Genomic DNA, 72089 nt, shown 5'->3' with positions numbered 1-72089 from the left:
GATACATCATTTAACTATTTCAATAAAAATATATTCAATGATCTTAATTCTTTATTAACACAAAACCAAACATGTGAGGATGATTTTTCTGTCATGTTAGATAACAAAGGATGAAGATGCTATAAAGAAAGTTATCAAATAATATATCCTTTTTATATAATAGTATAGATATAAAGATATATTCTAAACTTAAAAAAGTATATTCTAAATCAGTTTTTGAATTAATCCGCATAAAAAATATTGTTTTGATGTCACTTGAATTTTTAAACATATAATATGTACCATCTCAACCAAATCAACATGTCAATCAAGAAATAAATACAGATAAATCAATACTCCGTTAGTACATGTATGCCCTCGTTATGTAAAAATTAATTTTTTATTTAATTACGGTGTAAGATAAATTTGTTGAGTTTTATATAATAATTATTTTTAAAGTATGTCCAAAGTTATCTTCTTAAAAGTCCAGTAGTTAGAAAAAGTTGTAAAAAGCTTCGATATTACAACTTTAGAAACTAGTTGATTAATACTATTTTGAGCCAAAACTAACAATCTAATCATAATAATAGTAGTAGCAACAACAACACAAAAACTGCACACACATTGTTCTAAGTTAGTTAATTAGGTGAATAGTTTATGTGCTTCTTTTCTTTTCCAACCTTATTCTGAGTACATCACACTTTTTATAAGGCCAAAAATTGTACATTAAAACAGGGTGCAGCAGAGATAGAACAAGCAAAAATAAAAAACAGAGTGCATCAGTGAAAAACTAGGACATGTTTTCTGCATAATTATGCAGAACTATACAGCGGCTGCACAAGTTCCTTTTACACAAGGTTCATCAACATCTATCTAGACCCCCTTCACTTCTACACACCAAAAACCTTTCCAAAAACACTTGACAGTAGCATCACGTGCAAGTCCAGAACCATTTGGTCCAGGAGTTTTGTCTAGCCAGAGTCTAGGAGTTTTGTCAATTTGCTAGGTAGTACAACTTGGTCCATTGGAACCGTAGGATATAAGTTGACTTGAAATCATAATGTACTATGCCTCAGACATTGCTCTCAAGCTCTTGACAAAGTGCTACCTCACTGTGGCTGCTCAACTTCTTTTTCCCAAAGCTATGGTTGAGAGTTTCTCTAGGTTACCTTAGACCATAGTTCTCATGCTAATTAGTATTCTGTGGTGTTCAATGAGAACACCACATTTGCTCACCAATAGCTTCGTTAACTAATGATAACTTCTAAGAAACTTAAATTGAAAAACCACTAATAATAAGATCTAAATACAATAAATAACAAAAAAAAATTCAAAATAAGTTAATATGAGAAAACAATTAGACCAGGAATGAGAAACAAGTATCATAGGGCCCAAGCAGAAGTTGTTCACAGTTTTCACTTTGTAAAGATAAAGAAGGGGATGAAGGTATTGATAGTGCAGGAGACAGAACCGTGTAGCAACTTACGAAAAACAATATCCCTATACTCCACTACACAAAACAGTCTCCCTCCATTTATATCCTTAAAAACAAAATGCATACATTTTAAAAAAAATATTCAAAACAATTCTAAGAAAAACAAAGCTCGGAGATGAAGAACATGTCATCGAACCAAAAAATAAAAATCATTACAATAAGAGAAGAGCGTACCTGAGACTAATCAGAGACAGTGTTCCAAGAGACCTTGAGCAGAAACACGAGGTAGTAACGTGCAAAACGCACCGCAACTCTGAAAATGAGAAATGGAGAAGATGAAAACCAAATTTGAAAAATCAAATAGGGGAAAACGGAAATGAATACCAAATATAACAAAAATCAAAGTGAGAAATTAACCTTCAATTCAAAGGGAAGAACGGAGAAGTTGAAGATGACTTTCTAGGGCAAAATCACAGTGAGAAATGAAGCTTCAATGGGAAGAACAGAGAGGTGGAAGATGATTTTCTAAGGCTGAAACGTGAGAGAGTTGAACTGAAATTTCTAGGACCGAAGGATCTGTAAAAACGTGAGAGGTGAGAGGGTTGAACGTTGGAAGATTGAAGAATGTGTAAAAATGAGAAGTGTGTCACCAATAAAATACGGAAAATAAAAAATAAAGAAAAACAAAACTATTATTTTGATAAAAGTATATGAACTTATCAAGGGTTTAAAAAACCCTCATTATGTATATGTATTAGTGGAGGTTCTTATAACCTCTTCTAAAAAACCTCTACTAATTTTTTTTTAATTTTTTTTAGTGAAATGAGTATTTTGAAAATGAATTTAAGTAAAATTATTTTAATAACAAGGTCTAAATTATTTAAATATTTTTCATAAACTTAATTATAATTATTTTCATGAATGATTGAAAACTTTCTTACTTTTATAATATAATTATACATTGTTAACAAATAACATATATCAAAATTAGAAAACAATTTACTGAAATTTCCATAAAAAACACACAAATATATTTAGTAACTTTTTAATTAATTTTTATTTTATTTCATAATATATTGAATGAATTTTATAATCATGTAAAAAAATGTGTGGTGAACAACCTTAACGCACATGCAAATCAAAATTGGGGCGTTTATTCCTGAATCCCAACATTTTTCTTCTTGCACCCCTACATTTCTCAAAGTACCAAAACTAATCTTGCTATTTTTATTTGGAAAGACACCATTATGGTGTTTATAGATTTCTAGAAATTGGGTTTTGGGATATTTATGGATTGGTGAATCAAGAATGCATTTTTTTGAATTATGGATTGGTGAATTCATAATGTATTTTTTTGAGTTATGGATTGATGGACCCGAAATGTATTTTTTTGACTTATGGATTGGTGGGTCCATAATGCATATTTTGACTTACGGATTGGAGGATCCAAGATGCATTTTTTACTTTTAATGTTTGGTTGTGGTTTTCAATAATTTTTAGGAATTTCATGGTAAGATGTTAATTTGTAGAAGTATGGACAATACCGAAGAATTTGTTGAGCTTCGCTATTAGTCAATTTTAAGAAACATAAACATAAACATTTTTATCCAATCACAAAAGTTTGGTCTGCATATGTAGTTATGAGGTTGTAATTGAATTCATAAGTAGTTGTATTTCTAATTTCTAATTTGATGAAGTTACACATTGTTTATATTATTATTTTAAAGGATAATGGAATTAGTTCTTACACAATCGTGAGTGAATTTGTTCTTTCGCATTTATAATAGCCACAATGTATGTTTACATATTAATTTATGAATTCGATTACAATCTCATAACTACAAATGAAAAACAAGCTTTGGAGATTGCATAAGAATGTTTATGTTTATGTTTATGTTTTTCAAATAATCCTAAAATTGATTAATAATGAAGTTCAACAAATCTTTCGGCATTGTCCATATTTCTACAAATTAACATCTTATCATGAAATTCCAACCAATTATTGAAAACCACAACCAAACATCAAATGTCAAAAAAATGTATTACGGATCCAACAATCCATAAGTCAAAAAATGCATTCTGGATGCACCAATCCATAAGTCAAAAAAAGGCATTACGGATTCACTGATCCATAAGTAAAAAAAAAATACATTATGGATCCACAAATCAATAAGTCAAAAAATGCATTCCGGATCCACTAATCCATAAGTCAAAAAAATACATTCCAGATCCACAAATCCTTAGATATCGTGGAACCCACATTCCAGAAACCTATAAATCCCATAACAACACCTTTTCAAATAAAAATAACAAGGCTAGTTTTGGCATTTAAAAAAATGTACAGGTGCAAGAAGAAAAATATAAGAGTGCAGGAAGAATCACCATCCAAATTTATAGCATTAAGCAATCCTAACCTTCTCTTTAAGCCCACTCAAAAACCTCTATCCTTACCACATAATTGGGCCAAAAGGGAGGGGGGAAGAGAGGAAAATCCAAAAGTTCATTTCAAGTGTTGGCGTAAAACCTTTGAGTGAGTTTCATTTTAGTGGGCTTTGGATGAGTCCAACAACAACATTCACACATATCAAATTGAAGCTTGTAATGAGTTGAGGAGGCTATCTTGCATGTGATTTCCCTCCAAGAAAAAGCCAACATGCAACCACACTTGGATTGTTTTGGTCTTTGTGTTAGCATTACATTTAATGAATTTAAGAAAACTAAACAAATTTTTTTTGTAATTCTGGTTGTTATTCACCTGCACTTCTTGTGCAACTTCTTGTTTTTGCCTTAAATTAATATTTATCATCACTACCTCCATTTATAATCATACATCTGAGCAATATAAACCTCTTCAAATGAGTATTTTGAAAATGAATTTAAGTAAAATTATTTTAATAACAAGGTCTAAATTTTTTAAATATTTTCATAAACTTAATTATAATTATTTTCAGGAATGATTGACAACTTTCTTACTTTGATAATATAATTTTACATTGTTAGCTGATAACATATATCAAAATTAGAAAACAATTTACTGAAATTTCTTTAAAAAGCACACACATCTATTTAGTAATTTTTTAATTAATTTTAATTTTATTTCATACTATATTGAATGAAGTTTTTAATCACTGGTAAGAAAAATATGTTGTGAACTATCCTAACACACATGATTATCAAAATTGGGTGTTTCTTCCTGAATCTCTACATTTTTTTCCTACACCCCTACAATTTTGAAAGTACCAAAACTAATCTTGTCGTTTTATTTGAAAAGACACCGTTATGGTGTTTATAAATTTTCGAAAATTGGGTTATGGGATATTTATGAATTGTTGGGTCTAGAATGTACTTTTTTGAATTATGGATTGGTGACTCCATAATGTATTTTTTGACTTATGCATTGGTGGATCCAAAATGTATTTTTTTGACTTATGGATTGGTGGGTTCATAATGCATTTTTTACTTTTGATGTTTGATTGTGGTTTTTAATAAGTTTTTGGAATTTCATGTAAGATGTTAATTTGTAGAAGTATGGATAATACCAAAGAATTTATTGAACTTCACTATTAATAAATTTTAAGACTGATTGGAAAACATAAACATAAACATTTTTATCCAATCACCAATGTTTGGTTTTCATATGCAGTTATGACATTGTAATTGAATTCATATGTAGTTGTATTTCTATTTTGTAATTTGATGAAGTTACACATTGTTTAAATTATTAGTTTAAAGGATAATGGAATTAGTTCTTACACAATCGTGAGTGAATTTGTTCTTCCGCATTTATAATAACACATTGTATGTTTACATATTAATTTATGAATTCGATTACAATCCAATAACTACATATGAAGACCAAGCTTTGGCGATTGCATGAGAATGTTTATGTTTGTGTTTTCCAATGAGTCCTTAAATGATTAATAATAAAGTTCAACAAATCTTTTGGCATTGTCCATACTTTTACAAATTAACATCTTACCATGAAATTCTAACAAATTATTGAAAACTACATATGAAGACCAAGTTTTGGCGATTGCATAAGAATGTTTATGATTATGTTTTCCAATGAGTCTAAAATTGATTAATAATGAAGTTCAACAAATCTTTTGGCATTATCCATACTTCTACAAATTAACATCTTATCATGAAATTCCAACAATCCATAAGTCAAAAAATGCATTCCGGACCCACCAAACCTTAAGTAAAAAAAATGCATTCCGAATTCACCGATCCATAAGTCAAAAAATGCAATCCAGATCCAGCAATCCATAAGTCAAAAATTAAATTCCGGATCCACCAATCCTTAGATATTGTAGAACCCACATTCCAAAAACCTATAAATCACATAACGTTTCCTTTTCAAATTAAAATAGAAAGGCTAGTTTTGGTATTTTAAAAAATGTAGGGGTGCAGGAAGAAACACCCATCAACATTTACAAGATTAAGCAATCCTAACCCTCTCTTTAAGCCCAATGAAATTCCTCACTACCCTTACCAAATAATTGGGCCAGAAGGGAGGAAGGGAAGAGAGGAAAATCCAAAAGTCCACTTCAAGTGTTGGCGTAAAACCTTTGACTAAGTTTCATTTTCAGTGGGCTTTGGATGAGCCGAACAACAACATTCACACATCAAATTTAAACTTGTAATGAGTTGAGGAGGCTATCTTGCATGCGATTTTCCTCGAAGAAAAAGCCAACATGCAACCACACTTGGTTTGTTTTGGTCTTTCTGTTAGCATTACATCTAATGGATATAAGAAACTTAAGCAATTGTATTGTAATTGTGGTTGTTATTCACCTGCACTTTTTGTGCAATATCTTGTTTTGGCCTTAAATTAATATTTATCACCACTACCTCCACTTATAATCATACACGTGAGCAATATAAACCTCTGCAAATGAGTATTTTGAAAATGAATTTTAGTAAAATTATTTTAATAAGAAGGTTTAAATTATTTAAATACTTTTCATAAACTTAATTATAATTATTTTTATGAATGATTGACAATTTTCTTACTTTTATAATAAATTTTTACCTTGTTAGCTAATAACATATATCAAAATAGAAAACAATTTATTGAAATTTTCATAAAAAGCACATATATCTATTTAGTAACTTTTTAATTAATTTTAATTTTATTTCATAATATATTGAATAAAGTTTTTAACCACGGGTAAGAAAAATATGTAGTGAACTACCCTAACACACATGCACATCAAAGTTGGGTGTTTCTTCCTGAATCCTTACATTTTTCTTCCTGCACCCCTACAATTTTGTTAGTACCAAAATTAATATTGCCATTTTTATTTGGAAGGAACTGTTATGATATTTATAGATTTTCAAAAATTAGGTTATGTGATATTTATGGATTCGTGGATCCAGAATGCATTTTTTTACTTATAGATTGTTGAATCTGGAATGTATTTTTTTACTTATGAATTGGTGGAATTTGAATGTATTTTTCTAACTTATGGATTGGTGGATCCATAATGCATATTTTGACTTATGGATTGGCGGATCCGGAATGCATTTTTACTTTTGATGTTTGGTTGTGATTTTCAATAGCTTTTGGAATTTCATGGTAAGACGTTAATTTGTAGAAGTATGGACAATGTCGAAGAATATGTTGAACTTCACTATTAATCAATTTTAAGACTCATTGGAAAACATAAACATAAACATTTTTATCCAATCACCAAAGTTTGTCTTGATATGTAGTTATGAGGGTAATGGAATTAGTTCTTACACAATCGTGAGTGAATTTGTTCTTTCGCACTTATAATAGCCACATTGTATGTATACATATTAATTTGTGAATTCGATTATAATCCCATAACTGCATATGAAGACCAAACTTTGGCGATTGCATAAAAAAATTTATGTTTATGTTTTCCAATGAGTCCTAAAATTGGTTAATAATGAAGTTCAACAAATCTTTCGGCATTGTCCATATTTCTACAAATTAACATCTTACCAAATTCCAACCAATTATTGAAAACCACAACCAAACATCAAAAGTAAAAAAAAAATGCATTACGAATCCACCAATCCATAAGTCAAAAAATGCATCCCGGATCTACCAATCCATAAGGCAAAATATGCATTCTAAATTCACTGATTCATAAGTCAAAAAATACATTTTGGATCCACCAATCCATAAGTAAAAAAATGCATTCTGGATCCACCAACCCATAAGTCAAGAAAATACATTATGGATCCACCAATCCTTAGATATCGCGAAACCCACATTCTAGAAACCTATAAATCCCATAACGGTGCCTTTTCAAATAAAAATAGCAATGCTAGTTTTGGAGTTTTAAAAAATATATGGGTGTAGGAAGAAAAATATAGGGGTGCAGGAAGAAATACCCATCAAAATTTGTAGGATTAAGCAATCGTAACCCTCTCTTTAAGCCCACTAAAAAACCTCACTACCCTTACACATAATTGGGCCAAGAGGGAAGGAGGAAAGAGGAAAATCCAAAAGTCCACTGCAAGTGTTGCCATTAAACCTTTGACTGGGTTTCATTTTAAATGGACTTTGGATTAGCCCAACAACAACATTCACACATATCAAATTGAAACTTGTAATGATTCGAGAATGCTATCTTGCATGTGATTTCCCTATAAGAAAAAGTCAACATGCAACCACACTTGGATAGCATTACATCTAATGGATATAAGAAACCTAAGAAATTGTTTTTGTAATTGTGGTTGCCACCTACACTTCTTATGCAATATCTTGTTTTTGCCTTAAATTAATATAATTTTGCTTATATGAAAAAGTGAGTGTCGTGCTTCTTTCCTTTATAATTTTGCTTATATAATTTTTTTTTTGGAATAAGTTTCAACCATACACTACAAGAAAATTATTAAATAAAAACAATTTTTAGAGACAAAAAATAATTAGTTGCTATATTGACTAAATTAGATACTATTTTAGAGATTAAAAAATTTATTGGTATCTAAATTAGTTTCTATTATTGATAAATACTTTCTAATTTGACATATAATTAGCTACCAAGGTTTTAGATACCAACTTTAGAATCTAAATAATTGGTAGTTAAAACCTAGGTAGCTAATTAGATACCAATTTAAAAAATATTTTTCAATAATATAAACTAATTTAGATACCATTAATTTTTTTAGTCCCTAAAATAGTATCTAATTTAGTCAATGTAGCAACTAATTATTTTTTGTTTCTAAAATTGATTTTTATTTAATAATTTTCTAAGAGTGATATTTCATAATATATAAGTGTGAAACCTCATCTTATAATCATATCAAGTTTAAAGTCCACTTTTTAATAAATAAATACTATATATGCTGATTATTTTAGGCCTACCAGGGAGTCATTGAGATGTGATGTTTAAGTTGACCACGAGAATGGAATGTATGACTAAGAAGCTAAGTCCATAGATGACCCATTGTTGAAGTGTATTAGAAGAGGATTGGCTTGGCTTGTGAGGAAGTCTCTTTGGAACTTGTCCCCTCTCTTACTAGAGCACAATCATGATCAAAGCCTAAAGAAAGTAGAATGTAGCAGTGGTGAGAAAGGGGTGCACACAACAATAGAATTGCTTTTAGTGGAGCAGATTTCATGACTTATGCAGAACATTATGCCAAGGGGCAAGAAGGAGTGTATGACTGCCTGCAAAGAAAATCTGGGCCAGTTGATGCTTCACTTAAAATCAGTGCCTCTGCATTCTTTTAGCAAATGTATGTTTCTGGTTTTCTAGTTTTGTTGGGCTTTGAAACAACTTAGTTTTTAATGTATTGGCTAAAAAGTATGTATCCTAGTAGGGGATCTGTTTTGGGTATTGTAGGAACTATGTCTGAATTCTGTATAAGGGTTGGAGCATTTCTGAAATATTCCATTTTATTTATTCAATTCTTTGTTGATAAAAAAAAAGTTGATCAAGAGAAATGTTATTATGCATACGATTAGGCTTGGTTTAAGATCCCTGTATCAACACAGTGGTAGAAATAGCAATGTTGGATACTAATAGAGAAGGAGTAAAGTGTTAAGCTTAGGCCAGATAAATTATGCCTTGTAGATGTTTATGTTTGTAATATTTTTCTAATGGATCAACTCAAGGACTGCTTACGGTCTACAAAGTTGAATGGGAATATTGGCATGGATTAAGTATTTTACTAATTGTGTTTGGTATTAATGATGAAAGATCTTGTTTTTTCTTCTGCAACTTTTCTTTTGCTACTGCAAAAACTCTTATTAGGATTTCTATTTTTGTTGTGAGATTTATGTGTAATAGTTTTTATGTGCTGATTAAAAAAATTATATAAGATGTTTTGAAATTCTTTAAAAGATAATATTTATTAAATAACTATGACTAATAATTATAAACGCAGCATCATTATTCAATATCATTTTTATATAGATACACGGTTGACACATCCTTCTTATAATATATCTTTTTGGCCAATAAAAAACACACCAAAGTTTTTGAACTATTAATTGTATTCAACGGTAGTCTCTATGTCACATTTGATTAACTAAAACATCATAACTATGACTTTGGTATTAGCATATTCCCTTGAAAATAATTACATAACAAAAAACCAACACGAAAGATTATTCTCACTACAAGAAAATCATGAATTAGAAACCAATTTTTAAAAACCAAAATAATTAGTTGCAATATTAACTAAATTAGAAACTAAAAAAAAATTGTTTCTAAATTAGTTTCTATTATTGTTAAATAGTTTCTAAATTGGTATCTGATTAGCAACTAAGATTTTTGCTACCAAATTTAAAAACTAAATAATTGGTAGTTAAAACATTGGTTGCTAATTAGATACCAATTTAGAAACTAATTTAGAAACTCAATTTTTTTTTAAGTTTCTAAAATGATCTCTAATTTAGTTACTATTAAAACTAATTATTTTGGTATCTAAAAAATGGGTTCTATTTCATGATTTTCTCGTAGTGTTTTCATAAAATATTGTTTTTCAATGAAGAGATATATATGCATTTGAATTAAAATCTAAAGCAAAGAAAGAGTGAAAGAAATTAGGAAAATTGAAATTGAGTTGTTGAAATCCATAACCATGAACAGAAAAGGACTATGTATATGTAATCTGTGAGATATCAGAACTTCCAAAGAATAAAACAAGAAGTGGGGTTGGGTTTATGAAGCTAGATTGCAAAAACCCTAATGATAGATACTGATAGCAACCCTTCCTTGATGCAAGTCGAAGTCCCCTGGATCGAATTTTAAGCCCTTCAGGAGGCATTCATCGATTGTGGACCATACTTGCCATGTTATATCAGATATATGTGCCCTTCTTTCAACACAACAATGCCTTCTCTTCCTTTCTTTCTTACTATACATATCTTTTCTTTCATTCTTAATTAACCCTCCTTTTAATCTCATCCTTTCTCTCATAACCATTTTCTTTTCACCTATACATTATTTTATTTATTTTATTAATTATTTAATTTCAATATATTTCACCACTCATTGCTTACTCTAGGGCAAGAACAAGATAGAGCCAAATATATAGTGGGTGTAGATTTATTATTATTATTATTATTATTATCATAAAGGCAACTTCCTTCAGTATTTCTCAGACCCTCTTCCATGTTAATGTTTTCATTCTTCTCCTTAGTCCCAACCAAACAAGAAGAAGTAGAAAGATAAAATCATTATAATAAAATTTAAAATTTAGTTCCTATTTAATAGTCATACCCTCATATTTCAAAATATTTTTACTGTCACACACACATAAATATATATATTTAAATTTATTAATTTTCATAATACTTATTTCAAAAATAATATCAATGATGGTTTTAAATTGCAGTTGTCATTGTGGTTGTTGCTACTGGGATGTAAATTGCTGTGGTTGAATCATAATAATCATGCATTGAGCTAATTTTAGAATTACTCTAATTGTTGATATATCTTTAATAATCATGCATTGAGCTACTCTTTAGCATCTCACACAAGAATTACTCATTCCATCTAATTTATACATTTAAAAGTTAAAATAGAATATTGAATTTAGAATCTTTATTTCTTCTTGCAATAAAAGTGAAATTGAACTATGCATACCATGAAGTGTCTCTTGTGCTCTCTCAACATCTCACACAACAACATTCAATCCACCATTGACATTTATCAGAAGTTTGAGATTATAATTAATAATCTTCGTTAATTTCTTGTGATAAAAGATAAAACATGTGATTCAAAATAAAACTGCAATTTGCGGTTGCGGGAGAAACTTCAACAGTAACATTGCAGCCGCAAGTAATTTAGAACTATGATAAAAACACAAAGTTATTTCACAGTCTGAATACATAGAATTTTTTTTTATTTTTTTTACTTTTTACTTTTGTTGTTTCCATAGTCACGAGACCTGTTGGTTGTCCCTTTTTTAGTTTAATTTTATGTTTAAGGGAGGGAAGAGAGTTGGCAGAGGAACTGATATAGAACTTTCAAACCTCTTTTTATCTTGCACCATCACTCAGCTGATAGCATCTATATATGGCAGTCTCAAACTGAAGTGTTCCACAAAATGCTTTAGTCTTATCTTCCCATCTGAAACAAAGTGTTTGCCCCACTGCACTCCAACGTCTTCCTTTTATTTTTTTTCCTGTCTCTCTCTGTCGGTATCATGTTGGTCTTCCCTCACAACACCTTCACATTTCTCATTCATAATCTTCTCTAACTACTCAATACATATCATACTCTCTCTCTTTACTTTGTTGTTGCTTAACAGGAGACCACAAAATAACCCATTAGATCTCAACAACTTTCCCGATGAGTACTCCCGAGATGGCTTACAACTCTTCCAAGATAGTTCCTCATCTGGTAAACCTTTTCTAATCAATCATCCTTCCACCACATGCATGTTGCTATAAAAGTTCAAAGCAACATAAAAGTTCTACTGTCTTTTAGTTTTCCTTTTGGGACATCCATTCCCTTCAAATTAATGGAAGCTTTTCAGTTTTTGGCCATGTATTAGGACACAAAATGGCTGGAACAAACCCCCATATTTTAACACTCATCACATTTTTTATTGTTTTTTTTTTCTTTTTCCCTCACCCATCTCTTTCTTGTCCTTTTTTTCCCTTTCTTCAAACAAACTTGAAAGTTATAAACATCAATCACAAGGAAAAGTCCATGAGAAGGAAGGGTTACAAAAGGAAGTTAGTTAGGTTTACATGTTTGTTTATTTGTTTGTGGTATATTCTGGTGTTTGGGGTTTTAGGAACATTAGCTGCATCTGGAAGGAAGGTGTTGTATTGTTAGTTTGTTTTTGTTCTTTATATGGATCACTTCTAAAAAAAATTAACAATAGCTGCATATGGTTCTGGTCTACTATCTTTGTATATGGAACATCTGTCAAATGTTGTTTTATAAGGAAGATGTTGTTTTATAAGGAAGGAGGGATCTGATGGATATTGTTAAATTGGCTTGTTTTTTGCAGAAGGATACAGGAAAAAGAAAAACATCTTGAAGGAAGATGAGAGTGAGAAGGTCTACGAGTGTAGATTTTGTTCCCTTAAGTTCTGCAAGTCACAGGCTCTTGGAGGACACATGAACCGCCACCGCCAAGGCTAGATAGCTATCTATCTTCATAACTTTTGTTGTTTTATCTTTTACCACTGTTTCCCCCAAAAGAATCACTTTTACAAAGCCCTGGAATAGTAGTGATTCAATTTTTCTTGATTAAAAGAATGGAAACACTGCATGGTTGTTAATGATTTGACCACGAAGCGTGGTCATTTCAATCATAAAATTGAAAGCCGGATTGCTGAAATTCTTGACACGAAAATGGTACTTTTTTTTTGGTAAAAGAAAATTGCTTTTGTTTCCTTATTTGATCTGATGCGTGTGTGAGTCTGTGGTGCAGAGAGGGAAACAGAGACACTGAACCATGCTCGTCAGCTGGTCTACCGTAACGATCATAACCTAAGCACTCAACCCGCCCCCAACCTAGTGTATGTACCCACCATTACCCTAACTCACTATTACACTTTTGTTATTCCTTTTTTATTTGTTTTCTCCCATGTGGTCCATCATTTTAATTGCAGTTCTGCTCTTCTCAAACATCATTAATTAAGGAAACTATTTCATGAATAATTCTAAGGTTTTTTTTAACATCTTCATAGCAGAAAGTAATGGAAGAATAGTTGAAAATAGGGCAAGATAATTTTGATGTTTTCACATACTGAATGCAGAAAAATATTAATAAAATATATAAAGTTAGAGGTCATTAATTGATTCACATCTCGGATTTAAGAACCGATAAAACTGAGCTGCTTTTCATGTTTTTTTTTTTTTTGTTTGTTGTATTTGCAAAAGTAAATTATAACCATGCTCAACTGGTGCAGATGCTGTCAACCAATAGCATCAGGGGGCTATCATGCTGCAAGTAGCATAGGAGACCCAACAATGCATGCAAGGTTCCCAAGATACATGTCGGGTTCGGGTTCGGGTTCGGGTTCATCTTCATTCCACTTACCAACTCCACCACCACAGCTCCACCTACAACAACCATCTCATCATCTCCTACTAGGCTCACCTCCACCACCACCGCCACCACCCCTTCCTTTTCCCTTGCCGTATTCTCACCACCCTCATGACTACTATGTGGGGCATGTTCTGAACAGCGGCAGCAAAAATGGCATCCTCAATGACTACACTTGCATTGGGGCACCCGTAGGACAAGCATTGGTGGGTGGTGGCAAAGACAGGTCAGTGCAGAATCCTGAGGAGGAGACGTTGAATTGGGGAAGGGGCTATTCAGGAACACAGCAGCTATTGGATACTCATGCAGCGATCAATCGGTGTCACGAAGGGTTTTAATGAGTGGTGACGATTTTATTATGTATCACAAAAGACATGCTATTCAGAAAGAGAGAGACTTAACGAACTGACACATGGGGTCATGAGTGAGAGGGAAAGGAAAAAGAGAGAGGTGGTCTTTGCTTTCATACTTAATTAATGGACACAGCTTTTGAGCTCATGGATAGGCTCAGCTACTTTGGCTTAAAGCTCCCACTCAATTTTCAACTCTTTATTATTACTTTTATGTTTATGTTTATGTTCTTTTCTGTACCCTAATTGCTGTGTATGAAGTGAAAAACAATAACATGTCAAATGCAAGTTTTCAACACTACACTTCCAACTTCACCAAACATTTCTATGAAAACTTGAAAGGATATGGTTTTCCTTTTCTACTTCTTACTATTGTTCAGATATTCTTTATCTACTTTCTTCCTTTTTTTCTCTTATTTAACAACTACATTTGATTATTAATATGAATGTTAAGAGATGGGTAAAATATTTTTATATTTATAATAATTATTATTACTTATTAATGAGATACAAGTTGATTTTCATTATTGGTATTTTAAAAAATAACATATTGAAATGTATTTTAAAATAAATAAGAAAAAGATAAGAGGTTAAAGAATCTAAAAAAAATTGTTAAAAGAAAACTCGCTAAAATACTCTTTTAGAGAAATTATTTCTAGAAGTATTTTTTATTAATTATAAGTACTTTTACTTTTATTTATATAAGCAACATCTTATTTCTTAGAAAAGAAATTTTATAAAGGTTTTTACTCAATTGGATATTTAGACAAGGAGATTATTTAAATATGTGAAACTGTTTCTAATTATTTTTAAGTAGAGAAGAACCTAGTTCTTGTAAAACAAAAAAATACAGTGAGAAAATTATGGTAAAATATATTCTTTTTTATTTTCTTTATACATAATACTCACCCACTGTACATCTTTATTTAAATATAAAAATAATTTAAACATTAGATAACATATTTTTTTTATAAAGATTAAATAAAAAATGTTTAATTTTTCTCAATAACCATTGAAGGTATGGATCTAATTTATAGTATGTAATCATAATAATATTGTGAACGATTTTACACTGATATTATCAATATGAGGCAAGAAATAAAAACTATGATATATATTTTCTTTTCCATCCATGGATGTTTTATTATAAAAATTAAAATATAATTAGTAAATAAATAATAATTGAAGAATTGCAGAATTACAAATATTGACCTAGTTAAAAATTAAAGTTACACTAATTGGATTATATAACATAGTTAAATTCAATTAAATTGATATGAATTAGAAGAAACAACATTAAACTGTTTATTTTTTAACAATATGTTTTATGTTAAAGTTATAAGTTATTATAAGTAGTGAAAAATGTATTATAATAAATTTCTCATAAACATAACATTTAGTTCCAATAAATGATATTACATAAAGAATTAATGCACTGTATTTGTTTTTCAATTTCACTTTGACAACTCTTTATCATTTGTTTTTATTTATAAATGTAACATATGTGTGGTGACCATTTTAAAATTTGTGGGAGCTTTTTTTTTTAATCAATAATGAGATGGATAGGGCAAGTGTGAGGCGGTTAGGAGTTGTTCCTCCCTTTCTCTTCGTATTTGCAAGTAAGTACCCAATGTAGCCTTTATATTTGATATCTTTTGTGACCATTAGTATGGTGATTCTAAGAAATTTAAATAAGTTTTATTTTATTTGTATGATAGTAGTTTGATGATTTATTTTATATGAGAATTAGTATGATGTTTTAATTGTATGAAATTGTTTTTTTGTATGTATGTATTTATAATTATTGATTTATATTTATTTTACTAATTTTATTCAAAATAAATATTGTATTCATGTGCATATTGAGGGTTAACTTTAGTTTTTGTTTGAGATTTAGTACAAATGGTTAAACATTAATCCTTTGTATTAAATCTTGAATTGTCCAAATAAACATATTCTGAAAATTATTTTTTATTTTTTTTATCAATAAAAAATTCATAATTTGTTAATACGAACACATTATAGTCTAACCTTAAATTAGGTGTAATTTTGGTTCAAATCATGTAGTGTTGTTTTCTGGATGCATATTTGACTATGATATGTTTTTTATGATCACTTTTGCATTGTGTACTTTGGAGGCCAACGCAAAATGCTGTGAATATTTTATCAAATTTAAGATAATAGACATAATTTACATTTTTTTATCAATAAAAAGAAGTGGATTATGGAAAATATTTTCTTAAATGGGTAGGTCACACCTTCAATTATAAAAGTAAAAATCACATTGCATGGTTGATGATGATGGAGTTTGTAACATATCTAGTTATGGAACAAAGTTGAATGTATGCATGTCACATTTGTGAAGAGTATGAAACGGGAGTTGATGAGTTCTTACAATTTGCTCACCAAAATGAAAATACTATCAAGGGGATGTTGAGTTAATAGACAAAACAATACTCATCAGATGATCTCGTGATTGAGCACCAATATGTTTTTATGTTAACAAACACTATAAGGTGTATTGTGATACGAAAAAGCTCATTCATCTATAGAATAAGATCAGACAAAAACAAAAGAGAAAGTGAGCAAGGCTCACTAGACGGTATGAAAGAGAAAGATTGTTAAGACGAAATAGTAGAAAACCCTGATCAGACAATCCAATCTTAATGTTCACTTGCAGCCAAGTGTACAGAGAAAAAGAAAGACTAGTGTGCACAAAATACAATAAGATGAAATAGCATCATATTAAACGAAACTCGTAAGAAAGAACGTGTTAGACGAAGGATCATGCTATGAAGTTGAGAAAGATCTTAGAGCCACATATTGCATTTCATGGTTTTCATGTGTTTATTAGCCTCCTTATGTGTTTGGTGTATGCATGGTTGTGTGCGGTATATGTTGGGCCTTGTGTTCACTTCTTCTGGTCTCTTCAATTAGGATTTTGACTTCCCTAATATAGAGGATTGCATGCTAACTCAACAAATTAGGGTTTCAACTCCCAAAACCCTAATTAGGCCCAAAAGAAACTCATTTATGCTTCTAGTTTTTACAAGCTATACAAAATTGATACTCCTATTTTTATTAAGGAATACTCCTTTACATTTTTTTTATTTATATGAATAAGAAGAAAAAAGAAAATATTTTTATTTCTAATCTTCAATGGAGATCTTTTCGCCATGACGCTTTTATCTTTTCCTTTCCTTTTAGCCAAAGGTGTAGTGGTTGGATGATCCTCGATCACTTGAGAAGATTTTTTATCACTTATTATCATTGGTATTGTTAAGATTTATATGATATGATAATATGATAGAGAAATATTAGACATTCCAATTGTGTAACTTTTATTTAACTTATCTTTGTCTCTCATTTCCTCTTGTGGCTCTTCAGATCTAGGTTAGGAAGAGTAACCTTCCCTCTTAAGCTCTCTCCTAGGTTTTCTCCTCAATTATTGTTCAACCCTAACACAAAGTTGAACTGGTTCATTTATATAATTAAAATGTATGATTTCAACCCTATCCCGAATCTCATAATTTAGGCCACTTTTGAACCTTGCCACAGTTATCCTAAGTTCTTATCTTGTACCCTCAAAATGAGTAACTCCATTTTTTGTTTGTACACTTCTACAGTCATGTCTCCTTGTTGGAGTCTTTGGAGTTAATAGATAACTCTTTATCATAATATGAGGTTACATGGCGTTTCCTTAGAGCATATATAAGTTCATTCCAATATCTTATTTGAAAGTTATTATTTATTCTAAGGTCTTTAACTAATGAGGTCTACCAATACATGGTTGGTCCTTGAAAGCTGAGTGTAGCTAGGGATACTCATCTTTCTTGATCCACTTGATGACACTGAAATATTTGTTCTACCTTCATCACGCAGTTTAAATATTCTTCAACATTTTCTCTGCCATAAAAGGGAGGAATTTTAACCTTTGTTTCTTTTGGATAATTATGATGAGATCTATATCTATGTTGCCTAGGGTGTTTTTGATAGTGATCCATGCTATGGTGACTATAATATACATCTCTTCATTGTGAGAATAGGGTTCTAACATCTTATCTTTTCTTCTATTAGGCTTTTCCCATCTTGACTCTTAGGTTTTTCATTAATACTTAAATATTTAGATAACATATCTTTCAACTCAGAGATTTCTTTTTTTTTTCTCTCAAAGGTTCGCACCTTCGTCTATCTTAATACTATCTTGGACACTAAACTTATTGAAATTAGACTTATGTGAACGATCACTCATTTTATTTTATTTTTGAATTTTTTTTTTGCAAAAAGGCACTACAAAAAAAAGTGTATATTTTGGCGGTTTTTTTTGTATAAAGTGACGTTTATAACCGCCACAATATACGCTTGTGGCGGTTTCCCAAACCGCCATAGAATTGGCCGCCACAAAGTTTAATGTGGCGGTTTTATGTTACCCCCGCAACACCCGCCACTTTAAACATAGTGTAAGTAGTGGCGGTTTTTATATGTAACAAGTGTCAGTTATAACTGTCGCAATTTACATTCATTGAAGAAGATTCTGGCGCCATAATATACATAAGTAGTGTCAGTTACAACTGTCGCAATTTACATTCATTGAAAAAGATTCTGACGCCATTATATACGTAAGTAGTGGCATTTTTAACTGACGTAATTTTAATTCTGACCAAATAAAATATAACCACCACCTTTTTTATAAACTTTTTTATAAACTTTTTTATACAATTTTAAAATTTAACTACCACCTTTTCATAATAAAATAAAATAATGTATAAAGTTATAATCATCCATTCATTTCGTTGAAAATTAAAACATACATAATAATATTCAAAAGTTTATATATAATTGAAAATTAAAACACATAAAAAGTTCATACATCCCTAATCAAATTTAAAATTACAACACATAATTGTTCAAAAGTTCATACATCCCTAATCAAATTTAAAATTACAACACATAATTGTTCAAAAGTTCATACATCCCTAATCAAATTTAAAATTACAACACATAATTGTTCAAAAGTTCATACATCCCTAATCAGTTTGCTTCGAGCACTTGGTCCTATTACTTGATTCTATTATTTTATTAGGTGATGAAGAACCGGTCACTGTTCCTCTAACTGGATCTTGCCATTGCTTGAAAAGATCCTGAATGAGTTCCTGTCTATGAACTTGAGCTCAGACTAAACCAGCCTACTTTGTAATTTCAGGATAATCTTGAGAAGCCACAACCTGCAGTTTTAACACACCATTATTATTTAAATTGCTAAAGAAAATGTCAGTATTTCTCCCAGACACTTTTACATTAATTTTCAATGCAACATTTGCAAGGTACTGCTTGCTCATTTTAACACATGCTTAATCCAACAACATTGTGAAACTAGTCCAAGATTTGTCTCACATATACATTTGAGGTCACCTACACAAAAAATAATACAAAATTAAGATATTTTCACATATACGTGTGCATAAAAAAAAAACAAGTTACAATGATCACAGTCAATACACCAATCATAAAGAGATTCATTATTGTCAGGCAAAATAACAATGAGCAAATCAGGCTCCCTTCCATGAAGCTTATTCTTTGCATCATGATAACGGGTTTTCAGATCTTTCTCCACTTGATCAGGGCGAGCACTAACCAGTGGGACAATTGGTTCGGGATTAAATGTCTGAGCACATGAAACAAATGAGTCAAGCAATCAAGCAAGTTGCATGCAAAACAAATTGATTAAAGAGGATGTACACAAACCATGCCAGATATATAGCACATCTGAGCAAGTTCATAGCCAAAGCCACGGGAAACACTATCTTGAACACTCTTTGAAAAATTTACGCAGAACCAGTTATTAACAGTACCCCCATTCTCCATTTTCTGAAAGAAATAGAAAATTATTATTCATAAAAAAAGAGTTAAGAAATAATCTAATTGCAAAAAACAAGCCAGACATCCTAATAAAGTCATTCAAAAGACAAACACCTTGTAACCATGCATGTATTAGAATTTCACTCAAACTTAAAAACTAATTAACCTAATACGGCTCACATCTTTAAACCATTAAAGATAAAAAAAAAAAGCACACATTTTATATTATTATCATATAATGTACACAAGTACCTTGTTCATCATGTTCCATTGCCCAACTTGAGGAAGACAATCCTTCTCTCTACCCGTGTCATGATACTTGAGCTGAAAGAAACATAAAATCAATGGTATTATGAATAATTTATATTCATCTCTTTCTCAAAGGAGTTTACATGATAAAATAAGAGAGGATAAGGTGCAGAGGAGAATAATTTACTCTAAACTAAAACTATACTAAAATTAAAGTTGCTTCTAGATATTGTTGATGAAGAACTAACCAGTTTCCAACTACAATGCTCTCTACAGACTTACTAAGAAAGATGGATAATGAGATTTTGTCATGTTTCTCGAGGGCCATCAAATGATTGTGTCTTTCTCAAATTCCAATGGAGGCCTTCATGAATGCTGCGCAAGAAGTCATTAGTGGAATCATCCAAACAAATTATTTCTAGTATAAATCACCGGTAATGTAATTGCTGGAAATCTGAAGTTTAATAATAATAATAATAATAATTATATAAATACAATGTATTATTTCTAGTCTTTAATATTTATGGTAGTTTAAACTATTTTTTTACATCCTTTTCAGTAAAGTTTAATTTTAATTTTTAAATTAAAATAGAAAAACATTTTAAGAAACTAAAACAAAAAACTAAAAAGAAAATTTTATAAAGATCAAAAACATTTTTTTAATAAAACCTAAAACCAAAATTCTGCTAATCATATGATAAAAAATATATTTAATTAACGTACAGGTATTTCAACGCTTCTATTCGGCATCCAACTAATCTCTCTTAGTGGATTACCCATTTGGAGCAAATGAAGTTTATGCTGAAGCTAAAATCGAAGTCCAAACTTTGATTAAGGAATCCAATTGTGTTAACAGTGAAAGCTTGATCTGTTTGAAAATTGTTTACTGTTTTATATTTTCAGAGAAGGGAATTTGAAATGGGTGAAGTGCATTATAGAGAATCTGAAGGTAAAAGATACAATACCTCAAGCCATCTAGGAAAGCCAAAGCCACCTCTTGGACTATATTCAGGTGCATGTCCATCATTCTTGACTATTGAGATGCCTTGACAAGTAATTTTATATATAGCCTTATCTTCTGTACTTCTGTTAGTAATAAGCAAGAACGAAGTGTCCATGTTCTGGAGGACTAAACTGTTTGGGCTGAGAGTGGCTTCTGGAACATAACATAAATCTTCAAGAACAGATCTTATTTTCTCATTTGATTTCATAATCACCCCAAACTCCTTTCTCCTTATAGATCTATCAATATGAGAAATTTTTACATTGAATTTACACTGGACAGATTTGTGATCACTATCAGTCACATCCATGCAAGCATCATACCTGTCAAAGGGTTTCAATGATGACAAACTGTACCAACAAGAAAAACAGAAAATAGAAAAGCAATAGTGGTGATCAAGTAACATGCTGCAAAATTGATGATAGAACAGGGCAATCTAAACTGCACTCATAACAGAACTTACAGCAATGATAGCCAGTTTGCTATGTGATAATGACTTCAAGATTCAACTAGTTTTACAGACATTCAACTAAATGTCAAAATTCAAGATGGCATGTAATATTCTAAATAGACAAACAGGAAAACATGATTACTTTACTCACCTGATCAATGAAACGCTTAATAACATGTTTGAAACTCTCAATAGAAGTTTTCTCAAAGACCTTCTTTAGGTGTTTAAGTGGAGTTGTCGCTAGCTCAGGAAATGATATATGATAGCTCCATTGTGCAAAGTGCTCTGAAAGGGGTTCACAGGCAGATAAGATACACTCTTCTTGGAAGCCACGTGATTTTAACCAATGCTTTGGAAGCTGCAGTAATTTTAAACTGTCAACTATAATGATCAAGTAAATGGTCCATATATGTGCTAGAAAGAGGCCGAATGATATTAGATATGTATAATTGATTAAACCAAAGAAATTATTGTGTTGGGGGCGAGGGTGGTGTCAAATTCATCTAACCTTTACGGTCCACATTGGTTGCAAGACTTTGCCAGGTTCCCACTGTCCTTGGCAATTTTGTATTCTAAAACATCCAGCACCAATGATGTAACAGGGATGAAAACCCCACTAGAACTAGAAAGATTATTAAGCCATCGGATAATTAGGCCTAGGAAACAGGGGAGCAACTCCATTTATAATCTGTACAATCATAAACAACAATGGCTGAATATCATAGTCATGCACGCTAGCTAATATTAAAGTAACCCACATATCAATGCAATTTAAGAATACCTTAAGAAGATTGCGCAGTATTCTGCCGATTAATTGCTTCCAAATGTGCAACCATGTTACAATTCAAAAAGCACATTATCCTGTCATACATTCTGATTCTCAAACCCATTCCTCCCTAATTGATCAACATTTATCATGTAACAAGTATTTGACAAATTAAGAACAATAGATTTCACAAATTAGGAATCACAATAGATTTCACAAATTAGGAACAATTCGGTAGTAGATTTTGAACCTGAACAAAAGATGGCGGAGGAGGTGACGATGGCAGACAGTGGCGGATAGTGGCAGACGATGGCAGACAGTGGCGGACGATGGCGGACAATCGCGAACCGTGTAACGTGTGAACATGAGAGTGAAGAGAGCTAGGGTTCACAGACAGCAATGCGAGAGTGAACGCGAGTGAACAGAGCTTGCGTTTTGTGAGTGTGTATTAAAGAGAGCTAGGGTTTTGCAGAGAGAAAGAGAAAGGGGGAAAAATGGTAGAATTTCGTGAGAGAGAGGAAATGAAAAGTGTGAAGAATGGTGTATGGAGGGAAGGAAAACGCGGGATTTTGAAAAGTGTGAAAAGTGGTAGGATTTAGTTTTCAAGAGTCAAAACAAGTTTTAAAAAAATGGGAATAATGAAAAATGATGTATGGAGGGAAGAAAAACACGACATTTTATTTAGGATAATTGTGACAGTTATTAAAACGTCGTATTATACGGAAAATTGTGGCGGTTATTAATAACTGCCATATTAAAACTGTCATTTTATACCAAATTTTTTGTAGTGAGGTTCAAATATTAAAGGTTTTCAAGTTCACTACCATGAAAGAGAGGTCAGTCACTAAGATTACTTAAGTACCAAGTTTCCTAGTAAGAGTTCCTTCGATTAGCTTTCACCAATCTCCCTTAATGGAAACTCCGATTAGTTTTTCTTAAACAAAATTAAACTTGGAAAGAAATAAAATATTTTTAAACATACACTAGACTCTAATCAAGACATTAATCTATGTTATCGTTTTCTAAGTGAGGCATAGAAGCAGGTGTGGACTTCTTAAGACACATTCATTGACTAAGCGGATTAACTTGAAATGAAATTAGACTAGACGAATCCTAAGTAAGGCTCATTGACACCCTTAGATCTTTAAGACTATATGCGCATTTTTACTTCAATATTTATGAGTACAAGTTGAATTACATAAAAATGAATACAAAAAGTTCTATAATGAAAAATTCTCTTAGTGTTTGCACTCTTTCTTTCCCTCTCTAGTGTTTAACTTTTCCTCACTTGCAGTTGTACTTAGTGTGTCCCTCTAGATGATTACTTCTAGCTTGAACTTGGCCGTGAGAATCCTAATCAAAAGGTGGCTTTATTCCTTCCTCAAACCAAATTCTTCTTCTAGAAAGAATAATCACTTCCAACGGGCCTATAAGTATACAACATTAAAGCAAGAAGCTAAACTCGATAGGAGTAAAAAATAGTCACAAAATTGGAAGAGATTGAAGAAAATTGAGAATCAAACAATTAAAGCACAAAAAGGAAGTTATGATCACATTAAACGGAACCTATGAATGGCACTAGAATGGATTAAAAACATAAAACAAGACTAGACTGGCTTTGGTAGCGAGACTTCTAGAATTTATTTAAATTTTATCTTTTGGACTTTTGAGGCTGAAATTTTTATCACAACTAGCTAAGATATTATAAAGCACATTCGTAAAAATATTTCACCAAATCCAATAATGGAATACACGTAATAAAAAATTCTAAGACCAAGAGCAAAGTCTACTAAAAAAAATTCAGTACTTGACATTCTGGCTTTTATGATTTATAATTTTTTTCTCTCTTTTTATTAAGGATGCACCTTTTTAACACGATGTTATTCACAACTTTAAAGGCTCAAATATAAAATTTTACACAATTCTACCGCGAAAATTGTTCAAAACAATTTTTTCAGTTTAGTGCTAATATGAATAAGAAAATTCGACGAGAAAGGAAACCTAAAGAGTTCAGTAAATTTAAACAAAACAAGAAAGACAATTGTGAAACCTATTTCTATTATACAATTTCTAGTAATAATATAATTGAACTCAATAACAGAAATGAAAAAGTACACAAAGCACAACGCAAGTTTAGTGAAGCATTTTTATCAAACAGCTTGTATGTTTTAGCTACGCATTTCATCAAATACTTGGTGAACTAGTTGAAATAGACCCATTTAATTTTATTGTTATTTGCAGGAAAAAAACCTACACATTTCATCAAATACTTGGTGAACTAGCCTATACTGAAAGTTTATGAAAATTTGTGGATGCACGTTACACAGAAAATGACTGAAAAATATTATAAAATAAAAAATAAAAAATAAACAATTCTAAGATGATTCAACCGATTAAAAATGATCAAAGACTCAATAAAAATGAAACAACACACATCAAAACGAAAAAGAACACCTAAAAAGTATTTATGGACGATTTAAGAAAAATCATGTTGTTTGAACCAATTCAATTGCAAAAATAGTGAGTTTAAACACCAAATTTCATTGCAAACAAGTAAAACAATGAATGAACAACACGAAAATGAAAAATGCAACACAATTCATCGATTAAAACACAAAGAACAATTAGTTGGAATGTGTTGTTGGACCGTGAAATGACTCTAGATACCACATGATGTAATCCTCCTTGGCTCCAATGGTTGAAACTGTGTAGGATTGGCAATGGGGATGTGAAAGTGTGAATTGATGTTTGAAGATTGAAGGAAGTGTCATGGTGGTGGAATGAAGAGAGGTTTGGCCAACTCTTGGTTCAAGAGAGGTTGTGGCAAATTTTGAAGTGTTATAGATTAGTTTCTAGTAGAAGGAATAACAAAGAGGGAGCTAAGAACAAGTACAAAGTTGTGCACCAATTTTTGCAACAATGCATTCAAGGCTAGAAAATCACGATGAATGTCATATTTATAGAAGAAGGTTTTTTTTTTAATTGGTAATAAACAATTAAATTAAATTGACCCACTTAAGGGGTGGTCCAACCCTCATACAAGAGAATAAAAGATAAAAGTTCATTTCCACCTTCATATCTAAAACCCACAGATTAATGCTCTACTTCCTTTTCCAACACTAATAACTGAAGAATAGAACTATAATAAAACAATGCACCAGCATTAAATCGAATACATACATACCAAGGGTTCAAGACACCATTCAGAGAACGAGAAACTCAGTGACGTTATCTTTGAATTGATCCAAGACCAAACCTTGACCTGTGTCAGGGAAAATACTTCAGTATGATCAACCACTCCTCCTTTAAACAAACAATTACTCATGTGTCTCCAAATCTCACTGACCAAAGCTATCCAAATATTACCCATAATAAGATTAACTGAATTAGGTGCATCCAAAATCTTGAAATGTTCGAAATGTGACCCGGGAATGATAAGATCAATTGAGTTCATTCCTAACCAGTCATAACATAGGTTCCAAATTAGCCAAGCAACCCTGCAACCGAAGAATGGATGAGGTAGCTTGTAGCCAAAGCTACCAAAACCCTAACCCTAGGCAGAAATGTGCATGGAAGAGTAACTTGCACTGCAAGCTAAGGTAAATACATTGACTTGGCATGCAAGTAACGCCTAACCCTACCTTGGCGCCTAAGTTAGGATTTCCAAGGACGGAAATGAGTCTTCTCTCTCCTAAGGTTATGTTTATTAACCTAGATTAGGGTTTGGCCCAAATAGAAAGGCTCAAAAGTAAATCTTATACTAATGTGGCCCATAATACAAGGTCCATATATGTTATTCTATTTCATACATTTATTTATAAGACTTGGGAGAAGAATTATTTATTTGAAGTTGAGTTATTTCTCCCAATGTAGATCCTCTCCTGAGTATTCTTATTTTAAGCTAGCGGTGACTCGCAGGATTGCATCAGGTACATTGACCTTGAAAGAAAGGTCTTGTCTTACATTTATAATTTTATTTTATCTATACATAATATAATTTGTTTTATTTTTTTCTTGTTTCTGCATGATGGTGTTTGACCCTGGAGAAGATAACCTAATATAGAAATAAATCAATAAAGGTGACGACTATTTAGCAACATTTAGATATGAAAACATATCATTTTCAAGAAGGAGTACCTGATGCAATCCATCCAGTACCACATCTTGAGCTTAGAAGACTAAAAAGATGTGACTATATAGGAGGGAAATGAGATCCAATCTTCAAGCCTCCTCCTACTTGTTTGTCACGGTAGTAAATCAAATAAGTAATTCAATTTTTAATCTCATTATTCTCTTCCTTTATATCCATTTTATTCATTCTCATATATTTATCAGTGTGTTTTATGAAAATATTAATACAAAATTATATAATAAATAAAGTGTATCAATAAATATTTAAAAGTATCCAAATTAATATTTTATTATTTTATTATATACAAATAATATTAATAAAAATAATTTACTTTTTATTAAATATAATTAAAGTTATTAAATTCGATTATATTAAACTATGTTATACAAATCCTCAAAAAAATATGTTTTCATCCAAAATAAAAATATATTAGGATTATGAATTTATCTCAATCATTTTTGTTCTTATCAAAGAAAAGCATGAATTGTTCGGGGTGAAAGTAAAATTTCAAAAAAAATCTTCGAAAACATCAAGTAGAAGTTCACTAAATGATTATCTGACACTTAAAAACTAGTAAGAGATAAATAAATAAAAATGAGTATAAGTATAGAATAAAAAAATTAAGAAAGTATTTTATATGAGATTAAATAAATAAAATATATATGTTTCTTATTTAATATATATATATATATATATATATATATTTAGACCTATATTAAAATATTTAGAAATAATATTTTTTTATAAGTTAATTACTTTCTCATTTGATCAATTACAACTAACTTACTGATTGTAAATATACTCTTCAAATATCTTATAAATGAATAATATTATATCTCCAGATATCAATTAATTGGTATAGTATAAATTTGTCAACATCAAAACTTAATATAAACTTTGACATTATTTAATTTTGATCATCATTCATTCTTCATCATTGAAGAAATCTAATATTAACTTTAAATTATTCTTTTAGAATATAATAAAAAGAATAATTTTAAACTAATATAAAATAGTTAATAATTTTTTGTCATGTATTTATTGGAAGACATTTTAAAATATCTTACAATTAGAGTGAATACCTATTAATTTATTTTATATTCATTTCATTATACAACTTTTTTAACTAATTGTGTAATAATTGAAATAGTTGATACTTATATCTGACTCATAGCATAGAGATACGAAGGAAATAAAATAGAGAGTAAAATTAACGTTTATTAATTAATTAAATATTATTTATATGTAAATTATTAATTATGGTTTCTAATAATTTTTTAATTATTATGTGTTTGATAATTTTTAATTATTAAAAAAAATAATTAACAATATAATTTTAAATTAAAAAGTAAATTTGCACAAATATGACTAAATTTTTACTTTTTTTTATCGATAAAAAAATATTAAATTAAATCGGTCAATTTAAAGGGGTAGTTTAGAACAAAAAGTATCTTTCCACGTACAACTAAAAATCTACGAAACAATCTTTTATTGCATTTCTTAACACAAGAAAAAACATTAAATCAAATATATTAAATATGTACTTAAGTATTAATTAAGTGATGAAATAAAAAAACATGTAATTAATGTGTTTGATTACTCATTACAACTTTATTGACAACTAACAAATAATTACCTCAACAATAAGCTTTACATTTTTATTTTTATATATTTGTATTAATTCAAATAATTTTATTTGTTAAAATATGTTTTTTTAATGAAGTATACATAAATATTAGCATATCTGTATTTAATAGTTATCTATACATGTCGAAACACTGTTTAAGTTAAATATTTAGTATGTACATGAACTGGTACAATAAATAGTCATTAATATTATCTTATTCTCTAAACTATTTTACGAATTTTTTTAGTTTTATTTATTTTATGTTGACGAATCTCCGAAAACAAAGAGGCAAATAGGAGTAATAAGTTAAATTAGTTGGTGTGCATATAGATGCATGGTTAAGGCTAGGGTGTGTAGTATGTAGCCCTAGGTGGGAGAAGTGATTGATAGAAGGAAAAGTTGCAGAGAAATTTCAGAATCTGCCTAAGATGTACACTTTATAGGCCAAATCCATTTTTGGACAAGCCAAAATGCAGACCTTAATTCAATTTCACTTCAGGTGCTTAAAACCACCCAACCATTAATACCTATTAGCTAGGGACCTACCTATAACCTACAATGCCAGAACACACAGATTCATACACATCATCAATAACAGTTGACTCTCACCCCTACAGTTACCTTCATAACTTTTCTCTTTTCTTTCTGTTAAATCCAATTTTCATATATATTCTAAAAATTATTTATGTTATCCTCTAATAACATACTGTTTTAGGTGATATACTGTCAAAGTCAATAAATATATAACTTCATTAAATATTTGTAGGCATAATACTATGTGATATTATACAAATTTATCATATACTCATTTAGTCCTGTATTTCAGATATATTAACATAAGATAGGGTAAATATTAACATGACTAGCATATTTATTGAAGGTTTTTACAAAAAAAAAGTACTAAATCTTTTAAAGTAAGAATCCTATAGGAATCAATCTTGGATATATCTTATTTAACCAAAATATTTCTAAATTATATATATATATAGATTATAATTTCATATAATAAGTATAATTTCATTTAAAATGATGAGTTGCATTAACAAACTGCACAAAAAAGATCAAATTTGCAAAAATGTAGTAATTATTATGAAAACACATTATCTATTAAACATCCCGGTCTCTTTGTCACTTTACTATGTTTATCTTATGTTATATAATAATAATATAAAATTAATATTAATTTTAACATTGAATTGAGTAATAGTAAAAAATAACACTAATAAGAAAATAAATTATATTTTTTTAATTAAATAACTCTTACTTAATTTTATTTGTTTCGGTCAAACATGAATAGATAGTAGATAGGTAAAAAATAGATAAATAAATAAAAAATAAAGCAAAACATAATGTATCATCAATGTATTATTATTACTATAGTAATACAATGGAATTCTAAATAAATCAGTAGGTTGAGATTAGATTACAAGAAAAATAGAATATCATCTCACAGGTTGGACACATTTTTATTTGTAAAATTATTGTCTACACTATCAAAATATTTTACTTAAAATATTTATCTTCAAATATTTTTATTAAATAATCATGTTTAAATGTTGAACAGAAAGTGAGTAGTTCTTACACTACACAGGCTTTAGCTAAAAAGTGACAAATCCGGGTCCCCTACTTTTTCTTTAGCATATCATTTTAGCACAAATCAACGTACATTGATAAAGACATTACCATTGTCATACGCATTATTATTTAGTATTAGACAAAAACATCAAAATTAATTCAATATTCATATAGATATACACTGATAGATATATAGACAGTACATAGATCAAAATATTTCTTTGATCCTGAAACACTGATCCCAGTAAAACTATACACTTCTGATACAAAAACATTCTCTTCTCAACAGAAATCTAAACTAAACTTTTCTTCTCTCTTCTTTCATCATAATCTATCTCATACACTACTGTTACTATTTTATCTGCAGTTTCATGTTAGTGAAGCATGATATAGTTCAAATTGAAGTGATACTTCTTTCATAATAGAATAAAGTATTTTACAAATAAAATTAACTATACATTTTGCATAAGAGTGAAGAAATAAGCACTAGAATCTTTGGTTTGATTCATAGAGTTATTATAGAGAGTTTCAAACTCTCTTTTTTTCATGTAAATGAATATTTAATCTTGATCTTTAAAACTGTTTGTAACTTTTTAAATAAGAATCTATAAATAAAATTGTGTTAAACATGTAATATACTATCATAAAACTTATGTTTATTTGTTCACTGTATACATTTTCAAGACTAATTTCAATTTTAACTCTATTTCTTTAATAAAACAAAATATTTTGACTTAATATTTAATTGATGAAATATAAGTTTGATTTTGTATAAACATCATTCATTCTAAATATTTTCTATTTCTTGATATATACATGCATGTATTCAAGATTTCAAACACCAAACTACAGATCAGATCAAAGGAGAAGTGAAATGTAGAAGAAGATGAAAATGTAAATAAAAAAGAAAAGAATTAAAGCAGTGTTGATGCAGAAGTTTTAAATTTTGTGCAGAGTTAATAGTAGAGGTGTGTATGATAGTAACAAAGAGCAGAGTGGACCATGGTTTTCACCGAACCAAAGCCATGGCAGTGTGGAATTGATGATGGAGGACTGAACAGCAGAGAGAGAGGTGAAGAGATCGTGTGGCTGGGGTTAGAGAACACTGAGTTTCCTCATCCCTAGGTAAAGTTGAAAGAGCATAGTCGATTCTCCATCGCTATCACATGCACAACGCATTCTAATACATATCTCGTTTCTTACGTTACTTTAGAAAACCAGTTTTGGATGTTTTCCTCGTTCACCAACTTGTGGAGTTCCAAAACACGCACATGCGTAGTCTTTTATAGCAGCTTTCACAGTTATTGTTTGCTCTGTCACTAACTCCATGCATGCCTTTTCTTTTCTTTTTTATTTCTCTCTTTCGATTTCATGTCTCTGCGGATCTTATGTTGTGTTAACTGCTCCATGTCTCTGCAGGTGAAAAAGAAACAAGAACTGTTTCTTTCATGCAACATCGCATTTTCGGTTCCTGTGCTTTTCAATCAAATCAATTAGGTTACTCTTCAACACCAATGGTGATTTCAGCACTTCAGCAGTGAGTATATATTAATCCTTTCTCCACTCACAAACATTGAGAATTTATCACTCAAACACTCAAACTACAAGGGTTTAATTCTAAGTGAAAGTAGTATTTATTCAATATGTACATATTATTGTTTATGTGACTATTGGGTTGGTGTTATGTTGAAAATATATGATGAATGAACTTTATTATGTAAGAGTTATAACATAGGATGATATCATGATTTTATGGTATTAAGTAAAGAAACTAAGAAAGAAAACATAATAAATTCACTTATAATCTAAGTCATATATTTTAATATATCAATTGATTTAAAATGAAGTAAGGTTTATAAATTAATTTTATAATAAAAAACTACCTTTAACTTATTAAGCCAAAGTTAATATACTAAAAGTGTTTAAAGTAAATAAAATGTTGGTATCATGTAATTGATACTTAACATTCCAGGATATAGTTCATGATATTTTATGATGAGAAATGTTGTTCTTATAAATTTGTATGTTTATTTATATTTAATATAAATTAAAGTTAACTTATTATTATTATTGTAATTATTATAATAATATTATTATTATTATTCAGATCACATTTGTTATAAAAGACATACGAGTTTTATTTATTTTATTAACTTTATATAAAGATGGAATAAATATCCAATGATGTTAGAAGAATTTTATGTTATATATATATATATATATATATATATATATATATATATATATATATATTCATCCACATGATTAAAGATTATAAGTAGAATCTAAAATCTCATTATGCTTAAGTAACTCAATACTTATATTCAATACTTATACTACATTAATTGATATGAACCAAGTGTTGAATTGAGTTTAGAAATATTGAAAGAACTTTGCAACATAATCATGAATCATGCCAAAATGAAGACAAAGAACAAAACATGAATAGTCAAGTTATAGATGAGTACATCCTCTTTATATTAACACTATATAATTGTCAATACTATGTAACTTGGAGATCCATACAATTCATTCTTATAAATGAGATACAAGACTCACAAAAAGTTAGTTAGAATTAAAATGGATTATATTTCAAAATCATTATTTTTGTTGTTAATCAATTAATCATGATAATTGATTATGTTTTTAATTGACTAAAATTATTTTTTATAGGCTTGCATTGATAATCGATTATATATTAATATAATTTATTGCTATATTAGTCACATGCAAAACTTATCTATGTTTGCATGAAGAATCAATTAAATGGAAGAATTATTGATTGTATTGTTTTAGTTTAGTTTCCAAAAACAAGTTTGAAACAAAACAATTTTTTATTAACTAATATAATAAATCAAGCCATGTATGAAACATTTTCTATAAAAAGTTGTACAAGCTTTCTTTAATTACTTACTTTCAAATCTACTACTTACATTCAAGAACTCTCCAAAAAGCTTTCATCTATGTGAAAACATCAATTTTTCTTAATGATCATATTCAAGATTGTTTGGTGCAATTTTTGCTTTCTTATTCATAACTTGTAATTTTTTTTATTTACAATATCAGGTGATATCCTTTTTTAAAACCTTTTAATTCTTGGTATACATTTGTTTGGTATATTTGTTGTAAACTGTATCTGCATTACTTGGTTATTCTCTTGAGAGTTGTTGAAGAATTTTTTGTGAGTGTGAAAAGAATAATTTTGAATGAAAAAAAGTAAAGAGAGATAAAGGGGAAGCATAACACTACAAGAAAATCATTAAATAAAAATCAATTTTAAAGACAAAAAATAATTAGTTGCTATATTTACTAAATTAGATACTATTTTAGAAGTTAAAAAAATTATTGGTTTTTAACTTAATTTTTATTATTGATAAATAGTTTCTAAATTGATATCTAATTAGCTACTAAGGTTTTTGCTACCAAATTTAGAATCTAAATAATTGGTAGTTAAAACCTTGGTAGCTAGTTAGAAACTATTTGTTAATAATAAAAATTAATTTAGAAACCAATAATTTTTTTAGTTTCTAAAATAGTATCTAATTTAGTCAATATAACAATTAATTATTTTTAGTCTTTAAATTGATTTGTATTTAATGAGAGAGAGGGAAAGAGATAATAGAGAGTTATGAGGCTTAAACACTTCTTTTAAATGGTGTATCTGTGTCGGACACACGTATCGGTGTCGACACTCATAGGACACTTATCGGTTAAGTGTTCAATTCAAAAAATATTTGTTGGACTTTTGAAAATTATAACACGGTTCTAACACAATTTTAAAAGGTATAAATACAATAATTTTATAAAAACTCAAATTTATTGTATAAATTTTGTTTATGATTATAAAAATAAGGAACAAATTATTTTGAACTAGTCATGAAAAATATCTTCCTGCTCCTGAAACATACTTTTGCACATAAATATTTATTTTCAATTTATATAATTCAAAAATTATATAATATATAGATTTGTTTCTCCGTGTCCTACATTTTACAGATTATACGTATCTCTGTGTCCGTATCCATGTCAGTATCTGTATGTATGCTACATAGATAGAGAGAGAAGGAGAGAGGGGGAGAGAGAGAAGCATCTTATAAAGGTGAAAATGAGTTTTTTTAAGTTAATTTAGAATAACATAGTCTATAAAAGCCCAGCTAGGTGAAAATGGGTTGGTGAATCAAGTCCAAAAACTTCGGTCATAGGCTAAATATTTTGGTTCCTACTATTTACACACCAGATTTTCCTTTACACACTCTCCTTTTGATTTTAGAACACTTTCTTCGTATTATTGAAAGTTATATTCAATTTTTTTTTCATTTTATATTTTGAAAATTACTTCTTACAATGTTAATAATGGTATATTTTAAAAATTTCATTGTACAAATTATAAATAAAAATGTTATAAAAATCATATATTCTGAAATCCAAAAAGAAAAAAAATGCTTTAGAATCTAATTCTTTTTAATTCCAATACTTTTTTAGAACATATTTATATTTGATTCTTTTGAAGGAACTTTCTGAAATACTAAAAGTAAAAAGATTGTTTATAAAGTACTTTATTTTCTACTTTTATATTAGGTATACTTATAAAAAGTTTTATGCATGAGTAAGTTCTAAATTAAAGATAAATTTCATAATCCAAACTTGTTAAAATACTTTCCCCATTAAAAAATTATATTAGGTTGTTATCTAGTCATCAAACTTAACACATGGCATATTTAGCCTAAAATTATTATCCTAATCAATACATGTAAGTTTTTTATTATGTTAATTATCAATTTATGAAATATTCTTAATTTATGAAAGAAGTACTTTGACATTATTAAATTATTCAACAAAAATTAATGAAAAATAGTTGTAAGATTATTATATAAAAAAAACAGCTGTCAAAATATTACAATTAATTTAAATACATTTTTTAGATATATAGAAAACCCATGTACATTTATTATATACAATATGTGTTTAATAATCCTACCAACAATAGCTGATATAATCTTATTTATTATATACAATATTTGTTTAATAATCTACCAACAATAGCTGATATAATCTTAATTAATGTCGAAGAATAACCTTGACTAACAATGATAAAAAAAAGAGTAATATCACTCAATAAACATTATTCTTTATTGACATTGACTATGAATAAATAATCGTTTAACGTCTTTAAAAAAATTCTAATATTGACCAAAAAGTTTTGACCATATCAACAAAAAAAAACTATAATCAGTTTCAGCTTAAAAGAAATCTCTAGCCAATTTCTTCCTTCACCTCCATATTTTCTTTCTGCATCTCCATAAATATTTCAATTCCAAAATTATCCTTCAACAAAAGATACAGCAGATTTATTTATTTATTTTTAAATTATTTTATTTTAATTTCAAATGTTGGTCTCCCAAATTCTAAAATCCAAAATAAAAAATTATATTTCAAATTCTAAAATTTAGAAGAAATTTTTTAAGTTCGAAAATACATTTTGAACTGTTGGTATACAAAATTGTATTTTGAATTTAGAAGGTATTTTCTAATTTAAAAATACATTAAAAATATATATTATGATCTCTATAATTTGGAATACAATTTTGTATTTAAAATTTTTGGAATTGAAATCCAGATTTTAAAATTCAAAACTTTAAAATTTAGAAAAAAGGGAAGAGGAATGTCAATGAAAAAATGAAAAAAAAAGGACAAAATTGTCATTTTACGTGTTTTTTAAAAGGTGTAAGATGAAAGCATGGAGATGCGGGAAGAAATTGCCTAATATCTGTGGTGATTGAAAACAAAGTGTGAAATCGATACTATTTCTATCAACCCTTGATCTTAGGACTTCTTCCTGCAGTCACATTATTACTAACTGCACCCTTACTAATAAAAAATTATCCTCCTTCACTACATCACCCATGTTTCCATCATTGTCACTATTACATTATTGCCACTACACCTTTCTCTTTGTTCTTCATTACATTTTTTAGGAATAAAGAAAAAACAAAATTCATTCTAAAAAAGTCTATTCTGAAAAACTGAAATGAGTTTTTCATAATGTTCTAGACAGGTTGTTCTGAAAAACATTTAAAAAAATTTGATCGAAAAAGTAAAGTACCACATATTCTGTAAATATTTTCCATTCAAAGACTCTATAAAATAGTATAAGAATGAAACAAGAGAATGGACAAAAATTGAGGTTTAGGCCTCATTTGATTGAAGACCTAAAATCAAGCCAGGAGATAATGTCATGATGTACAGCAAATATTGTGTCATCAGGTTCACCTTCCAAAATGCAGTGGTAACCACCTTCATACAGCTTTAAACTCTTATCTTTGCTTGCTGCTTTCTCATAAAGAAATTTACTCACTAATGGATCTGTCACCTTATCTTCTGCTCCATGAAGAACCAATAATGGTGCTGAGACCTGCAATCACCCACAACAATTAAATGCTTCTCTTATTCTATCCAATTGGGGTTTTCTCTCAACAAGTTTCTCCCTCAACATTTCTAAAACAGAAAAATAAATGAAACAAATTGAACAAATTTCTTTGCCAATGTAACTTCTCTAAATTTTTTAACTTCTGCATAAGTTTTATTTTACCTAGTGAAAAAGTTTATTTTACTTTTCTTCTTATCTAATGTCCTTTAGGAGGTTTTTTTTCCCAAAATGGTGTAATTCCATTTGGTATTTACTGAAATGGGGAAATTTTTAGAATTGGACAAGTTTAGCATATGGATAACGACTTCAGTGGAAGTTATATAACTGAAGTTGTACATGTCAAATACGAGTTCAGTTCAGTTCAACAGCGACTTCAGTGAAACTTATATAACTGAAGTCGTACCTCGCAAGTACGAGATCAGTTCCACAGTTTTAAATTAAAACTGTACTAGTCATGTACGACTTGTCCAATTTTAGAATAATTATTTTTTCTCTTTAAGGAAATATTAGATGGAATTACACTATTTATGAAAAAAAAACCTTTAGGATAAGTCTATCCATCAGGACTTTTACTGCACACATATATAGAGAGAGAGAGAAAGTGAAATAACCATTGGATAAACCCAACTTATATTAAGTAAGAAAATAACTAACCTTGTGAACTTGTGACTCAATTTCTTTTGTGGTTCTTAAAAGCTCCATGCCAGTTCTAAGACGTGGATTATCATCATAACAAATAACATTGTAAACAGCCTGCAAAGAATTAGACTTGAAGAATAAAAATGTTTGTAACAGATTAATTACATGGGATTTTAGTTTTTGGTCTGTTTTGGTAGCATTAATTAAAGGAGGGGGTTGGAGGTTGTGAAGCTGGAGACAGTGACAACATATGGATATTATATTATTTATTCCCACAACAAGGATAGTGATAATTAATAGACTTTGCAACAAAACTATGAATTATTGGTTGAGCAGAGTCTGAAGCAGGGAAACACAAATAAATGACATGAGTGAGAAACAATGATAAATGCTACTATGTTTTAGTTTACTTTTGAGCTGACCAGTGCTTTTGACTCCACAAACAGACAAATAAACAAAGTTTCATTATGAAAAACACTGTTGTAATCACTCTCATAGATATCATCAATGTGTGGCTGTTTGGTAACCCTGCACATGAAGAAACCTGTACAAAGATACTTTAAGGTGCTTAATGGCACCCACATATTGGAAGCAAAACATTAAATTCTGATCAGATGATAAATGTATAGAAGAGTTACTCCTCCCTCTGCCAAAATAATTACAGTTTTAGTATCTCAAGATAACTGTTGTTCTCACTTTTTAACAAGATATTCCAAGTATCTCTTCCAATATTGAACTCTAATAAATAAAAAGGCTTAATAATGCATTCATTGAAATTAAGAAAGAGAACAAGGATGTTTTAGTAAAATTGTACCTAATAAATACTATTTTTCTTGGAATGCGTATTTTTGTTTGTGGATTGTTATATACATATGTTGTTCCTTGACTGATGACCTTATGTTATCATGTTAAGGATGGTGAACCTCGTATATATTGTTCGAGATCCCACATCGACTGAATATAAGGATATTTCATATTATATAAGTGGATGCAAACATCATCTTATAAGTTTGTTTTATAAAATTGAGTTAGACTTAAAGTCTACTTCTTAATATGGTATCAAAACCATTTAAAGTCTATACTAGCAAAAGTTTGTTGATTATTATATACATATGGTTGTTTCTTGACTCGTGACCTTATGTTATAATGTTAAGGATGGTGAGCCTCGTATGTATGAATATAAATTTATATGCTCATAGAAACTGCTACTTCAAACAGCATAATTGGTTATAATGTGATCATTTTATCAAGTGGATAATATGGATATGCTAGTAAGTGAAATGTAAATGACAATCATGATATAAATGAGTTTCCAAAACGACAGTTCTAGGCACTATTCCATTACAATGCACTTAGGGAAGTTTCTGTAACACAAACTGTGGCTGTACTTTCCTACTGTTAAAAACAATTAGGAAGTGCAGGACATTTTCATAAAGAAGCATGAGATGGAAGAGAAACTGTTAGTTATTTCATTATATAAACACGCAATAACTAATGATTGCAAAGGTACCAACCAATTTTCTCTTGCTAGGTTCCCTGAAGAACAGCTCATCTAGTTCTTGGGTTGGGAAGAGCTTTGCCTTTGGCATCACTTTAGACAAAAGAGTTAACACCTTCATAACTGCATCTGATGGTAAGACGTCATCTGCAATCTTACCAGAAACAGAAGATCGGCAAGTCATTTTTTTATCTAACTATAAAGTAAATACAGCCCCAATTAGAGGGGGAGAAACAAAATATAATGTAATGTGTACCAATTGACTTATGGCATTTTCGTCTAATGAATGTTTAGAGATCATGAAAGAGCATTATCCTTGTTTGAATAACATTAAAAGTTTTACATGCAATACTTTTCACTATGCGAACCAAAGAAAGCTTCATTTTCCTCTTAGTAATTCTCATGCTTCACAATGTCTGGGGACCTTACTTGATACTATCTATGCCATAAGTATTTTCTTACTACAGTAGACATCATACACGTTACACCTGGGTATATTTGATACATAATAAAACTGAAACTCGTATACATATCACTAATTTCATAAATCTAGTTGAAAATCAATTTAATACGCGTGTAAAAATCACTAATACAAACAATGACATTTTGTTTTCCATGCTTGATTTCTTTAACTCAAGGGTACTATTCACCAAAATTCTTGCATTGAAACACCCCTGAAAAACAATATTGTAGAGTGCACATCAACATTTTCTCAATGTCACGTGTGCACTTTTATTTCATTCCACTTTACCTCACAGATTTTGAAATTTGCCTTATTACATGCGACTTATCTTATTAATTGCATTCCCACACCTTTTCTAAAAAAATACATCTCCTTTACAAAAATTGCATGGTCATCCGTGTGATATTAATATGCTTAAAGTCTTTGGGTGTCTCTATTACATCACCACTATCAACCCAAGAGCCCATCCTTGCATTCTTTTAGGTTTTCTTCCTAATACCAAAGGCTATCTCACCTATATTTAAATATTCACAACCTTACCATATCTCACAATGTCATTTTCAACAAAGATCATTTTCCCTACCTACATCACCAACACAATGAATCTAATCCTAGCACAATCTCTTCTCTATCTTTCACATATGATAACTAAACCTCTTATCCACACCATTGAAATCATTGATATATCTTCATTCAACTACACCCCATAACTCAATCACCATTCATCATTCTAGCCAACCACCTTCATTTTCAAAGGATTTTGATAGCATTCTTGTGTCAACTTGCCTGAGTCCAAATCCAAGTATTTGCTATCCTATTGACAAGTATTTGTGTTCTATTCATGTGTCACCCACGTATCATCATTTATTGCATCTGTATCCACTATCACTGAACCTATTTCATATGATGAAGCCGCCAAGAGTGATTGTTGGCTTAAAGCCTAGAAAGCCAAGATAGATGCTCTTCAAGCGAATCAAACTTGGACCCTCAAAACTCTCCCACCTCACAAAACTTCTATTGGATGTTGTTGGATATATAAAGTAAAATACAATGCTAATGGGACTTTAGAACGATACAAAACGCATCTTGTAGGAAAAGGCTATACTCAATTGGAAGGCTTGGATCTTCTTGACACTTGTTCCCTAGTAGCTAAGCTCACTAGTGTGAGGCTTCTTGCCCTCACTGCCATCTACAATTGGCATCTTAAACAATTAGATGTTAATAATGCATTCTTACATGATGATTTAAATGAAGTTTATAAGAAATTGCCTCCTGGTCTACATCCAAATCGTCCCAACTAAATTTGCAAGCTTCAAAATTCATTATATGGGTTAAAACAAACTATTGGCCATGTTTTGCTTGTCTTTCTTCTTTTTTCATTGAGCATGGTTTCTTTCCGTCCTTCACTGAGACAACTAATCTGCTCTTCAAATAGCAGCAACTGAAGTTTTTTATGAACATACAAGCACATAGAAATCGATTGTCATATTGTTTGTGAAAAAGTTAATTCTGGTTTGCTCAAGCTTCGAGTAACTTCATCACACCAACTTGCCTACATCTTCACAAAGGCTTTATTTCCTACAACCTCTCAATATCTTGTTAGTTGCACTGTTATAACAGTTGTTTTACTTTTATTTTTGCTTTGTATAAATACTGTATCAGTCATCATAGTAATGTAAGCAATTAGCAAGTTGTTTCTTGTTTCAGCAATGCTCCATTCTGTTATCCATTTCTGGTGGGTTGGACTCTTCTTTTCTGGTTCCTATGCCTCACCGGAGATGGAATCTTCCTTCCCTTTTCCTTGGAGGAAGCAGTGGACAGACTGAGTATTTCAGCTGCCGATTAAGTTCTGGCCCCATGGAATATAGTTCTGGCCATTAAGTTAGTAGTCAGTGATTGGAAGTGGATTTGTATCAGTCAGACTGGGTACTTGAGTCCCTGATTTCTTGTGCTTGTCTACCATGGTGACTCACTTTGCTGTCACAGTTCAGGTACCGACTCTGATACCATGTGAAAGTGTTCATTCCCTTATAAAAAATGTGTGATACAGAAGGCATGAGCAGCCTTTAGGGTACAACCCTAATTAGGGATAACAAAGAATCTAATTTACAGAAAAGGAAAGAATTCAAAATTGCTATGTACAGTGAAGGATATTAGTCCCTTAATTTTGGTTGTACAATTAATCAGAATATTTCCTCTGTTAATTTAGGAATCAGCCAGATGTGGGCATTTCTTGGCTTGATATCTCAACAAGTACCCAAGCATTTCAACAACACACCCTCAAAAGTTAGCTACTAAAGGCGGGCAACCAAACATTTAAGTACCGCGCCGAACATCTCTCATATAACTTTTATAAATTCCTACTTTTAACTTACAGAAAAACTTATTTCATGTTTTTTTTTCTCTTCTAGAAGTCTTCATAGAGAAGTTTGTCCAAATGGATCCTTTATCTATGTAGACCACAAATAGCTTTCTTTAAATATTGCTATGTGTCTTTCACAATCCTCATGGAAGTACCCAAGCATTTGGATAACCCTCCCTCAAAAGCTAGCTATTAAAAGGAGAGAACCAAACATTTAAATATTGCTCCAAACATCTCATACTATTTGATGTGAAATTAAGACACCTCATAATATTCAAGTCCCCATCACTCGATATGGATGAAATTCCTCATTCACATCTGTTAGGTGTATATTGTTTCTTCTAATTCACCAAAAATGTAGGATACCATTTCTTTATAGTTTCCTAGAGTGTTCAAAGGCTTGCTGCAGAATCAAGCAAGGTATTGATTTTCCTATACCACAATTTTAAATATTTTCAATAATTGTTTCTAGTTTGATTGTTATCTCACTGAAGGGACAGCTTTCTAGTCTCAGAATATTCATTCTTTAACTAAATCCTAGTATGGCATTCAATACACACACATCAAATCTAGGAAAATCCAGCAAAGAAGAATATTATCCAAAAGTCGTTGCTTTATAACTTTGCATATTTTTTTGTATAAATTCAATTTACACCATAATTTTCAGATATATACTTAATATGAACATCCAACGAAATATGTGCAGTGCTGGTAAAACTGCTACAATTGACTTAAAAATGAAGTAATAGTAGTCTCTACGTGGTTCAAATATCGTAGCATAGTTGAATAGTAAACAACATAAAAGGTTAGGAAAATATACTTTTAAATCAGGTCGATACATGAGTAAATCTCACAGTTCTATGAAATATATTACATTTTTATTTATATTTCATCAGAGGCATTGAAAATGGCATTATAGTAGTCCCTCATCTTTATTAAAGAATAGGATTTGAGGGAGACACTTCACTTTAGAAATTAATCCTGACCATACTTTTTACTTGCCAATGCCAACAAACAGAGATCCATTTATATCAGTGTTTTAACATAGCAATGACGTTGTTTTAGCTTGCAGCTTGCATCTGCAATGAAGCTTGCAATATTGCAATTCTTGTTGTCTTTATAATTTCATCACAACAGAAACTGTCACTGCATCAGCCTTAATTGCTTGTAATTGCAGTATTTGCTTAAAACTCATGAGTAATACCAACACGCACTTATCAGGGTAGACTTCTTTTATAGTTTGGAATAATCATGATAAAAGAATAAGCTGAATCATACTTTGAAAAATAAAGAAAACTAGCATCAATTGAAGTACAGAAGCATGAGCTTACTTTACACATTGGAGCTACAAGTATCATTCCATCCCAATTATTTGGCTCCCTTAAATGAACTTTAAGAGAAACTGCTCCACCCATTGACTGCCCCAATATAAATCGAGGCAAGCCTCTCAGATCAGGCCTGGCTGCCAATTGAAATATAATACATAATCAATAACAACATTTCTTTTAGCATGAAAATCATAACGACATTGATCAATATGACACCAGGGATACTGAAAAGTGAAAGACACACCTTTAATTTTTGTATAATGCTCTATAACATCATCAACCAGATAATCAAATTTTGGAATATAACCATGCAAGCCTTCTGAAAGACCAAAACCTGGATAGTCCATTGCAAAGACACCATACCCAGATGCTGCAATTCTCCTGGCTATACCTGAATACAAAATCCAAATCCTCCAAAAATCAGAATCTTATTTTCCCTAGAAACATTTAGGACGGCATATACCGTTACAAACCTTCAAAAAAGAAGGTGCAAGTATCACCATATCCATGACAGAAACACACAGAAGCCTTGAGTGGAATCTCTGGCCTTGGCATCCAGCTTTTGCAGAAAATTTCTAATCCCCTTGAATTCGTTTCATACCACTACTCTCAAACAAAATAAAAAGTAAATAACATTTTCTAGCAAGGTGACAAAGAAGTAAAAGGAAAAAACTTCAGAACATCAACATTTTCATGGATTTTTTAAAATAATAAGGTTAAGCAGAAAACCTTACTTCTTCAGTTCTGATCCCAGCAGGAGCATTCTAGAAACAGAGGTTAAAACATCAGTCAGTTACCGAGTCTTGAACAAAGTACTACTCATACCCATTAAAGGAACACTAAAGGAGTTCATAGATAACTTGATTCTATAAAGCAAGGCTTTAACGACCTTTAAATACAACTCGATGAGCATTTCAAAACAAAAGAAAATAATTAGCCTATGAATAAATTAAAAATACGCTTTTAGAGCAGCCATTTTAAGAGAGTTTTTACAACTTAGCTTATACGTAGAGGGTATGTTTAGATGATTTGTTCTATAAATACTTCTAGAAGAAGAAAATAAGAAGAAAAATGAACGAAATTTCACTTTAAACTAAAATTTGTAGAAGTTCTCTTGTATTAGCTTCTCCTTTTCAACTTAAGTACAAGCTAGCTTTAGCTTACGGAAAAATTTATTTAATTTTTTTCTTATGTTCTTTTTCTAAAAAGTTTCTATGAAGAAATTTATCCAAACAAGCTCAAACTAATTTTGCTTATGGTAAATTAACTTCATTGTTTCTTTTTTTATATTCTCCTAAAAGTATTTGCGAAAATATTTATCCAAACACAACTTAATTAAAGGGCTGCAACTGCAAGTGTGGCAACAATGTCGAGGTTTCCAGGTCTACCTGAGTGAATCGCAACTCAACCACATTAACCACATTTGTAAGCAAATTTCCACAATCCTAAGGGTCACAACCACAGTTTAAAACCTTAGGATAAAGATACAACTTATGTTACCACAATCAAAGCAATGATAGTTAAAAACTTCACTTTCAAATACCAAATAATATACTAAAGATACAAACAAAAATGTAAACATCAAACTTCATTCAATTAAAACCTTTATCTACAAGATGTTTGGATGGATCTCTAAAGACAAACATAAAGATAAAAAAAAATGAAACAAGTTTTTTCATAAATTAAAATTAGCTCTTGTATAAATTAAAAATACAAATTTAGAGATAAGAAAAAATCAACAAACTATAAAAAAAACTAATTTCAATTATTTTCCTATCTTTATCAGCTAAAGGAGTTCTTCCAAAATACCTATCAGTCACTCTGTCAAAACTAAACTAACCTTGAACAAGCAATGATCCAGCTGCTGGTGCACCTCGATGAAAGCATCGCGGACCCTTCTTCGAGTGTAAGCAAAGTCAAGGTTACGACGAGCTATAGCGTTCAACTCATCGCTCAGCCCTTCCAAAGGTGCCTTTCTCAGTGCTCTCACCGTCAGTGTAGAATTCTTGGGCTTGATTGAAAAGGGTGGTTGATGCTTCAAAGGATGGCTGATGGGTTTGTGCGTAAAGGGTGAGTTGAGGTTCCTTGATCGAAATCTGAAGGGCACAGAGAGTTCCATGGTGATCGAACTTTAACAAGGGTGTGTATGGGATCACGAAAACGCTTACAAAAGAACAAAGTTGGGTTTTTTTTATAGTACTAATCGTTTTCATTGCAATTGTAGTGAAGGGTCAAAATCCCAAAGTGAGCATTCACGAAGCAGCGTTCTAAGACCACACTCCATGTTACCCAGAAAATGGGCACAACAACGCCCACTGTTCTCACTTTTCTCGCCAAATTGGGGTCGGCGGAAGCATGCCTGTTGCACGTGTCTAACGTGCGACTATGTTGGCAATGTATGTTATTTTATATGGACGGAATTATTTTTATTACGAAACACATTTTATTAAATGGTTTATTAAAAATTTGTGGTTAGTTTATTATTTAATATGTTCTCTTAATTAATTCTAAAACATGCATTTAAAAAGTGGGTTCGATAATACTTTTTGTATTTTTTAATTTATGTCATTAGTGTTTTTACAGGAGTTTAATTATAATTTTAGTCTACGCAGAATTCTGGACTTAGTCTCTCTAATTAAACTTTGGGATTGGAGTAATTGTGATTTTGATTTTTCAAATTTAAAAAGTATTTTTTATCTCTCAAAATGAAATAAAAATATGATTTTAATTTCTACATATCAAATTTTAGCAACTAAAAATATTATTAAGTATTTTTCTGGGAGACGATCTTAGTATTTTTATCATAGAAAAACTTGCCTGAATCTCTGATAAATTATTTTTTCCGAAAAATAGCCATCAGTGCATATTTAAGATTTTAATTCAAAAATTAAAGATGAAGTATGTTTTTGAGAATATTCAATATAGTTACATATTTGTAATTTTTATTTAAAATTATTAATTAAAATAAAATAGTTTTATGTTAGTTTATTCTAATTGTTAGTGCTCCCTTCACTTTCTTTTTATTCAAAGTTCAAAGTCAAATAAATGGTTCAAAGAAGTTATTTCAACTTATACTTCTACTTAATTTTATGTTTTCTTGGTCGGTCCACACACACACACAAATATATATATATATATATATATATATATATATATATATATATATATATGTATGTATGATTTTGTTCCCGTATTTTTGTCGTCCAATAAACTATTCAACTCGGATTTTTTTCTTTCAATTCATATATAGTATAACGTGCATCATGATATCCTTAGAAGTTAAAGAATTCTCATCCGGAAAACATAAAATAAAGAAGTTTCTAAGTAATAAAATATACTTTTACCAATATGATGTATTTTTCTGGACTCTGATTGGAAACATGCATATAGTTGTTGGATGCATGAATATTGATAACTTTTATTTTCATTCTATCCCAGTGAAACTTCAAGGTTGTTGAAGAAACTCTTAATTCTCTCTAAAAGAAAGTTTGTCGAGAAAGAAACTTAAGAAAAAATTATTTCTTTTTGTGACTTTTAAGATAAAGAGAGTGCTTAAAAATAATGTATATCTTATAAATAAATTTTTAAAAAAAGTAAGGAAAATTATTTATAGAAGGGGATAGCTTCTCTAGTCTAATATTTTGAAAAGTTAATATTCTAATTTATATATATATATATATATATATATATAATTGAATGATTTGGATAAAAAATTTACATCTATCTTGAACTAGTATTATGACATATGAAAAAAGGATTCGTCTAAAATATTGTAATCAACGATTTCGATTAATGTCTATCGTATAAAATTAGATATTGAATTTTTGTATGATAAAGTTGGAGAATAAGTGAGTACGAAGATCTCGTCTCATCAACAAATCTTATGACTTCATCTAACATCCTCATTCAACAAAATCTATAATCACATTCTCGATTTAACAAAATTTATAATAAATAATTTTGTCTGACATGTTCTAAAAAAAAAAACATTACAAATAAGCAATCTATACATAAAAGTGTAACTCAAACATGACAAAAATATGACAATAACAAACGATTTATAAATTTGCATGAAAATCACGTAAAGAATGATTATTTGAAATAAGTAAGTTATTTCATAAGTATTAGAATATAGTAAGATTATTTAGAGTATTAACTAATCTTTTGACAAGGTAGAAAGGGATATTTTGCATTCCTTTACCTCTCACACCATTGTTTTTACCTACTAGGGGCATCGTGTTTGCATTAGCATATCATATGAATGAACAAGTGCCTCCTCGAGGTATAAAGATGCATTAGGTCTCTGATTGTGATTGTGTTGTTAGTTGCATGTCACGCATGCTTATTTTTGGTTTCATGATACAGATCATAATTGGAGAAAGAGGAGATTGAGAAGAACCAATTCATGTTTTTCTTCTCCATGCATTGTCACTTGTTTGATTTTTTTTGTTTGTTAAGTAAGAAATTACAAAGCTGTGTGTTTATCGTGTTAAGAGATGAAAACTAAAATGGGATCCGAAATCGAGAGTCCAATTCAATGCTTGGGAGAGTTGCACACATCAAAATAAAGTTTCACTAGATGAGCAACAACATTTAAAAAATATTTTTTTCATTCATTCACTCTGAGTTATTATCTTGAATTCTGAAGAAAAAATATATATTTTTATTTAATGGAGATTCATGAATAACTCCTTACTATAAACAGAGAAAACTTAATCAAGACTAGCATGTACACACAAAAAAAGGAACTAACACGTGTTAGAAAATAAGATCTAAATATATTACCCATAAAAAGCTTAATTTTTCTTTTCTTTTACTATGACTAAATTATCAAATCACTGATAAAAATAATTAAAGAAAAGAAGAAACGAGTATTTGTACTTAAAATATGAAACCCATTGCTTCAATCTTAAAACTTATTTTATTTATTTCATTTAGAAGGAAGAATGCTTAATACTAGCTAGTGTTGGGTGGGAGAGGAGACCAAAAAACATAGGTAATCAATCACCACATGATGTTACATGTATGTTTTAATAGACTTCATTAGTCTTCAAACAACATTAACTTTTGCAAAATTACTGGAAAACAAATTCTAAAATGGTTGAATTGTAACAATGAAGGTTTCGATATCTGACAAAAATGTTCAAAATCTACCTTTTAATAGCATTTATTGGTTGCAAAGATTATGAGCACAACCATCTCAAATTGGTATTTTCTTTTTCTTCCAAGTCAAAACATCTATATATATGTGTGTGGAGTTTTGAAGATTATAACAGGTTACTAAGAATTGTGAAGCATGGCTTCTTCCTCCACATTGCAATTCTCAATTCTCATATCTCTTGTTTTAGTTTCATTATTTTTGAGTGTTAAAGGGAAAATTTCCAAATCATGCAAAACATACGAGTGTCCCACCTATAGTGTGATAGAAGAGGGCAAGGGTTATGAAATTCGGAAGTTTTTTTTTTATCAGCAATAAAAAATAAATAAATGGGAACCATTTCAGGGGTGGCCCAACCTTATACCTAAAGAGCTACCGTCTTATCAACCTCCAATTAAGGAACACCTTCCAACTTAAATAAGGAACAATCAAACTAACTCAAAAAAGTATTAAACAACCAGCCTCATACAATCCACTGGGTTCAAAATCCAATTAGGGTACGTAAAGGAATTACAACAGGACTTTACAAAAATTCAAGACCAAACATTTACCTGTACCAGTACAAATACCTCGAGCGCATCTACCACGCCCCTGTCGAAGGTCACCGAGTTCCTATGTCTCCAAATTCCACTCACAACACCAACCCAAATCGCCCCTCAAACGTCATTAACCACATCAGAAGCCGAACACAACCTGAATTATTGAAAGTTTACCAAAGTGTCCTTGTGAATTAGTCCTCAGTTGTTGTGTCCTCAGGTGTTGTGAGCTTCTTTGTGCCAAAAGAGAACCAAAATGACCCAGCTGGAGCAAATGGTCTCACTGCTGAAGGCTAGTCTTGTTGGAACAAAATGGTCTGCCACTACTCCAAAAAGTTACATTGCGGCACAATACGATCCACCTTTTACGCTTTTCGATAGAGTCAATGAGATATGGTTCTTGTATGAATGATCATACTCAAGATCCTGTGGAATAATCTAGACTAGACTAGAAAATTTCTCCTTCTTATCTTTTCAAATTAGTAATGATGTCATAGATGAATCTTGCATTGGTATATATGAATGAAAATATGGGTTTTGATGATACTTTTATAACAATTTTATGGATGTATAAACTTTAATTTTGTCCTACAATTAAAGTATTTTCACCATAGGTCCAGATAGATCAAGTAGATGTTTCGCAAAAATACGATACTTTTATTATGTTGTTTTTTTTATTAATAATAAAAAATAAAATAATTAAGATTCAGAAACTGGTATGTTGAACTCCATGCAAACCTGAAAGAATTTTTATCAAATAATGATGATCTGAATGGAGTAGAGTCCTCCATGTCTCTGTAGCTACATGAGCTCCATAACTAGTAACTAAATTTCATTAGATTAGAATATTCCTAAAGTGTTTTTTTAATTTATTTGTTATTTATTGATGAAAAAAATAAATTCTACTCTTTAAATGTGCAATGTTATACATTGAAGTTGTAATTAACACTAACATAATTATAAGAAGCATAATTAACAACTTTAATTGTGGTGAAAATACATAAGATTGTAAAAATTGTAAAAACCTAAATATATTATAGCCCGCAATTGCAATTTAAAGCCAGTGAAAAAGATAAAAATGTCCTTGATGTATTATTTTTTTTATTGCAGATTTCTAGAACAAAAAAGCTCTTGTGGATATAATTTTCCATAATGGATTATTTTAGGACTTTTATTTCTAGAATAAAGGGTATTTTTAGAATTTTAAAATTATGTTTAAAAATATTGGATGTAAGAAGAACTATTTGGGTATCTGGGTCATATATAATTTTATGGATATCTCGGTCATATATAATTTTAATTCATGTGAGAAAAACTCATACTTCAAATTTTAAGAGTATTGTCAACTCTAAATAACATTTGAGTTTGAGTTGATAGAATCATTTACTTTTTGGTTTTATTTTGATTGATTAAAATGCAATATGGTTGTTTAAATTGACTAAAATTATCAAAGATTCTTCTTTAAAATGATTTTAACCTATTAAAAATATACTTTTATCTGGTTGAAAGTATGGGTGCAATACAAGAAAATCATGAAATAGAAACTAATTTTAGAGATAAAATATAATTAGTTGTTATAGTGATTAAATTAGAAACCATTTTAGAGACTAAAAAAATTGTTTTTAAATTAGTTTCTATTATTGTTAAATGGTTTCTAAATTGGTATCTAATTAGCTATCAAAGTTTTAACTACCAATTATTTAGATTCTAAATTTAGTAGCAAAAATCTTAGTAGCTAATTAGATAGCAATTTAGAAATCATTTAACAATAATAGAAACTAATTTAGAAACTATTTTTTTTTTTAGTTTCTAAAATGGTTTCTAATTTAGTTACTATAACAACTAATTTGTTATTTCATGATTTTCTTATAGCGGTAGATTCTTGTGCAAAATAGTGCAAAATAGTCAATACGGATATAAGTTTTTTTAAGTAAGATTATATTTTTACTTATTTTTAATCTGGAATAATTTCTTAGGTCAAAAACTATTTAACAAAGTCAACGTAAATTGTCTCCTAATTAGATTGAAAAACTTGAAAGAATTACGGTAGTCTCTACTCAAAAAAAGGAGAACTAGGTCTAGATGATTCAAATACAGAAGAATTTAACTCATCCATGCTTAAGAATAAATAAATAAGAAATTTAGAAGAAAAAAAAAATTTATGGAACCCGAATGTATAGAAAAAAGAATATTTTATTTAAGTATCAAACCATGGATATTTCATTAATTCATAAAAATAAACTTAAGATTGATAAACAAATATACTTAGAAAAAAAATACGTTTAGAAAGATTTTAATAAATAAGTTACAAGAAGAAGAGATAAAAAAAAATAAAAGAAAAACAGACAGAGAATTTTAATTTAACATTTTATCCACTAAAGGTCATAAAGTTGAGAATTCTAATTTGTTTAGATGCAAATAATATAAATAGTATGCATGGAAACACTATTTTATGATGTAAATAATATTTTATAATGGAAATAAATTACAAAATTATTTTCAAGTTTTGATTAAAAAATAAATGAGAAAGATACACAAATCAATAAATTTAAAAAAATAGTCAAAACATTTATTAGAATAATTAGTTTATATAATTTGTTGTTGGTTTAATATCTATAATGAGTGAGGATATAACTCGTTATTGATTTAACACTAATGAAAGTTCTTTCACCATAATAAGGATACATATGTAATCACGAGTGAAAATTATGGAAAAAATTTGGTTAGAAAAGAGTTAGTACTTAAAGAAGAAATGCAAAGAGGAAATGAAAAATATAAATATAGATAAAACTCTAAAGAAACCATAACAAGAGTTGTTTAATGCTTCAAGTGTTTTGAAAGAAGGCACATTTCTTCAAAGTGTTATCAAAGAAGAACAACGGTTTTAAAAGATCAAGACATTGGAAACCAGAATGATTTTCTTTCTTCACCTAGTGAAGAAGAAGTTCTAGATTATGGAGAACAAATTCCTTATTGGGAAGGAGAATTATTATTTGTTAAAAGACCACCTGAAAATCAACATCTTGAGCTTGAGCAAACTCAAAGAGAGAACATATTCCACACAAGGTATAAAGTTTTTGAAAACAATTGTTCAATGATTATGGATAGTGGTTCTTGTTGTAACTGTTGTAGTTTTAGGTTGGTAGACAAGATAACTTTAATTACTATTAGACATCTTAAACCTTACAAACTTCAATGGATAAAAGAGGATGAAAGAATATTAGTTAAAGAACAAGTAAATATACATATCTCCATAGGTCATTATAAAGAACGAGTATAACTATCAGACGCGGATTGGACATGCATAAAAGCTAAAGATGCTAAATGACTATAAATGATCGTTTAACAACTACCTTCGTTAAGAGTCTATAAAAAGAATTTAATCCATAAGAAGAATATATAGAGGCAAGGATATATGTTTCCAGAATGTTGTTCAAAGAGCACTCCTTTAAGCCAAGAAAGCAGAGTTTACACAATACCAAAAATGTTAATTAAATAATAGAGCAAACCTCATAACTTCAAAGCTTAAAGAAGATTAAAATACTAAGATCCAGATAAATCTCATGGAAAACACTTATAGTGTTATATAGCTACCCTAGGAGAGTGAATCCAACACTTGTAAACATTGAAATTTGCTATCCTCCCTAAAGAAAAAGATAACTTGAGTTAAGAGAGTAACATTACAATAAGTTTCAATTTTATCCTTTATAATATTAAAATATAATAAATTTAAAAATTATTTATTTAAAAATGAAAATTCACATTTTAAATTTTTTAAAGAAATTGAAACTTAAAAAATCAAATTTCTTACAATTTTACCCTTTAAATAAGTACCTTTTCTAAATTCAAATAATTCTTCCTAATAAAAAACCACCAACACAATAAAAAAATTGCATACAAAAATATTAAAAACTATATTTATTTTATAATTAATTTTAATAAAACTATTTTTATAATTTAATAATATATTTTTATTTTAATAATTATCTATAACAATGTATAAAAATGATTTTCTTTTACATATTTTGTTTTCTAATTTTATCCTTTATAATATTAAAATATAATACATTTAAAAATTATTTATTTTAATCAAAAGATAAATTATGTTTTCTTGTTACATAATAGAAATTTACTCAATTGTTATTATAATTTCATAAATAAATTCATTAACAAAAATTGTACTTTTTTAAAAAATTATTTATAAATAATAATTTTTGTTGTAAATTAGTGTTTTTTTTATAGAACATGTAATAAAAATATATAGTAAAATTTGTAATAATATTTTTAAATTTACTTCATATATTAGTTCAATAAAATTACAATTATCATAAATTTATAATATAATATCTATATAAAAATAGAACACGACAAACTTTTAAAGATATTTAAAAAATGCAAACACATAGGCATGCGTCCCTCTATTTCCGCCATTTGATGATAATAGTAATACTAATAATTTATTTTATATTAATATATATTAAAATGGAAATGTTAATTTAATAATTTATAATAATAATAATTCTCATAATAAATATAATAATAACATTATTACTAATTTATGATAATAGTAATATAATAATTTTATTTTATATTAATATATATTAAAATGAAAATATTAATTTAATAATAGTAATAATAACAATGATAATAATAATAAACATGATAATAAATAATTTTGCTAATAAATATAATAATATCATTAATAATTTTCTTGTTGTTATTATTATTATTAATTTTTATAATAGCAATACTAATAATTTTATTTTATATTAATATATATTAAAATATAAATAGTAATTTAATAATAATGATAATAATAGTTATGACAATAATAAAAATAAGTAACAAATAGTAAATAAGAAATTAATAAATTATTAATATATAAGTAATAAATAGTAAATAGTAAATAATTAATAAATAATAAATTTTAAATGATTTTTTTACGTTGTCTACTAAATTATAAATATTTTAGTAATTTAAAATAAAAAATAAATATGAGAATTGAGACTAGTACCAAATGAGTATGAGGATGGGATCTCATTCCCATATTCTGGTATTACTATACTCTTCACAATTCAAAAATTTTCTAACAAAAACTTTCATCTAAATAATATATATTTAAATAATACTTCCAGAACAACTTTATTTCTCATCCTAATCTCAATGTTATAGAAAATACTCTTAATTAATTTATAATAAATTAATGAGATTTCAGTTCTTACACACATTTAATGCATTTAAATTTAAATGTGTTGACTTTTAACAATAGGGAATGTCTTTGATTTTTTACCCTGATTGAATTCATTTAAATATGTTAACTTCTTGTAGTTTCTATTAAATTAAATATTATTACTCGTCAGTTTCCTTTTTACTATATATAAAAATATTCGTAACTCGTTAATTTTCTTTAACTGTCCAAACTTTAAAATATTTTTTTGTTTATCTATATAATTTATTAAAAAAATCAAGACACTATTAATTACTTTTTATAAATATTATTTCACTTTTTTTAATTTACATATAAAAATGAAAATAAATTGAAGTAAAAAAATAGTAAATATTTTATCAAGATACAAAATAATAGCATTTCTTCATTTCTCTAAAAAATAATGTAATAAATAATTCTTTTATGTATAGAAAGCTTAAAAATATGTGAAATTGTAACACTTTTCTATTAAATAAGAATCTCTTTTCATTCATAATCACATTTAATTCATTTAAATATGCTAACTTTTATAAGTTAAACATTTAATTCATTATTTAAATATTTTGACTTTTTGTGATTTTTATATGTAATTGAATCAAACATATTGAGTGTATATGAAACTATGTATAAAAAATTGATTATGTAATAAATGTTTTTGTGTATATATAGTTGTGATAGTTGTGTGGATATTACATTGAAGTAGTTGGAGAAAAAGTAATAGTGATTTGTGACAATGAGTGCTACCACTTTTTTCCAATTCCTAGTTCTTTCGAGCTTCATCTTAGCATCGTTCTTTGGTGTTGAAGGAAAAATTCCCGACGCATGCAAGAAGTACGAGTGCCCTAGCTACGAGGTGACAGAAGTGGGAAAGGACTATGAAATTCGTCGCTATGATTCACCCGTTTGGATCTCTAACTCCCGTCAAGACAAATCCTTAGTTACAGCTACCATAAAGGGTTTTGCAAGGTACCTTTTTTTTTCTTTTATTAAGTTCATTTTTTATTTAAGTATCAACTGTGTTTATGATGCTAATTATTGTCACATTTTAAGTCTTTTTGAGTTTTTAATGTATTTTTGGATTAAAAGCAAGTATTTGTTTTAAATCCAAATTGAAGTGGTATGTCGGATCACTAGATAACCTATTCAAACATTATCATTAATGAGATTTTTTATTTTCATTTTGTATTTTATGAAAATCTCACATCGACTAGAGATTATGATATTTTTCTTATAAGCCTCACCTCATAAGCTGGTTTTATAAGATTGAGTTAAGTTTAAAGTTTACTTAACCACTTTTCTATGATTTTTTTCATCTAGTATGTACAAGATAAAATTATCCTAAAACATGTTGAATTTTTTTTTTCTCTTTAATATGGTTTATATGAAAGTTTTTTTTGGATTAAAAAATTCTGTATTATAAATTTGAAAGTATTTTTTTTTATTTTAAATTTTAAATTTTAAACTCTAAATTCAAAAATAATTTTTGAATTTGAAAGTGTATTTTAAGTTTCACAATTCGATCATCAATTTTTGTTAAAAAGATAATAAAATTTAGACTGTGCAATCAATAGTAAACTTTTAGAATCGAAAATCACTTCTGAATTATATAATTTAAAAATTATTTTGGATTAGATAATTAAAAAAAAAATCAAAGTTGTCTTCCAATTGTGTTCTTTGATTTTGGACATTCGCAACCTTCACCCATAATTTTCAGTTAAGCCTTCTTATAATAAGAGCAAACTAAGAATTTTAATTTATATGGAATTTTAATATTTATGGAGATGCATAAGGAAAACATGCAAAACCTAGCAAAGAATGGGTGAAAAAGAGAGAGTCAAGAATAGTTCAGTAAAAATATTTAATAATATATTACTTTTTTTTTCTTAAAAAATAAAAGAATTTTTTTAAAGTATTTATTATTTTTCTTTTTATTCTAGAAATACTTTTTTTTTAACATATTAATGAGCATTATTGAAATTTTAATTTAAGTATAAAAATACCTGTTTTACTTTATATGTATTTTAAATGTTAATAATCTATAGATTTATTTAGAACGAAAAGAAAAAAGAAGATTGTATGAAGAAAAGAAAAGAAAAGTTAAAACATGGAATTTTGCAATTATTTTATTCAATTTAAAAAAAAATTCTTACAGAATAACAGAGTATTTGATATGATTACATGATACTAATCAAATAGCAAATTAGTTAACCACGAATTCATCAATAACACTGTGCTCTAATATTATTATGTAAAAGAAACATTTAAACGTATATTTGATTGAATTGAATACATTATAAATGGACAATAAAATAAAATAAAAACAGTACTTAGTTGAATAACAGTTTTTGGAATTTACCAGGCTAGTGAATTATGTTCAAGGTGACAACAAGGATAAGAAGGAGATTAAGATGACAGCACCAGTAACTAGTGAAATTTTAAGTGGAAACTCCTCCATTGTTGTGAGCTTCTTTGTGCCAAAAGAGAATCAAAAGAACCCTATTCCTGCAGATGATCTAACTGTTCAAAGATGGCCAGCTTCATCTGTTGCAGTGAGACAATTTTATGGATCTGTGAAAGATTCTGATGTTTTGCCAGAAGTTGCTGCCTTGAAGGCTAGTCTTGCTGGAACCAAATGGGCTAATACTCCTTATAAGAGTTTCCTTGTTGCACAATACAATGCCCCTTTTGAGTTGTTCAACCTAGTCAATGAGATTTGGTTGTTGTATGAATAATTAATGACATGCTAAGTGGAATAAGATAGAGGAGATGAATTCACCATGATATGTTCTTAAATTAGTAATCAATATCATTCTTCAGCAATTCTTACAATAATACATAACTGTTTATGTTGAATACAAGTATTGAGAGTGAAAAAAAATCCATTAAGGTTGTTTTATTTTGTCTTGTTTCTGGTACATAAAAATTGGGATAAGGTGGACTTGATCATAAGGATGCAAAATTTCTGATTCTTAATTGATTAATTAATGTTCTTAGTTAGATAAATTGAAAGAGTTGTTACGTCTACATATTAAATATATTTTTTTAGAAAATGTCAATATATCAACTAACAAACTGTTGTGCTAAGAAGAATGGGTTAGGACAACTTCAAAGTGCCAACCCAATCCAATAAGTTGATGACAAACTCATAAATTGACCAACTTTGCCACTCATGTATATGAACTTATTATTCATGGACAAGTTATGATAATTTTATAAGAAAGTTACGCATAAATCAATTTTATGTTGAAAAGAAATGTTAACTTAAGAAAGGACAAATATTCAATAGAGCTTGTGTATGTTTTTTTGAAAAGTTTTCACAATTAAGCTTATTAGATGTTTTAAGGGATCATCTAAGGTTCTATAAAACAATTCACAAATGAAACGAGTAACCTAGGTATGCCTAATATCCAATGCCAACAACAAAATGTTTCAGTGTGATCAAAACTTGATTATTGGTATTCTTAAGTACTAAGTTTTACTAATTATTTCTGACATACAATGAGTACATAAAGTTACTCTGACTATTTGTTAATCTCCCCTAGAGATTAAGCGTACATATAATAAGTTGTTTATAAAAGGTTCACACTCAAATGAGTAGATATGAAATATAAAGAGTCCTTGCAGCACAGTGATAACTTCATAGCAATAAAGAATTTACAAATAGGACACTCTCTTTCTATATCGCCTAACATATGATTTTTCGAAGAACTAAGAAGTTATTGAATGAAAGAATGCTTTGTAATACCATGTGTATGTTCATTGGTTTAAGATTTGAAAAGTTAGCAAGCTTATATGCACGTTGCAACTTCTATTGATATGAGTCACACAAAAAATTCGTTGTGACACAATGCTTCTGCTTTACCTATTTTTTCTGTTTTATTATAGATTGTTTGAATTTTATGGTGACACTTCCATTGTAGTGCACCTTTTGTACATGTGTAGGATAAAATGTATGAATACAACTATCTTGTTGTATTTATCACAACAAAATGATTACACAATGCTCATGAGTAGGTTATGTGAATGTCAAGATCTACTTTGAAAATTGTGAGACAATAATTTCTGGGATATACGATCTTCCATGCATCCAATGTTGCTTCTTTTTATAGGGTCTTCCAATTACATGGTCTTTTAGTCTTGATACGAGCTTCTAACACCTTTAGACTAGTCAAATCTTCATGATTTTGCAACTAGCGCTTTTTGAAAGACTTGTTTAGTCTTTGTGATCTTACATCTAAGGCTTATTTGAAAGACTCATTTGATCTTCATAAGCTTGTGTTTAACACTTTAGGCAAGTGTGTATCATTAGTTTGAGTTTCTATGCGTCAAGCGACATGTTAGAATACGTTTGTTGCAAGAATTTGTGATATGCATATGATCATACAAGTTTGAGAATATTATTTTTGTAATACACTAGCAAAATTGTTGGATATACTAGTGTAAATGATAGATGTCGTTTAACAATCAAATTAAAAATATTCCAGCATAAACTATTTAACAAGGTGATAAATTGTCTAACGACAAAGAGATGATAATGTAGATAAAGTCAAATGACCCCAAATTGTCTCATAACGAATCTAATAGTAAATCCAGTGAAATTAGTATTCAAGCTTATCTGAATCAGTGAAAGTTAGCAATAACAATAAAGGAAAGAGGGTTGTGATTGTGCAATAGGAAAATATAAAAAATGATTGAAAAGAGTAGAGAACGTAGGTTGACTCTCAAGTTTATTCACTACGAATTTTTCATTGATTTTCGTAAGATTATCATCCTTTAATTCTCACACAAATGTCAAACTTAATCAACCAAGGGTCAATCAAATTCAACAAAACCTTATCAGCAAAACAAGTGTCTACTGGTGTATGCAGTATCGCCTGCTCTGAGAAATATTATATCGTCTACTATAACTAAAACACAAGATTAGCAGAAATAACAGTCAAGGCCAAAATAAACCATGTCAATCTCACATAACTACTCTTTTAATCAGTTATTTCACAACATATAAGAAATAGTATAATATGAAGACCGAAAACAAGTTACAAAAATAGACTAACGTCGTCTAGTTAGAGTTGTTAATGAAAAACATGTACACAACACATTACAAATACAAAATGATGTTGACGTCCAACAAATTTTAATCAATGAAAATAAAAAGAATTAAGTTCCTACAAGTTACAAATAAAAAAAATAGTGAGAATTCATTTGGCCGAAAGTCAAATTCTCACCTGTTAACAATAAAGGATTTACTTTGAGAAATAAAATACACAAAGTCAACTTGGGGAATTTTTGTCAAAATTCAAACTATTCACATAAAAAATTTGACTTCCTTCTATATTATTCTTCACATTTATATTTTTTGAACTAATTATTTTGGTGATCACGTCAAATCATTTAGAAGTTTTGTAAGATTAAAAGAAAAAAAATAATGAAAAAATTGTGTTTATATATCTATTTACCACAATTTTATGTCAACTATTTAGTATCATCATGCGTTTTACATTTTCTTTTCTATTTTACCCATAGTGAAGTTCGTTTTACAATTTATCTTTTAAACATTTTTCTATTTTGATTTCATATATCTCCAAATCAACTCGAGTATTTAAAGTATTTCGGAGATTCTGTCCAAATTCTCTTCTTGAATTAAAACTTCAATTCATAATAAGTTGGAAAATCTAAAGGTAAATTACTTGGTTCTTAAATGTAAATAACTATTTGCTTTCATATAAATCTAAACACAAAGAATTCATAAAGATGTATGAATTATAATTTTATATGTTTAATCTGGATATTAAAATCCTTTTAGATATAAATATAAAAACATTTCCTTTTAGTTTGTATGAATTTCCGAATCTCTTTAACTACTACACTTTCATTTACTTAAAATCTAAATAAAAAGAATTGGCAATTGTAATTTGTTTTAAATTGACATAAAAATACAAAATTTATTTTGGGTATATATATGCACCACGAGAATCATTAAATAGTAATCAAATTTAGAGAAAAAAATAATTATTCACACTATATTAACTAAATTAGATACTAAAAATTTTATTCATATCTAAAGTGGTTTCTATTATTAATAAAAAATTATAAAATGATTTTTAATTTTGTATCTAAATTAGTTACTTAAGTTTTAGTGACTAATATTTTAGATTTTAAATTGGTCTTTAAAAAACTAATAGAAACTAATTTTGGAATATGAAGTAGTAAGTAGCTAAAACCTCAGTAACTAATGTTAGATACCAATTTAAAAATTATTTTATGAATTTTTATTAATATTAGAAACTACTTTAATACCAATAGTTTTTTAGTTTATAAAATATCTCTAATCTAATCAAATACACTACAAGAAAATCATAAAATATAACTAATTTTTAGATACCAAAATAATTAGTTGCAATAGTAACTAAATTAGAGACCATTTAAAAAAAAGTTTCTAAATTAGTTTCTTAAATAGTTTCTAAATTTGTATCTAATTAGCAACCAATGTTTTAACTACCAATTATTTAGTTTCTAAATTTGGTAGCAAAAACTTTGGTTGCTAATTAGAAACCAATTTAGAAACTATTTAATAATAATATAAACTAATTTAGAAACCAATATTTTATTTATTTTTAAAATGGTCTCTAATTTAATTACTATTACAACTAATTATTTTGGTCTCTAAAGTAATTAATTATTTTGCTCTCTAAAATTAATTTTTATTTAATAATTTTCTTGTTGATATATATATATATATATATATATATATATATATATATATATATATATATATAAAATCAATAACAACTTTGAAAGACCAAAACTAATTTAAAAAACTTTTTTACTTTATTAATATTAAAAACTAACTTAAAATTTTGACCTGAAGGGCGGAAACGCGGTATAGTAGTTGAAGTGTGTGTTCTTTTACCCTTATATTTCAGTCAACGATGTCTATGTTTGAACCCATAAAAAGCAAAGTCAACGGTCAGAAACGTTGGCTAAAACACTTGTCTATATATGTATTCTGAATCTCTCTCCCTTTTCAATTTCCCTGTAACAGCTTCAGCTTGAACTGAACTCAACTCCTGAAATGAGAACTTCAAGCACAAAGTTCCAAGCCCTTAACGGTTCACGTCCTTCTTCACTGACCATCAACAAATATTCGCGTTTGATTCGCAAAAAGCCTTCTTCATCATCTTCCACATCTCATCTTGCACTCACCCAAGACCAAAATCCCATCATCATCTACACGAAATCGCCCAAGATAATTCACACCAAGCCTCGAGATTTCATGGCTCTGGTTCAGAGACTAACAGGCATGGCAAACTCCAACGAACTTCTCTTCGACGACGCCACGTCTTCTCAGAATTCTGGGTCTCTTACGTCTGATGGGTCCAACAAGCTGCAAGGGAATGATGAACAGCAAGGGGAAGAAGATCTTGGGGATGGTCAAAGCTTTGTTAAGGAAGAACCTTTTGTTCATTCTAACATGGAGTTTTCGGATTTGCCTATTTTCACGCCGAATTATGTGTATAAATTTGCAGGTTCGCCATTTGGGTTTCTGGGTACTTTGTTATCACCTTCTGGAATGGAATTCATGAAAGAATTGCCTGAATATTAATGGAATCGATTAGTTGAATTTGGATGCCTTGTTTTTCTACATGTACATGAGATGAATCTTCTTTTGCCTAATTGTGATTTGCAAGATCAATGTTGGTTGGTGTTTTAGTTTTTTTTTGTTTTTGTTTTAAATTATGATATGTTAATATAACAAGATAAAACGCCAAGAAATTTTTGTGTGAAATTGATTTATTTAAGCATTTTTCTTTTGTAGCACTTGCAAGCACAGCTAGAATTTTGTGGCTAGGGTTTGTCTAAGTTGTGAAAGACATTGGATTCCCTGTTATATTATGTAGCCACTTGTTTCTAGTATCTTTCTTGCTTATTATATAAAGGCGGCTATCTTAGTCTTGTGCAATTATTTTGCACTATTGATTGATAAAACAAAGGTAAGCTTTGTATTAGTATTTCTTATTATTATGTGATAATGTGAGTTGTTTCGTCCTATTTTTATCAGTAAAATATGGTTTGTATTAATATGTTTCTCTTAAATAGTACAGATTGAATTTATTGACTTGAATTGAATAAGAGGTGATTCTTTGAGGATCTACGTAAGAAAATTAAAATTTTATTAAAAATAAAAAAAATATTAATGCATTTGTTAAAGAGAACAAAAAATTATAGAAGATAATTTTTTTTATTTTTTATTAGAGTCTTTCTTTTTGTATCATCAAATTTATTCCTACACCTCATCAATTTTAGAATTTAATTTTCATGACATAAAAGTCAATTTTGAAAAAAAAAATTCAGAAGAGAAAAAAAAAATTTCATAATAACATTTCTCTAACAACTATTCTATACCTTTCAAAAATCTGAAACAATTATTTTAGCTTTCAAAATTTCAATTTTTGAAATTGATGGGATGCAGGAAAAAATTTAATTAGATACAAGAAAAAATACTCTTTTTATTATGCGGATTAGTAGGTTGACCCACTCCATCCTATTTCTGACCCAGTGCGAGTTGTAAATTATGTGAGACAAACTTAAACAGGTAATGTTAATGGACATCTCATAAATTTAGTCGGTTAATTAATATGGAAGGTGCTAAAAAAATATTAATAAAAAAAATAAATGATAGTTGTTTCTCAAATAAGCATATAGGTATATTTAGCCAAATAAATCAAATAATAGAGTTCTAATATTACACTTTATTTCAGTTAAACTTTTTGGGATAAAGTTTATTTGATATAATTTTTTATTATATTGTTATCAAATCAAATAAATATCCTGTTTCATCGTTTTTAAACTAAGTAAATATCCAATTTTACACTCGAGAGGACGTGATCAGGTAGGTTGATGATTCCACAATGTCCATAAAAGTAGTAAAAATAAAGTTTATGGTTATAATAAGTAAAAGTATATTACTTTTAACTCAATAAATTAAGTTTTTGGTTTGTGTCTATGTTACTAACATGTAATAGACAAATAATGTCCTCATTTTATTTACTTGATTATGATTTTAGCTTTTAGAATTTGGAATAAATCCATTTCTAGCTTTATAAATTTAAAAAATATTATTTTTATTTCTAAAATTTGAAAAGCATGGTTTTGATTTCTTAAATATATACTCTTTAATGATTAAAAGTCATTTTGAAATATCACTTTAATATTGTTAAGATTGTACAATTTAAAATGTTACTAAGTTAAATTTTTATAATAAATATAACTAAATATTAAATTAATTATTTGACAATTTTTATTTTTTTTATTATCTTCTAATAATTTGATAATATCGTTTAGATAAACAATGTTTACACTTGCACTTTTATTATAATGTTCCCTGATAAGAAAAATCAATACCAAACTACATATGTATTAATCCATCTAAAGATAAAATGAATAATTCCAACATTCAGTTATTTTCTATTTATAAAACCAAATATATGTGGTAAGACGTAGTGCTAAACTAAACATAATTAAAAAATAGCACCTTAATAGTATTGTTTAGATAAACTATGTTTACACTTATACTCACTAGTGGAAAAATATTTAATTAAAACTTTTCACGTTCAACTCACTAAAGTAGAAAGTGTTTTTAATAATGGTTAAAAAGGGATGGATATGAAATCATCGTTATAACAAATGTCGTTCTAAGATACATTCATTAATGATGGTTAAACTTACTGTTATTTAAAATTATTTTAACAATGGTTTTTATGAAATTCATCGCTCTAAATGATTTTATTAACGAGGATTTTAGAAAATTCATTGTCATACTCGAAAATAAGTTCAGCAAGAGATATAACGATGATTGGTAATATAATAGTTGTTTTGTTAGAAGTAACAAAAATGAAGATGATCTTAACAAGAACCGTAGTTATTTATGAGTATTTTTTAAAATAATTTTTGTTTTCCTAACTTGTATATATAGAAAACTCTTAAACATTATCAGTGCCACATATTTGCGAATTGTGTTGTTATAATATATTTATTGAATACAAAACAACAAAAAGTTCAATAAAAACAAAATTTCATTATAATATGTCATCTACCATAAGTTGTAAGGTGTTATATATGTTCACAAAATATGTTAACCATGTCCTTTTGACATACTCCATTGTTTCTAAGTCTAACGTTTGTGGGTTGAAAAGTTACAACATTTGAAAATTGTTTCGATTAGTCTGTAACTAATAAAAACTGTTACATTTTATTAGTGTATTGATATATTACCTGATCCCCCAACCTCTATCAATTAGCTTGCACAATGGTTGTCATCCGGTGTATGAAATAACAATTATACTCATAACTTTTAGTTGTCTTACTAAACTACAGGTCAAAATAAACATTATTAGATCAATTAATGATAGACATTCAAGTGAGTGAACAAATTTACTTTATATATCTTGAGGTGCATCCAGGTGAGCTTCTATTGATGGAGGACCATACAAAATGACACATATTACGCCTTTAACAAGGATCATGGCTAAAAGGTTAGAAGAAGAAGAATGAGCTCACTAAAATTTCCTTTGATGGAGAATTAATTTTTTATTGTTCTTCCAATTTTCTAATCTTGTAAATTGTAAAGAGTAGTGCAGGATTTTATTTTTGGACCAATTTTTATGGGTCATGTATTGGACCTAGTAAAGTAAGATGAAAATAAGATTAAAGAGTCTATCTAGAATTATAATTGGGTCTCCTTACACTACTACATAAACAACTTATAACGACGGTTAAAAAAGTATATGAAGACGGGGTGTTATTATAAATCAATGGCTTTTAACGACATTTATGTAATTGTTGTAATAAAAAAAAATTACGAAACTTAATTTAGAATTGTCTTTAATATAGGAAAAAAAATTCTAAAACCACTTTTAACGACGGTTCTACAAAGGAACTGTCGTTAAAAACCATTCTAATCTCCCAACCTCTATTAATTCCATCTTGCACAATGGTTGTCATCTAGTGCATGAAATAACGATTATACTCATAACTTTTAGTTGTCTTACTAAACTACAAGTCAAAATAAACATTATTAGATCAATGAATGACAGACACTCAAGGAGTGAACAATTTTACTTTATATACTTTAAGGAACATTCAAGTGATCTTTTGTTGATGAAAGACCATACAGAAGAAAACATATTAGACCTTTAACAAGGGTCATGGCTAGAAGGTTAGAAGAAGAAGAATGAGCTCAAAAGACTTTCCTTTTATGGAGAATTAATTTTTGATTGTTCTTCCAATTTTTTAGTCTTGTAAATTGTAAAGAGTATTGTAGAATTTTATTTTTGAGCCAAATTTTATGGGTCATGTATTGAACATAGTTGAATAAAATAAAAATAAGATTAAAGAGTCTATGTAGGGTTATAATTGGGCTTCTTACACTACTGCAAAAAAACAACTTATAACGGTGGTTAAAAATAGTATTTGAAGACAGTTTTATAATTGTCGTTAATAAAGGTGTCCTTATAAATCAATGGCTTTTACCAACAATTATAAAACCATCGTAATAAAAAATATTTACGACACTTAATTCAGAATTTTCTTTAATATAGGAAAAAAGGAAAAAATAATAATAATTATGTAGCCACTATTAATGACCTTTTTACCAGAAACCGGTGTTAAAAGTCATTCTGAAGAAGTTTGAAAGACGACATGAACCGTTGTTAAAAACGTATGATGGAGGTTTTTTAAGACGATTTGGTCAAATAACTGTTGTTGACTTTTTTAAAAAAAAAGATTTGAATATTGCTATATATGCTTTTGTCCTTCATAATGATCAAATTTTCAGAAAAATCATGCACTGTAACGAAATTTTGGATACATATGATGGCAGAGGCCCTAGTCACACAACCACATAATAAGGAGGATGAAGACCTAGAAGTTGTTTATGGATTTATTCGCAAATATGGATCTAATGGCTTTTGTTTATTTTTGTAGGCTCAATCAAGAGGACAACTCTAAGATGAAGGAATGTACAAACATATCCAAGAAGACCTCCAACTCATCAAAACATAAACTAGAGCTTTGGTCAAAAGAACATAAGAAGACTGAGTTTTGGCTAACTAGTCAAAATTATTTTTTGGTCAAGCTTTAACTTAAATAAATTGCATAAAGTTTTTAGGATTTCATGGGCCATGTATTGGGTCTAGTAGCATAAAATAATTGGACCAAATATTTGGGCCAAGTAGCATAGATTTTTGGGCTTGTATTTGGACCAATAGAAAATTAAGTCTAGTTAAGGTTAAAAGTGACTAGTTAGGGTAACAATTGGGACTTTTTGAGCCCAATGTAACCCTAAAACGTATAGGGTATATTAAAGGACGAAAATTACCTTGGCATGGAGAACATGGATGTCCACATGAAAACCTAGGAGTGGAAAGGATTTAGCATGGAAGGTGTGAGCTAAACATGGAAAGCATGAGTCTACATCACACCTTGTCATTGGAGAGTTTTATTTTGAATTTTCAATTTTTGGCTCCAAAATGTTCAACCCTCACTCCTATAAATTGAGGTGCTTGACTCATGAATTAATAAGATCAATGTTATGAGTGTTATGCTGCCAAGTTGCTAACTCCTGCACTCTCTTATCTAAACCTCTCTAGGTTAGACACCTTTGGTCTTCTTCTTCACCTCTCCAAGTGATATGGCCCAACCAATCACTCTCCTTACTCCTCATGCACCTTCAAGGAATCCATAACTTCATTAGAGCCATCCTTGTTCCCTCAAGCTTTCGCCCAATCCATCAACAATTCAAGAAATCAATTCGAAATGAAGGCACACACCCATCAACATATAACATCATAATTTTAATATAAGTACAACAAAATGTTCAACAAGTAATTATGTATGAAAAAGTTCAACAAAAAAGCTTATAAACTCCAATCCATAGAACTGGTAAATTAAGAAAATATAAATCAAAATTGTTGAAGGTCGTACACCCCCAGAATCAGAATCAACATGTTTTATACATATAAATACTATCTAATTTATTATAAAATGAAATCAAAATTGTCGGAAGTCAAACACCCTCGGACTCAGCATCAACGTGTTCAATATATATAAATACTATCTAATTCATTATAAAATTAAATCAAAATTGTCGAAGGTCGAACACCCCCGGACTCAGCATCAGCGTGTTCAATATATACACATAATATCTTTTTTATTATAAAACTAAATAAAAATTGTCAAAGATCAGACACCCTAAAACTCAGAATGAACATGTTCAACTTATATGTATGCGTATTTATAATAAAATTTTAAATACAATAACAAACTATACATTAATTAGAACACTAACTTATTTTTACACTTTCGTGGCAAGAATGTGGCAAGGAGGAAAGCAAGAGCAGTAGCTTGCCGGAAACAGACGACAAGGGAACAACGTGCGGAAACGAGCGGCAGAAACACATGGCTACGACACGCAGTGCTTCGCGCTTGGCTGAGGAGCGGAGTGAGTAGTGGAAACGCATGACAACGACGTGCAAAAACAACGCTTGGCAGAGGAGCGAAGTAGTGGTAAGAAGCGACGCGTGGAGGTGAAGTGAGCGGAGTTGAGGAGCGACACGACTTGTATAGAGGAACGAGGCGCGATGGTGGAGGAGCGGCAATATGAACAACAATGCTCAGTGATGGAGAAACAAGTGAAGATAGAAGAAGAGTGAAGAAAGAGCGCACAAAGTGAAGAGTGAGAGTGAGGAGTGAAAGGGCACGGTATTTTATTTTCAATGTCACTTTCAACGACAGTTCATAGTAAAATCGTCGTTATATGTGTCTTAGAGGTGCTTTTAACAACAATTTGTCATAAATTCTTCTTTATTTGTGTTTCATTCACTTTTAACTATGGTCTGGCCAGGAACCGTTGTTAAAAAGTTCAAAAATTACAAAATTGTCACTGTCTTTTCTTTTACGAAAGGTTTGCAATAAATGTTGTTATTTGTGGTTGTGGCTTTGCTATTTTGTACTAGTGTTAGGCCCAATGCAACCCTAGGCCGTATAGGGTTGGAGAAGCATAAAAAAGTGATAGGGAGTGTCACTTATATGACATGGAAGGCGAGAACAATCAGCTAGACAAAGGCATGGATGACGTGACTAAGCCCGCTAGTCCGTATAAGCTCGCCCCGCATAACTCGCGGCCTGCGCGAGTCAGCAGCGGGGCGGGCTGGCCCGCTAGCCCGCAAAAAAAAAACAATAATTGACTTGATAGCAATGATCTAGTGGAGGAGTGACAACTTCGAGTAAAAGAAAATTAAGTTTTCACTCAAAACACAACGCAGGAGTGACAACTTTGAGTGAAAGAAAATTAAGTTTTCACTCAAAACACGACGCAATTACGTTGTTCCAAAAAACCTACACAACACACGACGCACTCTCCTTTACAACACCGCCTCTCGCTTCGCCTACGAGTCCGTGCGGCTTCGCCTATAACTGTTGTGTTACTGCTGCTCGTGTCGCTCCATTGCTGCACACCACTACTGCCTCCACTCCTCCTCTACGTTCCACAAAAAAAGGGCCAGTCCGCAAGCCCGCGGGCCATGAAAACCAACCCGCATTTTGTATGCGGGGCAGCCCAACCCGACCTGCATTTTGCGGGCCTTTGTGGGACGGACCGCTCCACTTCGCCACCCCTAACGGAAATGCATGGAGACTAATTCGGTCTCCATAACTAGTAAACAAAGCACAAGGTTCATCCCTTCCGGCTAAGTGCATTTCGTTACTTAGTTTCAAACTCTAGGAACACTATTTCATTTTCGTGTTCTATACATCATCCTTTGCATGCCCTGAACATAATTCACCAATTATATTGCAAATTTTTCACTTTTATTTGGTTCAAATACATAAATTGTTCTTAAACCATATGAAACTCACATAGTTAGGTGTTTTTCTTCATTATCGTATGCTTTTCATATTTTTTAGTCTTATTTCAAAATATAATCTGTTAATTCACATTAGTAGAGTTTAGTTTTTCTTTTTTAATTTGTTCCAATCATGTTCTAAGTCATGTGCATCCTAAATTTTTCATAAACTTCCAAAGTATACTAGTTTACATGTTTGACAAAATACATTGTTGTTGTTTACTACATGTTTGATAAAATGCTTCACCTAAAATGTTGTACTACTTTGAGTGCTTTTAATTTCTGACTTTGAGTTCTATAGCTTATTAGTATATCATCAATAAGCTTCTTAGAGTTATGATTCTTTTGTGTTTTGAATTGTTTGTTCAATTTTCATGACCTTTATTAGGTTTATTTTCTCACTAGAAGTTTGAGTGCTTATAACACTAGATTGGAAAAAATTATTATGAGCAATTGACGCAATATTTTTAAGTGAAAATTTAGATTTAAGCACTTCAATATGTGTTAAACACTGCATTGAAAAAATAGATTCAATTGTTCTGGGCATAAACATGAAGACAAATAATGTATAGAATGAATTAGTGGACACATATTTCATTAATTAGATTATATTGATTTGGCTTACTTACGTTTGATCAATTTGATCTTATTCGGAAATTGAAAGAATACTATATATATATATACACTTTATTATTATAATTGCTAATTTTTATTGGTTGCAAATGAATTTTGAATGTTGTCTGACTGGATTCACAACTGGATTTGTTGGAGAACAACTTAAGATCAACTGATATTATATATACTATCATCTTTGTGTGTTAGACGATCTACACTAAAACTATTTTAATTTGATTAACCAATGTTTTTAAAAAAACAATGAAATAATAAAAATCAAAGAAAGAGAGGACACTAAATATGTAATTCCCACTAAAACAATGGATTTGTTGGAGAACAACTTAAGATCAACTGATATTATATATACTATCATCTTTGTGTGTTAGACAATCTACACTAAAACTATTTTAATTTGGTTAACCAATATTTTTAAAAAAACAGTGAAAATAATAAAAATCAAAGAAAGAGAGTACACTAAATATGTAATTCCCAAGTTTTAAGTTGTACAAAGTATCATTTATTAAACATTAGAATGTAAAGAAAAATAATAAATTAAATAATAAAAGAAAATTATAGATTATAAATTATAAATTATAAATTATAAATTCAAAAAATCTAATTATAAATTCAAAAAATCTAATTATAAATTTAAAATATATAATTATAACTTTAAAAGAAATATTTAGAATCTAAAAGAAAAAACAAAATATTAATACTAATATTAATTGTTCTAATGTAAAAGTTGAGGATGCTCTAGAACATTTATAAACAACGTGAACTTAATATTTAGTGAGACACTCTTCGGTTGCTTTTAAATCCTACTTACGTTTATCTAGGAACACCATTCCTCATGTTTGAAAGTTTGAAAAGTTAGCTTGTTGGGAATCTTCTTAGGTCAATTTTCCATTACATTAAATCATCATTAATAACAAGTCAAAGTAATGATTTTATGTACATATTTTAGCATACTTACAACACTTATATAATTATTAAATTTATTCTTGAATTAAATTATAACTAAAGCTTTGAAAAGCCAGCTAAGAAACGTTCATCATAAGGAAGTCGTAATCAACAATTTCCTGGAAACAAGATCGCTTATTTCCAACCACACGCTTCAGGTAATGTATGTACACAACAAAGAACTAATTTATTAATTTACAATTATAAACTTCAAATTGAATAATACAAATAAACAATTTCTCTTAAGAAAAAAATGGTGGGGCCTTTGATTTTTTTTTTTCATTTTATTATTATTATTATTAAATTTCCAGCACCCAAAAAGGAAATTCAATTATTCAAGTTGGTTGCTGCAACATTGATTGCTGCTCGTCCGAAACAACAATTGCGTCCGCATCCCACCAAGTATCCGCGTCAGATTCCGTCATGTTGCCTAACGGCGTGCTGACGTTTCTCATGTCCCCGACCGTCACGCCGTGACGTCCGTCATCTCTCACATAAACCTTCTGCACGCCGCCAGATTCCACGCGCAGAGTCTTGCCCATGGAGGGTCCCCACTCCGCAACCACCGACGGCTTCCGCCGCCGCAGGCGCGTGTCCCAAACCTCCACCGCAAGGTTCCCGCACGCGCCCTCCCCGGCCGAGACCAGCACCGCGGGCGACGCCGTGGAGTTCGCCGGGTCGTAAGTGGAAACGACGCCGTCCTCGTAATCATCGAAATCTAAGCCCAGCCCGAAGCCTATGCTGTCCCAGAGCTTCACGACGCTCTTGCTGTTGGCGAGTTCCGAGAGCGAGAAAATATCGCCGATGCTGCGACATCGTTTGTGCGTGCCGTTTTGGGTCTGGAAGTCGTCGTTTTGGTTGTGGTCGTTATCGGGCGTTCCTCTGAGTCGGAAATAGTCTTCCAAACGAATGAAGCTGGAAGACGCGGAGGGTTCGTCTTCGAGGTCGGAGGACAAGTAGGTTAAATCGTCGTCGTTTTCGTAGTCGTCGTCGTCGTCAGTGGAGGAGTAAACGTCGTCGTATTCATCGTTTGAGGGAAGAGAAGGGGCTTTGGTGCGGAATCGAAGGATGAAAATGGTGACTCTGTTGATTATGCTGCCGAAAGTAGCGACTAGGGCGAGAATCACTGCGCCCCATTTGCAGAAATTGTATGCTATGGATACGGAAGCGAGGGAAGTTGTGATCTGAGAAGGAAAGGATGGGTTTTGCAGAGAGTTGAGACCCACTTGAAGATCGTTGATTCTGTCTATCAACGGAACTTGCATGATTGCGATTTTGCAACACAGAAACAAAACAAACACTGAGATTTCAGAATCCTAGAGTGAAACTGCGGAAGAGAAGAGGGAAACTTTTGAGAAGATAACCGAGCCATTTATAGGAAAAAACCAGAAAGAAACTACTTATGCTGCGATGGGTTTAAAATAAGTAATTTAGCTTAAACATGTTTATTTTATAATGTTAAATGAAAATATCAAATTGAAGTTATTTATTTATTATTTTAAAATAATGACTTGAAATTTAAAAGATAAAAAAAATTAACATTCACACAATTTTATTAAAAAAAATATCATTTCAAATTTTATAATATATTTTTCATATAAATGAAACAAAAAATAATTAATTTTGTTCAAGTTGGAATTAACTATGCATAACAACCACGTCGTTCAAACGTGTAACATCATTTTATTTGAGGGAAATCAACCTTTAACGAATTTCTATAACTAGAAAAAAAAATTCATCGTTGCTTGGATATTTACCCAACAACAAATTGTCCGAGAATACTTTAATTTTAATAAATACGAAGTGGCATAAATAATGCATAGTTTTATTCTTTAAGTGTGTATTTAGATTTAATACCTAAACTGTATTGAAAGAGATAGTTTATTTAAATAGATTTAAACATCTTAAATATACTTTTAACTAACTAATAATGTAAAGTAAAATTATTTTGTCTGTCAATGTAAAGTCATATAACTCATTTTGAACATGTTATTTTTATTCAATTTATTACCGAGAAAAGTATTAACATTATATTTTTTTTATTGCATTCAATTGAAATCGAAGACGTAAATT

General features: G+C 29.5%; 6 protein-coding genes across 6 annotated transcripts; 4 read left to right on the top strand and 2 right to left on the bottom strand.

The window, feature by feature from the left end:
* Window positions 1-11920: 11920 nt before the first annotated feature.
* Window positions 11921-14627, top strand: LOC137805755 (uncharacterized). Its single transcript, XM_068605680.2, has 5 exons — window positions 11921-12054; window positions 12158-12249; window positions 12869-12997; window positions 13295-13382; window positions 13776-14627. Coding segments are annotated over exons 1-5 (786 nt in total). The 5' UTR covers window positions 11921-12052; the 3' UTR covers window positions 14251-14627.
* Window positions 14628-35989: 21362 nt separating this feature from the next.
* LOC137806280 (caffeoylshikimate esterase) lies at window positions 35990-45022 on the bottom strand. Its single transcript, XM_068606295.2, has 8 exons — window positions 44482-45022; window positions 43376-43405; window positions 43115-43244; window positions 42886-43032; window positions 42645-42775; window positions 38505-38642; window positions 37006-37104; window positions 35990-36336 (listed from the first exon to the last, which is right to left on the bottom strand). The coding sequence occupies exons 1-8, from the start codon at window positions 44758-44760 to the stop codon at window positions 36118-36120; spliced, it is 1173 nt and encodes a 390-aa protein (XP_068462396.1). The 5' UTR covers window positions 44761-45022; the 3' UTR covers window positions 35990-36117.
* A 2915-nt stretch (window positions 45023-47937) lies between these two features.
* LOC137808824 (uncharacterized) lies at window positions 47938-48747 on the top strand. The gene is made up of 2 exons (XM_090300836.1): window positions 47938-48095; window positions 48585-48747. The coding sequence occupies exons 1-2, from the start codon at window positions 47938-47940 to the stop codon at window positions 48745-48747; spliced, it is 321 nt and encodes a 106-aa protein (XP_090156962.1).
* A 5502-nt stretch (window positions 48748-54249) lies between these two features.
* On the top strand, window positions 54250-56316 carry LOC137805754 (uncharacterized). The gene is made up of 2 exons (XM_068605679.2): window positions 54250-54507; window positions 55901-56316. Exons 1-2 carry the CDS (start codon window positions 54275-54277, stop codon window positions 56271-56273), a joined length of 606 nt encoding a protein of 201 aa, XP_068461780.1. The 5' UTR covers window positions 54250-54274; the 3' UTR covers window positions 56274-56316.
* Window positions 56317-60524: 4208 nt separating this feature from the next.
* Window positions 60525-61171, top strand: LOC137806278 (VQ motif-containing protein 8, chloroplastic). Its single transcript, XM_068606292.2, has one exon. It carries the CDS (start codon window positions 60614-60616, stop codon window positions 61142-61144), a length of 531 nt encoding a protein of 176 aa, XP_068462393.1. The 5' UTR covers window positions 60525-60613; the 3' UTR covers window positions 61145-61171.
* Window positions 61172-70174: 9003 nt separating this feature from the next.
* On the bottom strand, window positions 70175-71550 carry LOC137806279 (uncharacterized). The gene has a single exon (XM_068606294.2). It carries the CDS (start codon window positions 71279-71281, stop codon window positions 70352-70354), a length of 930 nt encoding a protein of 309 aa, XP_068462395.2. The 5' UTR covers window positions 71282-71550; the 3' UTR covers window positions 70175-70351.
* Window positions 71551-72089: the final 539 nt, after the last annotated feature.

The sequence above is a fragment of the Phaseolus vulgaris genome, chromosome 3 (genome assembly GCF_051622355.1).
Source record: "Phaseolus vulgaris cultivar YP4 chromosome 3, ASM5162235v1, whole genome shotgun sequence".
Classification (NCBI taxonomy): Eukaryota; Viridiplantae; Streptophyta; class Magnoliopsida; order Fabales; family Fabaceae; genus Phaseolus; species Phaseolus vulgaris.
This window is presented reverse-complemented; position numbering and strand designations above follow the sequence as displayed.

What these genes read in the sequence shown, in the direction of transcription:
- LOC137806280 (XM_068606295.2), bottom strand. Translation starts at nt 44,760, where the DNA reads ATGGAACTCTCTGTGCCCTTCAGATTTCGATCAAGGAACCTCAACTCA. An exon ending in TGGATCATTGCTTGTTCAAG is followed by an intron (nt 43,406 to 44,481) that starts GTTAGTTTAGTT and finishes CTCTGTTTCTAG; the next exon opens with AATGCTCCTGCTGGGATCAG. An exon ending in TTGCACCTTCTTTTTTGAAG is followed by an intron (nt 43,033 to 43,114) that starts GTTTGTAACGGT and finishes TTTTGTATTCAG; the next exon opens with GTATAGCCAGGAGAATTGCA.
- LOC137808824 (XM_090300836.1), top strand. Translation starts at nt 47,938, where the DNA reads ATGGCTTCTTCCTCCACATTGCAATTCTCAATTCTCATATCTCTTGTT. An exon ending in AAGGGTTATGAAATTCGGAA is followed by an intron (nt 48,096 to 48,584) that starts GTTTTTTTTTTA and finishes GTGCCAAAAGAG; the next exon opens with AACCAAAATGACCCAGCTGG.
- LOC137806279 (XM_068606294.2), bottom strand. Translation starts at nt 71,281, where the DNA reads ATGCAAGTTCCGTTGATAGACAGAATCAACGATCTTCAAGTGGGTCTC.
- LOC137806278 (XM_068606292.2), top strand. Translation starts at nt 60,614, where the DNA reads ATGAGAACTTCAAGCACAAAGTTCCAAGCCCTTAACGGTTCACGTCCT.
- LOC137805754 (XM_068605679.2), top strand. Translation starts at nt 54,275, where the DNA reads ATGAGTGCTACCACTTTTTTCCAATTCCTAGTTCTTTCGAGCTTCATC. An exon ending in ACCATAAAGGGTTTTGCAAG is followed by an intron (nt 54,508 to 55,900) that starts GTACCTTTTTTT and finishes GGAATTTACCAG; the next exon opens with GCTAGTGAATTATGTTCAAG.
- LOC137805755 (XM_068605680.2), top strand. An exon ending in CATGAACCGCCACCGCCAAG is followed by an intron (nt 12,998 to 13,294) that starts GCTAGATAGCTA and finishes TCTGTGGTGCAG; the next exon opens with AGAGGGAAACAGAGACACTG. An exon ending in CAACCCGCCCCCAACCTAGT is followed by an intron (nt 13,383 to 13,775) that starts GTATGTACCCAC and finishes CAACTGGTGCAG; the next exon opens with ATGCTGTCAACCAATAGCAT.